Here is a 72,089-nt window from a genome sequence, read left to right on the forward strand (position 1 = left end):
TTGTTTTTCTTCTCCTCCTGAAAGCCCCCCAGTACTTAGCTGTATATTCTAGTTGCAGGTCCTTCTAGTTCTGCTATGCGGCATGCCACCTCAGCGTGGCCTAATGAGTGGTGCTAGGTCCGCATCCAGGATCCAAACTGGTGAAACCCTGGGCTGCTGAAGCAGAGCGTGAGAACTTAACCATTCGACCACGGGGCCAGGCCCTGGGTCAGTGAATTCTTAATCTGTAAAGGGTCCTGGATGCCATCAAAGCCAAGGCTTTTATCTGAGATAAGGGTACAGAAGCACAGAATGGACTGGCCTTATCATGGCGGGGCCTGCGTGGGAATCCTTTCCCACTCCCCTCCCAGCCCGGAGCTCCTTCCACCGCCCAATGAAGGGCCAGCCCTGAGTCCTTGTTTGGCATCAAATGAGCGAACTCTGAGTGCAGATTCAGCAAGTCCTTTGTGGCTTCAGCTGTCAACGACCTGGAGCCATGCGGAGAGGAGGAACAAGGATTCTACCACTCTCCACAGCAGCGCAGGTTTGTCTGGGTTTCATGTTAGCATTTATAGCGCACTTGGAATGTACTGAGGGTTTTTCTTACACATTTAATCCTCACAAAATCCTCTGAAAATGACCGCATTGTTACTTCCATTTTGCAGCTAGATGGGGGTGGACATTGGATTGTCACCCAGCTCTCCCGAGCTCCCGTGCCACTTACTTCATTCCCCTACATGCCTGCCACGTGGTGCTGTCCTTTATTAAAACACAGCTCTCCCCTTCCAGGTGGTCAAATCCCCATTTCTCGGTTAAACGGCCATCTAACTTGTCCTTTCTGTGCCTCGGCTGCTGGCTGTATTCCTTGGTCTAGGAGTTCAGGTCACCGAAATTGTGCAGGTGTTCGCTTGTCTGTTACGTGTCAAGGACCGAGCCACAGAGGGGATATGGGGGGATCCTTTCCTTCAAGAATTAATGATTCACATGGCAATTTGGGAAATTGCTTCCAGCCGACAGACAGGGACGCTTCCAGGGAGAAGCAGCGTGTGGATGGGTCCTTGATGGAGAGGCAGAATTTGGACAAGGGTGGAGGAGGGACCAAGAGGCAAGGCTGAGCATCCAGGGGGGAAGTGTGAGCGTTGTGCAGGGATGACGGTGGACACGCTGTGCTCCCGACCTGCCTGCTCCTTCATGCTGACTGATGGGGAGAACGACTGCGCCTGTCACTCTGTTATCAAATGCAAACTGCAAAAAGCGTGAGCAACATCAGAGCGCGGAGAGAGGTTCCTGGAATCACCAGACTATTTGGGGTCCTTTTGTCTCCTCCTACTTTTCCTCTGCCCATAGAACCCTCCTCACTGCTCGTCCGTTTCCATCTTAACAGGGCGCAGCGCTTCCGCCATGCCCAGGAGCTCTTCTCTCAAGCGCCTGCTTGGGATAAACGCCTCTCTTTTGCGCTTACCTCCAGCTGACGACTTCCTCTCTTCCTGATCAAAAACTTGTCAGTCAGATAGTTAGGGTGCAGTGGGGCCAAACAAGTCATACTGAGCAAAACTTTAAGTAGAGACAGAGTATACAAAGTAACTGGAGACACTGAGGTCTTCTGGCATACGTTATAATTTTGGCGTCTTACTGGTACTGGATCCCAAAATGGATTTAAAGGCAGCGGTAGTACAAAAGATCAGCTAGGGTGCATGAACCAGACCAAACGAAGCAAAATCCTGCCCGGCACTGGCGTCAGATGGAACTGAGTTCAAATTCTGGTTCTTTTGCTTATTAAAGAGGAGACTGTGAGGAACTTATTAATTTAGCTTAAGTTCCTACTTCACAGAATTCTTGGGTGCAAAGTGCCCAGCCCACAGCTCCATAAATAGATCTGTTCTCACGTCGACGGGCTGTGGTCTGTTTCTGCAGCATCATGACTTCTTATTTCTGAAGTCTTATTCCAGGCTGTGACCTAAACCAGCATCTGAACGGTGCTTGAAGTGCTGTGGGAACATTCAGAGACGGCTATGTCTGGTGCGCCGGCTGTTGGCCCCAGTGTGACAATGTTAAATATAACATCTGATAATTCTGAAGAGCGTGGTGAAGAGGCAGCGCCTGCCAGTATTGCACCCGCTGGTGCCTCAGCAGCCCACCATCCTGTCCTTGCAGTGGTGGCCAGCTGGCCCGTTGGCCTGAGCCTCCTAATGGTGAAGTGAGAGCGCTAGAGGGGGCCTCTGAGGGGCTGTCCAGCTCTGGAAGCAGGAGCACACTAGCAGGAGGGCAGAGGTCCAGACTGCTGTTGCCACTCCTTTCCATATTTCAGGCTCAAGTGCCATCATCTCATGAGTGCGTTGTTGGAGCAGGCGCTGGCTCCAGGTAGCTGTGTGGACCTGTGGTGAGGGTTAGACATATCGGGTTCAGAAGCTGCCCTGGGGCCTGGATGTGGGCGTAGGTGGCAGAGTGGGAAGCAGACCAGGTCCCCAGCCGCCCAGGCCTGCGCTTGTCTGGGGCACCGTGGCAGCTCCCACGTTGCAGGGGCTGTTTCTCAGGGCTTCTCCCTGCTGAGCTGACACAGCCAGCATCCACCACTCCCAGGCTGGATTTCTTGTTGCTGCCAGCCACTCTGCGCCGGGAGGGGTGCAGGTTAGGCTCGGGGGCACCCTACTTCCCTGGGAGACAGTTTTAAACAGGCTCAGCTGACTGGGGGGAGTCCCTACATGGTGTTCAGGGCTGAAATAAGTAAAATAATATCCACCACCAGCCCAGGAAAAACAGGCCAAATATACACTACAGAATCTCAAATGCTTTTTTCTGAAAATGATGTTCCTGTTGGTTGCCTTTCATGGAAACACCTACTCACCCTCGGGACCCATTGAGCACCCTCCATCATTCTCTTTCACAGACTCAGTTTACCAACACATCTTGCAAAGCCAATTTGTCCAGGGCCATGAGCTGCATGGTGGAGTTAACAAAATGAACCCCACACGCTCTCTTCAGGTCATGACCACTGGCCATGTCCTCATAGTCCTTGCACTACATTGTCACCTGACTTCAGCTGAGTAGACAAGTATATGTGAAAATGCTGACTACGGACAAGCCACTTAGTTAGCACTACTGGCTTTTGTCGCTGACTTCTTTTGTGTTCCTAAGACTTAGTTCTGCAGTGAGAGTCTGAGTTCCGAGAGGGCAGAAACTTCTCTCTGTATCCACATCCCACAATATCCAGACAACAGGGGTTTATTAAATATTTGTTATAGTGTTTAAAAAATAGTAACAGTAACAACCCAAATACTGGGCTGAAAAAACAGTAGCGACATATACGTGACGAGAAGTTTCACCCAAGGAAAATAAGCTTTATTTCTAGTGGAGAAAATGGCATAATAGCCACAGCTGCCGCTTCATGTGGCACACATTCCTTACCTTGGATGATCTCACCAGTCCTTCATGGTGGGTGTTATTAGCCCATTTTATTTATTTATTTATTTATTTTTTCAAGGAAGATTAGCCCTGAGCAAACATCTGCCAATCCTCCTCTTTTTGCTGAGGAAGACTGGCCCTGAGCTAACATCCGTGCCCATCTTCCTCTACTCTATATGTGGGATGCCTGCCACAGCATGGCGTGCCAAGTGGTGCCATGTCTGCACCCAGGATCGGACCGGCGAACCCTGGGCCGCAGAGAAGTGGAACTTGCGCACTTAACTGCTGCGCCACCGGGCCAGCTCCTATTGTCCCGTTTTGAAGATGAGAAACCCAAGTCCTGGTCAGAGTCACAAATGTAGTAACTTGTGCTGTGAATTATGGTGTGGGTCTTTTAGACTCCAAAGCTGTGATCTGTTTGTTAAGCCATACTGCTGAGTGTTTTCACCCATTGTGTTCAGCGCCCGGTGAGATTTAATGTAAGAGATCTGTGTGCAGATATTTCTGGTGCCTGCATTATGAGAGGACACAAACAAGCGCAGATAAATCAGAGAGACCTTATCGTCGTGGAGGGATGTGCACTCATATGATGAACAGGTCAAAGTGTGTGATAACCGCCAGATAAGAGGCCCAGAGGACGTGTGTGTTGTGCAGAATAGCTTTGTTGAGTATCTGTGTTTCTTTATAAAGCTGGCAGCACAGTTGGAAACTGGTGTCTGGGACATTTTCGAGAACTAGATTCTGCTTCCTCCTCTCTTGCTGGCAATTTTGACCTCATGGTCCTACAGTTAATTATCTATGAAATATGTGCAGTATACCTTGCCCAGCCCAACTCAGCCTGATTATTTCCCTTTTAGCTAATAGAATCCATTGTTTCTGAAAGAGCCCATCTATGCGGTTCATGCTTTGGGAGTGGAGAGGTGTTGGTTCTTTAGGTGTGGTCAGGCTGAGCTGAACTGCGGTGTTGAACGAAAAGAGAGCATTCCATTAGGTTCGTAGCTTTTCCTTACCTCTGACAGAAAGGGAGGAGAATATTAATGATGAGGGCACCCCCTTTTAGTAAATGAAATACCCCCCTCCAAGACCTCTATGCGTCCAAACCTTGGGAGTCGGAGGTCACCCACCTGCGCAGACTAATAAGATTCATTAACACCAGGAGACCAGAGAGGTTCGCAAAGGGACATTATTGTGGCTCTTCTCTCCTTCAACAAAGGAGCCTCCCTTGTCCCTTTGCCTTCCTTCTGTCTGTGTCTATCATTAAAACAGAAGTGGGGGCGGGGCTTGAGCGACGAAGCCTTCCACTAACTGCTTCCTGGAAACTCTTAAGAGTCTCAGCTGTTCTGTGGACAAAAACGAATGCCGTGCGTGGCGCGTAGCTGGATGGCTGTTCCTCACGACTGGGGGAGACTGCCGGTCCAGGTGGATTCAGAATCCTTCCGGATGCACGGAACTCTCAGGGGATGGTGGCTGCTGTTTTGGCATCCTGTCCCTCTTTAGGATGGAGACTTCATATGGGTCCTTGGAAATAGCGCATGTTCCCTCTCGCTGGCTGGAGGAGGTGGCTCTGAAATACAAGCTGTTAGGGATCTTTCTGAAAGATCTTGGGCCCTCCCCAGAAGACGCAGGTGATGACTGGGACAGCGTGCCCAGCAGGGTAGCAGGAGACTTCCGCACCTTTAATGTTTGACAAAAGGATGAAAACATTGAAAACAAGCAGAGCGCTTCTCCAGTAGCAGGGGGTTTTTGTCTGCTGTGAGGCTGGGATGACCTGCATCTACCTAGCAGTGACAGAGGGCATCTAGCCAAACCTGCCTATCCTGTCTTTGCGGGTCTGATGGAGTTTGCCCAGTTAACAGAGGCTGTTTCTTAGAGTACTATATGTGGGCTTCCCATGATTTAAAAAAATATCAAAGATTTTCACTTGGGGGATGGAGACGGCAAAGAGGAAATGGACGGATGATATTACTCAAACTTTTGTTTAAAATGCTTTCAGGGAGCTATTCGTCTTTTGGCTGCTGTTACTTTTTTCCTGTTTGTTTCTTTTTTGTAATAAAAGTGTTTTAAAAGTAATTATGCTCGTCGAAGAAAGTGTGGAAAGTTCTAGAAAGTATAAAGAATCCAAGAAAAAAGTAATCTGTGATGGTACCATCAAGTGGCAAGCATAATGAATATTTTGGTTCATTCATCTCTAGTCTTTTGAGGAGGGAGATTATATGGGGGGAGGTGGGAGTCATTTTTTACAAAACTTATATTATGGATTTAACTTGAATCCTCTCTTTTGAACTCAGTACTATGGAATAAGCCTTCTTTATGTTATTAAAGACTTTTTGCCACATATTTTTTTTTCTGGTTTAAAAATACTCCTTTCCCTACCACATGTTTTTTTGAGAGAGATTAAAAAACAAACCTACCTTGATGGGACCTTTAGTTTGAATATAAACAACCCAGTTGTTTCAAAGCGTTCTTCCCCCCAAGGAGAAACATTCCAATTGTTTCTGTTTATGAGATGCAAAATATTTCATCCCTTTATCACTTTTTTTGGGTGTGGGTTCAAGATTGTGAAACCACGTTGGTTGTTTGATTTGATGATCCTTGTGGGTGAAATTGTGTTGCCTAAATTCTTTTCAACAAATGCACTCTTTCCCAAATCTAATCTCTGTTTGGATTTCTCAATGAAATTCTCATCATCTTATTTATTATTCCTCATTGAACAGTGTTTTGTTTTTTAAAGTGATTTTCATGGAACGTCAATTCCCTTTATGTAAAAGTCTGAAACCTAGGTCAGCTCCATGCGCAGTCCCCAGTGGGAGAGTCCACCTGTTTCCCCACATCTCATGTGATGCTTGACAGTCTTTTTCCCTCTTCCCTCCCTTATACACTTTTGGCTGGAACAGAACGTTTCCAAGCAGGTGTGTCCTAACCCAGAAGCCTGGGTTTAAGGATGCTTTCGTAAAAACAAATGAGCAATGAGTATATTCAGTGCCATACAATTAGATCTCAAAATAGAGTCTCTAGATTTTTTAAAATAAAAGATATCATACTCAGTGGAAATGACATGATTCCAAAAACACCTACGGTATAACGTTTCTACATTAGTCAAAAAAAAAAAAAATAAAGATACAATTAAAGAAGTATTGGCAAAGAGAAATAGAAAGTGGTGCAATTTAGGCAGGAGCTAACTCACTTAGAAAAACATTGACCAGAGATAAAAACAGGGAAGTGACCAGAGAAGAATTTTTTCTTTAGAAACACCTGCATGATGAATGCCGAGGAATGGGAAAGAAAATGAAATAAGCCACAGAATTAATCAGCTTTTATCTTTATTGTAAAATGATTCCTGCATTGAAATAAAGTTTTAGCAATAGGAAGCTTCCAGTCGGTGTGACCACACGTCCTGTTTGCTCAGGGCAGTCTCTGTTCTTGCCTCAGATCCTTGCATAATTATTAATAAGATTGCCTTTTGTTCTCAAAACTGTAGCAGTTTGGACACTATTATATGGTCTCTTTATAATAGCAAAACTGAAATGTTTGTGATATGATAAACAATTAGTAAACACACTAGTTTCACACATGGATTTTGAAATGTGAGTTGGAAGTGACAACACAAAATTCAACACATTTACATCCACAGCTCAGATCTACAGTGACGTCGGAAAGTTGACTGAATGAGGATTTCAGGAGAACATGGAGTATAGAATGAGGTATGGAGGACTAAGCTTATTTTTATAATTATAATAATGATATTTTACATCCGTAGGGTAATTTACAGTTTCCAGAGACCTTCCATATCCCTGGACTCATGTGTCCTCCTGTGACTTTGAGTGGTCTGGAAGGAGGGGATAACAACAATGATGGAGGAGACGCCAACCCACCTCTGCTCTCGGGTTTTGGTGACCCCACGCTGGGAGTGGATGTCGTCCCTTACTGATACTGGAGGGAAGGGAATGAGAACAGCCTGGAGCACGTTCAAAGAAGGAGTAGGGCCTCAAAGGCAGGAATTTATTCGGAAAATCTTAGCGAGTGAAATCTGCATATCGATGCTGAGTTATGACCCATGGCAACTCCAGCTTTGGAAAAACAACTTAGGGATCTGCTTTTAGTGAAGATGAATAGTTTCCTGTGATTAATAGAAAAAAGATCAAGTGAGGAAAAGTAGCTCCTTATGAGAGCATTTTGAAGTGATGGGATTGATCATCATGAAAAAGGTGGCTCGTACCCAAACTCTTCAAATGTGTTACTGGAAAATTAAATTAATTCTGTAGAGTTTTGGTTTTTTTCTCCCTATTATCCACTATTAATATTAACAGGATAATATTATCCACTGTTAATATTATAATATTACCCCCTACTAATATTAATTAATAATTATTTAATTATTATATATTATAATAAATTTATATAAAATATAAAATAATAATATAATTATCATTAATAATTAATATAAATAGTGGATAATATTATCCAAAAACCCACTTTTTTCCCCGCTAGAGAAATAATTGAAAAGAAATGAATATTCAGGAGCAAGGGGCCTACCATTCAAATGTGTATATTTGGCATTTGGGGGGAGGCGAATTGCTTAAGCAGTTGCCTAAGTGACTGCGGGTGTCAGTTAATACTGGCTGATGAGGGTTTTACTCCCATTAGCAGAAAGATAGGTTCAGTTATTCAGTTTTAATCCATTTAGGAATGACTGTGGCAAGTGAGCCAGCCCTGTTTGCATGCATTCCAAGAAGAGAGCACGTCTCAGGCGATTGGCTCCTTCTCCCCAGGAGAAATCAGGACACACAGAAACTGTGACTTGCATGGTGACCCTGTTCCTCTTTCTGAGTCATCCAGGAAGTAAAGTGGGATATAAGGAAAAGTCTGACCTAGGCTTGATTTCCAATGTCACTTTACCAAGGCTGAGGTCTCAGGTCTGTTTCTTAAGCTGGGGAGGCATAGGAAGATTTACTGAGGAATTCGGATGAGTTACTGTATTGAAAGTACTTCAAGCTCTGCGTGGAGCCTGTTGCCTGCAATTGCTTCTGCTGAGGTCTATTGCCCTCGCTGGTATTTTGCTCTGATTGGGAAGCCTCCAGGCTCGTCTCCTTCCTGGGCGGGGGGCAAGGCTGCTGCAGAATTGAGAGAACTCTGAGGGACAGGCCCAGAGGGTACCACAGTCTCTCCACCAAACAGCTCAATGGTCTCTATGGTTTGATTCCTATTAATCCCTCTATACCAAAGTAGATTTTAGTCTAGTAGTGAGGTGGTCTTTTATTTAAACCTTTGGAAGAAAGTTAAATTAGATTGTTACTGCACAAAATTGGGGTTCTCTTGCCTGATGTACATAAAAAAAGCCAATTATTATGGCATCAGCTTTTGGGAAAAGAAATCAGCTTTATTTTGCGAGATCGATCTGCAAGGGGTCAGGGGCGTATGCTCTCAGATCTGTCTCCCCGATCCGGGGCTTGGGACACAATTTATGGGACGAAGGGCAGGGAGGTCTCAGGTGTGGAGATAGATGATTGGAGGTGAGGAGAGGTGAGGTAAGTGGTGATCTGGGCAAGTGTAGTCAAGCTTCATGTCTCTTCACAGGACGCATGTTCGCAAAATGGCGGCATTATCGTCATCTGAGGCTGGAGTTTTTAGCTCTTTGACATCAAAAAGGTCACTTCCCAAGCATTTGCACAGGCCCAGTTGATGGGGCGGTGGTCTCAGCTGGCCTGAACCAGACAGGGGGTCTCAGTTCCTCAAAACTCACTCTTAGTTACTCTGTTGATAAGATGGGGTCAGTTGAACTGGTCATGGAGGGCCTGAGGTTACAGAATGAGCTGTAATAAATGACATAATGCAGCTTAATTTTAAATTTCCTGTTACCACAAATAAATAGAACTGCTTTTCTTAAGACGTATACCCATTTTTTAAACTTTGATTAATTAAGTGATTGATAGACATGCTGCCTGTGCCTTTCGATGTGAACCCTTTACCGTGTTCCCAGATGGCTGCGAGCTTCCGGCTCCTCTAGGCAACTCCTTGACGGCAGGGATTTTACTAAAGATTTTGTGGGGAGACAGAAAATGGTTTTTGTTGCACACCAAATGGCGAAACCTTGAAAATCCTCCTGGAATCTTTCTAAGCCTTCTCCTGAGGCTCTTTCTAAACAGCATTTGTTCCCAAATCACTTTCTCCATGCCCTCTTCTGCCTTTCCCTCAGGCAGCCTCTGCATTTTCCTAACTCCCGCCTCTTCCTTCTAGATCTTTCCCTGGCTTCTATTCACTCTCCTATTTATGGAGTAATTAAGTCCTTTCTTTTCTTCTCCAGTTTATCTTCTCCCAGGCCTTGCCCTTTTCTCTCCCACCTCAGAAAACGCAGGACTTTCTTTAGGACCCACTGTCTTTAGACCCAAGTGGCAAAGACAAAGAATTTTTATTGACAAATAAATCACAAAGAATTTTTGAAAAATTCCTATGACAATAAAATGACTCAATGACATTTATTGGCCCTCAGGACTGATTAGCTAGTTGTACCAAATATCATAAAATGTAAAATTCTCTGGGACAAGAATACTTCCATGTGTGTTGCAATTTTAAAAAGATTTCATTTACAAAAACAGAATGGGGAAAGATTCAGAACTCTATTTACTTTCATGGCCTAGACATTTTTTTCCAGTTTCTTCTGTTGGTTTACAAAATGGAAACTTATATTTCTATCTGCTCTGAATTAACAATTGTCTATTAACTGATAGCTCCTGTCAAGAGAATTGGAGAAACAGGAGAGAAAAGGGGAGAGGAAGGGAGGGTTCAGGGTCCAACTGTGGGGTCTGGATGCCTCTTCAAACACTTATTGGCTTGTAACCTTCCATGAATTCCTTAATGTCTCTCCAACTTAGTTTCCTAAAATGAGAATAACAATACTACCAAATATATGGCTTCCATGGGAAAATAGATAATACGTACTTAGAATTGTGTCTGACACATTATAAATGCTCAATAAATGTCAGCCATCATTATTTTTGCAGAAGGGTACAACGTTATTGATATTTTCAAAAAGCAAACCCGATGACATGCTTCCTAAGGAAGGATTGTGGTGGCAAGTGCTAGGTAGGTCTGCGTTGTCTCCACGTTTCTTGAAGATGTTAGGATCAGAGCCAGGCATGGCCCCTGTGAACTGTTGCAGCATGGGTGTAAGCCATGTCTCAGGCCTGGGCAGGACCCTGCCCCACTGAGTTCCTCCCTGTTTCAGTCTGGCATGCCCTGTTCTGTCAAAGTTGCTCTGCAGTTGACGTCTCTGCTTGACCTGTTCAACAGAGATTCGAGCATCTGCCGTCCAACAGGCACTGCTTCGGTTTAGGAAACAGAGGTGACCCCAATGGACAGCATCTTGGCTCTTGTCACTTGCATTTCTGGCAGTAGCGGTGGGAAGACAGAAAATAAACAGATAAATATGCAGTCTGTAAGTCTTTGCACTTTTAAAAATTATACTATTTTCTATTAGCTTTTTAGTTTCAGATCATTATAGATTCACATGCAGTTGTAAGAAATAATACGGAAAGATCCCGTGTCCCCTTGACCCAATTTTCCTGATTGACAGCATTTTACAAAACTATAATACAATATTACAATCAGGACATTGACACTGACTCAGCAAAGATACAGAATGTCTCCATCTCCACAAGCGTCCCTTATACGGCCCGCTCGAGCCACACTTTTCTCCCACCCTCGCCCACTCCCTAATCTCTGCAAGCCACTACTTTGTTCTCCATTTCTCTAATTTTGTCATTTCAAGAACATCATGTAAATGGAATCATACAATATGTCACATTTGGGATTGGCTTTTTGCACTCAGCATGGTCCTTTGGAGATTCCTTCAGGTTGTGGCATGCATTCATAGTGCATTCCTTTCACTGCTGAGTAGTATTCCACGGTGCGGATGTGCCACACTATGTTTAAATGTTTACCTGTTGAAGGACATCTAGGCTACGTCCAGATTTTTACTGTTATGAATAAAGCTGCTAAGAGCATTGGTGTACATGTTTCGAATGAACATGAGTTTTTGTTTCTCTGGGGTAAATGTCCTGGAGTACAATGGCTGGGCGTATGGTAGTTTATTTTTTTAAGAAATATTTATTTTTTTAAGAAAGTGCCCAACTGTTTTCCAGAGGGGTTGTACCATTTGATGTTGCCATGAGCAACGTATGGTTGATTAAGCTTCTCCACATCCTTGCCAGCACTTGCTGTTGTCTCTATTTTTTTAAATCTTCTGTTGGATATGTGGTGATACTTCATTGTGGTTTTATTTTGTATTCCCCTAATGGATGATTGTGCTAAACATCTTTTCATGTGCTGTTTGCCATCTGTATATCCTCGCCAGTGAAATGTCAGTTCACGTCTTGTGTATATTTTGTAATTGGATTGTTTGTTTTCTACTGTTGAGTTGAGAGCTGTTTATGTACGCTAGAGATGAGTCCTTTGTTGGACATGTGGATTGCAAATGTTTTCTCTCAGTCTGTACCTTGTCTCTCTATCCTCTTAATAGAGGCTTTCACAGAGCAAAAGCTTTTAATTTTGATGAATCCATTTTATCAACTTTTCCTTTTATAGATTGTGCTTTTGATGTCAAGTCTAAGAAATCTTTACTCAGCCCAAGATCCCAAAGATTTTCTCTTGTCTTTTTTCTATAAATTTTCCAGTTTTACATTTAAGCCTGTGATCCATTTTGAGTTACTTATATACGTTACGAACTTCAGGTTGAAAAAAATCGTAGGAATGCATTGATTTTTGCATGTTTATCTTGTATCCTGTAGTCCTGATGAACTGTTATTAGTGCCAGGAGATTTTTGGAGATAACTTGGCTTTTTTTTTTTTTTTGCCCATGAATGTCCAGTTACTCTAGTACTGCTTGTCAAAAAGGCTACCTTTCCTACGTTGAATTGCTTTTGCATGTTTGTCAAAAATCAGTTGGGTACATTTGTGTGTGTCTATCTCTGGCTTCTCTGTTGTCTTCCATTGAGTTATATGTCTGTCACCAACCACTACCACACAGTATTGATTACTGTAGCTGTATAATGTCTTGAAATTGTGTAGACTGATTCCTCCCACTGTATATTTCTTTAACAAAATTGTTTCAGCTACCATGCTTCTTTTGCTTTTTCACATAAATTTTAGAATAATCTTATCTGTATCTGCAAAAAATCTTGCTGGGACTTTGCTAACCAATACATTAAACCTATATATCGATTTGGGGAGAATCGACATCTTTGCTGTGTTGTCTTCTAATCCACGAACATGATAAGTCTCTCCATTTATTTCTATCTTCTTTGATTTCTTTCATCGGTGTTTTTTAGTTTTTAGCCTGTAAGTCCTCTATATGTTTTGTTATATTTATACCTAAGTGGCTCTTATTTTTTGAGAAATTATAAATAATATTGTATTTTTAATTTCAGTGTCCACACGTTCATTGAGAGTATATAGAAATACAATTGATTTTTGAATATTTGCCTTGTGTCCTGTGATCTTGCTGAACTAACTAAGCACTGTTTTTATGGAGATTCCTTGGAATTTTTTTAAGTAGATAATCATATCTACTGCAAATAGAGATAGTTTAGTTTCTTCATCTCTGACATATATGCCTTTTATTTCTTTTTCTTGCCTCATTTAATTGGCTAGATCTCCTAGCACTATGCTGAATAAGAGTGGTGAGAGTGGACATCTTTGCCTTGTTCCCAATCTTAGGGGAAAAAAACATTCAATCTTTTATGATTAAGTATAATATAAATTCTAGGTTTTCTGTAGATGTCGTTTGTCAAGTTGAGAAATTTCCCTACTATTCCTACTTTTCTGAGAGATTTTTACTGTAAATGGGTGTTGAGTTTTGTCAAATGATTTTTCTACATTAAGTGATATGATCTTTGGATTTTTCTTCTTTAGATTGCGAACATGGCAGATTACATTGATTGATTTTCAAATGTTGAACTAGCCTTGCATACCTGGGTAAAAACCTTACTTGGTTATGGTAAATAATTCTCTTTATATATTGATGAATTCTATTTGCTAATATTTTGTTAAGGAGTTTTACATCTATATTGAGGAGGAACGTTGGTTAATAGTTCCTCTTTTTCTGCTGTCTTTGTCTGGTTTTGATATCAGGATAATGAGAATAGCTTCATAAAATGAATTGAGAAGTATTCCTTCCTCTTCTGTTTTCTGGAAGAGATTGTATAGAATTAGTGTTAGTTATTCTTTAAACATTTGGTAGAATTCTCTGGTGAAACTATCTGGGCTCAGAGATTTCTACTCTGATACTTTTAAAATCACACATTTAATTTCCCTAATAGTTATAGTGCTATTCAAATAATGTATTTGATATTGGGAGAATTGTAGTAGCTTGTTTTTTTTTGAGTAATTGGTCCATTTCATCTAAGTTGTTAAACCTGTGCGTGCTGAGTTGTTCATAGCATTCTTTTATTATGCTTTTGGTGTCTCCTGGGTCTGTAGTAATATTCTATGTTTCCTGCCTGAAGTTGGTCATTTGCGTCTTCTGACTTGCTGGAGGTTTGTCAATTTTATTGATCTTTTCAAAGAAACAATTTCTTCATTTCATTGATTTTCTCTATTTTCTGTATTTAATGTCATTGATTTCTGCTCTTTTCTTGAGTATTTCCTTCCATTTTCTTGTTTTGAGTTTATTTTTCTCCTCCCTTTCTAGGTTCTTGAGAGGAGAGCATAGATTATTGATTTGAGACTTTTCCTCTTTCATAATAAATTTCTCTTTCAACATTGCTTTGGTTATGTCCCAAAAATTTTGGTGGGCTACATTTTCATTTTTATTCAATTCAATTTCTTAAACTTTTTCTTGAGACTTCCTCTTTGACCCATGGGTTATTTAGAAGTCTGTTGTTTAGTTTCTAGGCGTTTAGATGTTTTTCTGTTATCTTTATGTTATTGATTTCTGTTTTGATTCCATTGTGGTCAGATAACCCGCTATGTATAATTTCAATACTTTTTGATTTGTTGAGGGCTGTTTTATGGTCCAGGATATGGTCTATGTTGATATTATCTTCTGAGAATTCTTGAAAAGTCTGTGTGTTCTGTTGTTTTTGCCAGACTGTTGCATAAATGCCTATTAGAGCCTTTTGTTTTAGTTCTTCTCTATCCTTGATGATTTTCTGTCTAGTTCTATCACTTGTCAAGGGTGGGGTGTTGAAATCTCCAGCTGTCATTGTGATTGTCTATTTATCCTTTCAATTCTATCAGTTCTTGCTTCACACATTCTACAGCTTGTTGTTTGATGCACACATTTATGATTTCTATGTCTTTTGGTGAATTCATCATTTTGTTATTACATAATGTCTTGGGTGGGAGGGTGGGAGTGCCTCATTATCACTCCTCTCGCGGCCTCCACAGCGGTGTGGGAGGTGGCTTTGTTACCACCGGGTGCCTCCCTCATAGGCCTCCTTTGATGCTGCCTCTCTTGGGAAGGGGAGGAATGCCTTATTAGGGCCACTTTGGAGAGAATTCCAGGCTCCCCGTGTGGTCTCCATTGACACTGTGGGGAGTCCCTACTCACCCTTCTCTGAGCCACCCCAGGATGTTTCATTACAGCCAGTCCAGGGTAGGAGTCTAGTTTCCTTCCTCTGCCTTTGTTGGCGGGGGTAGGGGGGGCACAGTTTTTCTGTTGTTTGTCTAGAATAGGGCAGGTATTGTGTAAGTGTTTTCTATTTTTCTAGGCTGCCCTTTTTCTGGTCCTTAGGCTAGAGAGAGCAGGCTTTTTGGGGAGGCTTTGTTGCCTGTGCTCTTTGCTATTCCTAGGTTGCTGGCTTCATCAGCTCCAAGTCTGGGATATAAGAGATAAAAAGGACTCCAGAGAGCTCATACCACATTGTTCCTTCGGTTGTGAGGTCCCCAGACTGCCTGTCATATTCTATCAACATTTTAGAGTTTTCTTTTCTGTCTTACATATAAATATTCAAGATATTTAGTTGTGCTTAGCAAGGAGAATAGGGAAAAATCCATCTACATCATCTTTGAGGAAGCCTAACGCAGTATGTCATTTATCAACTATGAAGAAAAAGGAAGCATGGTTGGGGGGTGATGATGTGGCAGTGAATGTTGTTGCTTTTATATAGGGAGATCAGAGAAGGACTTTTTGGTAATGGTTTGAGTTGACCTCTAAATAAATTTAAGAAAGGGTCATGTAGATATCTAAGGGAGGTGCATTCTAGGAAGACGGAATAGCACATGGAAAGGTGTTGGGATGAGATCTTACTTGGCATTCAAAGAGTTGCAATATAGGCTGGCTAAAAGGCAGGGCAAGGGCAGAGTGATGGGCACTGAGAACTGGGAGGTGGTATGTGGTTAGACCCTGTCAGACTTTATAGGCCATTTTAAAGATTTTAGCTTTCACTTGGAAGGAGATGGGAGCCAAAGAGCAACCATGAGCTGATTTAGGTTTCAACTTGATCACTCTGGGTGCTATGTAGAGAATAAATTGAGGGTGTGGGAGATGAGGCTAGGAGCAGGAAAACCAATTTAAAGCAATTGTATTAGCCTAGAGGAGAGTCCCAACTCCCAGACAGCCTAGAACTTTCATTTTTTTAAATTAATTTTAATTTTTTTTTTTTTGAGGAAGACTAGCCCCCAGCTAACGTCTGCCAATCCTCCTCTTTTTGCTGAGGAAGACTGGCCCTGAGCTAACATCTGTGCCTGTCTTCCTCTATTTTTTTATATGTGGGACGCCTACCACAGCATGGCTCGCCAAGTGGTGCCATGTCTGCACCCGGGATTCAAACCGGCGAACCCCGGGCCACCGAAGCAGAACATGCTCACTTAACCGCTGTGCCACCGGGCCGGGCCCTAGAACTTTCATTTTTGTATAGAGGATGATATGCATTAATGAAAAATTCTGGGTAATTTTGTCAGGATCGTTTTAAGTGGATTCCTTAAAATCTGGGTTGGCAAATTTAGAAAAAAATTCTCGAATTCAAAGGCTCTATGATAAATTTCTTCTGAGTAATTACACTGGTGCCTAGGCACTATTTGATCTATTTATGAGTGTCTGCATCTTACCGGCAAGTCTCTTTTCAGGGTCAGCACAGATACGGCACAATGACTTGTCTTCCAAAGTTTCTTCATTCTTCCTCTCTTTTTTGGAGCTGTTGCCTGAAATATTAAATAGCTGTATCTGCAATTGGGATGTGTTTGTTGTAACTTCCAATTACGTCATCTGCTGCCATTGGAAAAACATGGGTTATTACATCAGAATTGTTACTGACTTTTTGGGTTAAGGTACATTTATCAATTGGTCATGACAACCAAGATGCTCCCTGAACGGCAGGGTGGAGTTCTGGCACATTAGCCTGTCTGAGCATGATATTTACAATCTATTGTCTATTTTCTGGTGTGTTCAGAGAAAATTCTGTGATTTTTACAATAGGCATACTCAGGGTCAGCTGGAAGACACTGAAAGGCACTGTTGTAGGCCTCAGCTATGCACCCCTGGTTGCCTATATTTGGGCATATAGGTTGGTCATTGCTTTCAATTATTCCCCTGAGTAAATCACGGCTGTCAACCGTCTCTCACCAGGCTTAGTCAATTACCTTTGCTGATTCTCGGATGGGGAGCATCTTGGAAATGTAAGAGTAGCATTCAGTGGCGTCTGGGAAGATGACTTTGGTGTACCAGGGCCATCATGGGCTACATGAGGAGCAGCCGGGGAAGACCCTATCTGAGGGCCTGTTGACCTTGTCCAGACTCCCCACTCCCCATCATGAATAGCTCTCCTTGACTTCCCACTGGCTGAGTTCTAACTTTCTTTCCCCTGCTCCTGGTGCCAGCATCCCTGAGCCACTGGAGGCCACCAAGTACCAAGCCTGGTTTACACTTTCCCTCTTCTCAATATCTACCCCAGCCTGGAGGAAAATCAAAGGTGGAGTTTTATTGCACGGTATAAGATAAACCTGTTGTATACCTTTGTGAGCCAAATTTGAAATAGAGATTAAAAAGCATACTTCCGGGATAAAACCAGAATGGCAATTTGAAGGAAGGGCTCTGAAGCAGGACTTGCTTTTGAAGTAGTTTCTGCACATTCTCTTCCCCTGTAGTATGATGACAAAATTTACCCCCTGTGATTAGACGAGGAGTAAATGAGATGCAGCAAGGTTGATACTCAACGTGTGATGATGCATCACGGGGGCCACAACACCCGTCACGTTTTGTCGACGATGACAGTACTTCACAAATCTGGTTGAATGAACCTGGAATCCATCTGACTGATCTGGGGGCTTTCTCACAGGCGGTTTTCAGAACGTCCTTTGGCTTTTATGGTCATGCTATTTAAAAAAAAAAAAAACAAAACCAAAACTATAAACCTGTAATTGTTATCTTAAAACACTTTAAATAAAAGAGGCAAAAAGTTTATTTAATAACTGTGGCCTATCCGCTTGTGGGTCAGATTATTTTTCAAGCTATAAGTGATAGAATGTAGATAACATATATCTTTACAGAACACACTCTTAAGGTTAGAAAGGGCCTTGGTTTTTTCACTTAAGCCATCTCTCACTTGAGGTAGAAATGGATTCTATGGTATTTCAGGCACAGCTTGAATACACTATTCATTCATTCATTCAACAAGCATGTATTGTGTGTTTATTATAGATGAGGTGCTTTTCTAGGCATTGGGTAAAAAGGCCCTTAAGACATTTAAAATGGAGTGGAAGAGACATGTGAAGCTGTCAGAACCTGCATTAAGTGTTGTCATATCCAGTGTTTAGTGCGTGTTTATGGAGGACTGGCCTCTTAGCATTCCTGTCTCTCAGCTGAGGAAGGGTAAGACTACTGTTGCGGGGGGGGGGGAGGGGGGGTGGTCCAACCCAGGCAGTCTGAACCCAGAATCTGGGCTTCTAATGACTATACTCAGAAAGAGGCACCCAGTTGCTTGGGGGCTGGCGTGGTCCAGGCTTGCTTCCTATAAAGCAGACTCTAGAACCCGGGCGTGGGGAACTTACTCTTTCTAGAGAAAGGCCATTGGACATTTCCTGAATGTAATCCTGAAAAATAAAATACAAAACTAAACACTTCTAAATGTTATAAAAGGAGGGAGGAAGGGAGTGGGAGGGAGTAACCCAGGGAACAGTAGGCTGTGGGGAGATAAGAGAGCGGTCGGCGAGAGTGGTGAGTCCTTTTTTCACTTTCATGACTGTCGCATTGAGACATATGCTCCAGCACTTTTCCAGTCTTTCCATTTGCCGAGATCCACCCCCTCCACTCACCAGCCTCCACACAGGCCGTTCCCTCTGCCGGAGACACTCACCCCACTGGTGGGGGGCGGTGAGGAGCACTCACCCTCGGTGTTATTTCCTGGGGGAAGGGGTCCTGATCCCCTAGATTATTTTCATCCCTCCATTATACATTTTCCCATAACCCTGTCTAGTCTTTCTCACAATTGCAGTTGGGTAATTATTTGGGTAATTCTTTAAGTGCCTGTTAAATATCTGTCCCTTTGCCCTGATTCTAAGCTCTATGAGGAGAAGGATGGTCTCATTTTTATTCATCCTTATCCTGCTGGTACCTAGTATAGTGCCAAGGTCAAAATAAGTGCCTGTTAGGGGTTGCATTGTGTCCGTCTCCTCAAAAAGGATATGTCGGAGTCCTAACCCCCAGGACCATAGAATATGACCCTATTGAGAGATGAGGTCTTTACAGAAGGAATCATGTGAAGATGGAGTCATTAGGGTGGGCCTGATCCAATATGACTAGTGTCCTTGTAAAAAGGGGGGATTTGGACATAGTCATGCACACGGGAGAACACCGTGTGAAGATGAAGGAAGAGACCTACAAGCCAAGGAATGCCCATGACTGCCAGCAAACCACCAGAAGCTAGGAGACAGGTAGGCAGTAGATTCTCCCTCATGGACCTCAGCGGGTACCAAGCCTGCCAACACCTTGATCTCAGGGTTCCCGTCTCCAGAACCGTGGGACGGTACATTTCAGTTAAGTCACCCAGTTTGTGGTACTTTGTTAAGGTGGTGCTGGAGACTCATATGGTGCCTAATAAATACCCATTCACTACAAGAAAGAAACAGCAATATGCGGCAGCACACACTCATTTCCCATCCTTGGAATAGGGGCTTAGTCAATGTTTGTTGCTACTATGAAGTTTAACATGTGCCACTTTTTTTGTTTGTTTTTATTTTTGTTTGTTTTATTTCTCATTGTTAATTTCACAACTAGAAGAGTTTAGCTCTCTGTATAATTCTCAAAAAACCTCAAATGGTGTTTTAACCTCCCAAATGTTTTGATTATTCTTTCCCTCCTGGATCTTTGACCTGAGAGAAGGGAATTGGACAGAAGTGGCTGGTGTCACCTGAGACCATGTGTGACACCAGCTATAAGCGTAAAATCTCAAAAATCACATATCGTAGAACCAGCATTAAATTGTAGGGGAAATGTGAGTCATCCATGCATTTGTGATGATCTTGTTATGCACGGATTGGTACCTGGCAGGCTTCGTTTTCTCTAGGATTTCTGCCACCAACTGTCACTACATACTTTTCAATTTGCACAATCTCGTCACTGCCAAGAAAGAAATACCTCGGTGCGTCTTGTAATTACAGAGCTGCTCCTGTCGCCCCCTCCCCAGATCCCTGGAGGTTAAATTTGCACATCCTGACAAAGTAATTTCTTGATTTTGTTTTCTGTACAAATCATTGAAGGTTTCCTGAACAGCTTCGTTCAAACAGTGAGTCAGTGTCAGCCCCAAAAAGGACTTCCTCCTCTGACAGTTTAATTGTTCTCTTGGTTTCCAGGTTTTTCACCTTTTACGAAATATGATGCTTTCTCTACATCTTGTCTAAATATGGATTTGAAACACTGGACTGGTTTAAAAGCTGAAAAGCTAAAGTCTAATTGGAAGGCAAATGTGATTGTTGCAGATATATACAGAGCTTCTTGAAAGACAGCTCAGGACTTCAGACTAATGTCCCAGGAAGCATAAGGCACAGGCAAGGTGCAGATTCTCTGGAACAACACTCAGGGTGCCTGGGCACTCAGCAGCCACTCGATGGCGTTTTGCCGTTGGCCCATCGGCTAACAAGTGAGTACCTTGCCTGTACTGGGGACTGCCTTTCCACCCCATTAGCCTGCTTTATGGTTCATAATGAGCCCAGTGCCTGGAATCCACATAGCCACCGTGTTCAAGGTGAGACCTCCACCTGTTCTCTTCGTCCCGCCCGTCTGCCCTCCCCTAAGTTCTTGCTCTGCCACTTACATCTGTTCCGTGTCTTCTGACTCTTCACCTCTGCTTTTCTCTGACTCCTTCCCCTCTGACTGTAAACACGTTATATATATACCATCCTTAACCTAAAAGAAACAAAACGAAATCTGTCTTTGAACCAGCCTCCTGCTCAAGGTAGGACCCTCTCTCATTTTCTTTCTTGCAAAAACTTGGAGAATCTTTCTAAATTTACCACCTTCTCTCTTTCACCTTCCATTCACTTCAGCTCACGCGCTGCCTCTTCACGGCGCCTGCTCTTAAGGGAACCACTGGTTTCCTAAATCAGGAGACTTAGTCCTCATCTCACTTGACCTTGGAAGCATTAACAGCAGTGTCAGAGGAGCCATGTGCTGAGCTAAAACCAAGAGGTGCGAGAGATAGAGAAGGGGCAAAGAGTATCAGAGGTCAGTTGACGGTCTCTGCCCCACTAATATTACTCTTCTTGACCAGTCAACTTCTTTTGTTTCCCCTTTAATTTTCACCTTAATTGGTGGTTATCTTAGGATTTGTACTCACATCTTTCTCTTCTATTTTTCATTTTCTTCTTTCATCATATCTTCTCTACTTACTTTTATATTCTTTTAGGCAACATCATCATTTTCCCCAGCTTCAAGTACCGTCTCTCTGCCTGGACTTCCAAATCTTTACTTTCACCAAGGACCTGTTTGCTGAGCTCTAAACCTGTATTCCAAATGCTTGTTGGGCACGACCCCAGCGAAGTTTCATGGGTACTTCAAGTTAACGTGTCACAAAGGGAATTTGATAATATCTTCAGAATTGCTCCTCTCCCTGTGTTCTCTCTTTCAGCAAACCGCAGGACCACCTACTCCGTACTCTAAGCTAGAATCTTGGATATTTTCCTGGTCTTTCCTCTATTGCGTTTCTCACACTCAGTGTTATCAAATGCGGTGAATCCTTCCTTGTCTAGAACTCTCGAATTTATCGTCTCTTTTCCAGTTGCACTGCTGTAATTTGGGTTCTGTCCCTAGCATCTCTAAGGCTCGTTAACTAACATGTAGCCCAGCGCTTTTTTCCTCCAAGTGCAAATCGCCTGGAAATCTTGTTAAAGTGTGGATCCTGCGTTCAAAGGCCTGTCGGGGGGCTTGAGTCTCTGCGTGTCCGACAAGCTCGTAGGTGACGCGGCTGCTGCTGGGTCGTGGGCCAGAGCTCGAGCAGCAGTGCTCCGGACAAGTAATACCTGCTCTCAGTCCCTCTCCCTCTATCTTTTCACTCCCTCACCCTTCTCTTCCCTCCCTGACCTGCACCCTACATAGCACCTCCTTATGCTCACAAGTCATTCTCTACAATGATGACAACCTTCTAATTTCTTAAAGCAAAAATACGATAATTTCATTGTCTTGTTTAAAAAACTTGATGGGGATTTTGTTGCCTTTGGGACAAAGTCCAACCTGTTTGGTAGAATATGCAGGACAATTTTAATGATCTGTAACGCACGTGCCTCTTATCTCCCCTGCTTTCTTAATCCACAGAATATCTATGTACAATTATTTTATTATTATTTTTTTTGGTGAGGAAGATTGGCCCTGAGCTAACATCTGTTGCCAATCTTCCTCCGTTTTTTATGTGGAATGCCACCACAGCCTGGATTGATGAGCAGTGTGTAGGTCTGTGCCTGGGATCCAAACCTGTGAACCCCAGGCCTCTGAAGTGGAATGCACAAACCTAACCACTAAGCTATCGAATCAGCCCCCTTTATGCACATTTTTTTTATAGGGAAAGAGACTGAAGAATCTGTTGGATTCTCAAAGTTGTCTTTAACCTCAGAAAGGGGAATCACTGCTATCCTTTCCTGATGAGGAAATTTTATAGATGAAGAAACCATGGTCCACATAGATTAGACAGTTTCCCAGAGCTCATGAAACATGCATAGTTGCAGAGGCTGGACTAGACCTTGAATCCTTGGAGTTCTAGTCCGGTGCTGATTGCACTGAGCCATGAAAACCAACCTTCGTTAGTGGGTGAGGTCGGGGTCGAAGTGAGATTGCTGTGAGGAAGTGGGATGTCTTACAGCTGCAACAACCAAGCGACGTGCTTTAGCGCCTGGGTTACTCCCCTCCAGTGTTTGCACCCTGGAGGGGGCTTCACTGTACCTATGCGCTCGCGGTTTTCTAACCAGAAGAGAGAAGCTCTGAGGCTGCAGGAAGGGCAACTTGTACTGTGGCTGGAAGAGCTCACTAGGAATGTGCAGTGTCAAGATGGTGACGTATGAGCCACAGAAGAAGGAACTTGGCTGCTTAGCCTGGGGGGGGGGGGTGGGGGTGGGGGGCTTCTCCAAGGAGTTATGATGGCTGTTTTCCAATATCTGCCAAATTACAGTATCCAGTATATATTGATTGATTTTCCACAATGTGCATGTGGCTGTTTGTGTTTATTTGTATGATCTCCTAGAAGCCAGCAAGGTTGCTATGTGAGCGCTGGTTTAAGTTTTGGTTAGTGTATTGAAACATCACCTCTGAAGACCAACATTACTTCTTCTTTCAGCAGAAGACTTGAAAACCCACCAGCAGGGCAAAGGGAGAAATCTGTTGACTTTCAAAGCTGTAAACTTACTATCAGGCTTGTTCATCTTTAAACATACTGTTTTCACTCTCAGAGGACATTTTTTTCTAATGTCAAAATAAATAACATTTGACATTTTAAAATATAATTAGTAATGAGCATTCAGTAGAGGGGGGTAGGAGGAGCCACTGGGTATATGCGGAAGGAGAGGTTTCTGGTGTCCCCGTCTATCACGCTTTTGGAATGATGGCAAAAGGCAGTGACCACTACGTCTTTGGGTCTGTTTAATCTCCAGCTGTGAACATGTGATCAATCATCTTGTGGACAACAAAAGACTTTTTCTAGAACCAGCAATGATTTCCATGTGCTTGCAAAGGTTTATGCACGTGCTGGTCTGCCAGCGGGTCGGCCCCGATGATGCAGTCTCTGTGCTCGGTGACTTACAGGGAGCTCAGGAAGAAGCCTCAGGACTTACTACTTCCACTATCAACTTTGCAGTTAACTCGCTATCTTGAGCAGTCGTGTGCCAGTTTTCTTTCTAATAAAAATAAGGGAAATCAAGCTTGTAAGTTTGCAAAGCTCTTTGAAATTTAAAATTCAAATATTATCAACGTGCAAATGATTGTAAGTCTCTCTCAGTTGCTGCCTTCTATTTACAAACAGCTGAGCCTTTTCTTCCCACTTCTGGATGAGACAGAGAAAGGGCACCAGAACCAGCCTCAAAAGGTTTGAAGGAAACATGTTGTGGCTTGGAACGCAGAAAATCAGGAATGCTATCTTCAGAGAGAAAGAAAAGGCAGATTATATCTGCTACAGAGGTTTCAGGCTATTTGGCTAGAATCCCTCCATGTATAGGGACATATAAGGTGAATTTAACTCCGCAAATAAACACTTTTCAATTCAAATTGGATCCCAGAGCGCTATCTGAGGAAAAATCATTTTTCAGGATCTTCATTCTCTATAGTTTCTTGGAATTGAAATTGCTTAAAAGAATTTCATGTTTTATTTTAAACCATTTAAAAACATATCATGGCAGGAACATGAAATCTACCACTGGAATTCCCATTTCCACCATTTTCAAAATGGATAGGGCTGGTCGAGGGCTGGTGTGACGCTAGTGGGGGTTTTCTGGGTTGCTTTCCGTCGTGTGCTTGGTGAAAAAAGGCAGAGCATATGGAAGGCTGGTGATTCATCTCCGTGTAAGATGTCCTGGGGAGGGTTGGGATGCATTCGCTCTGCAGCATTTCCCCCTCTGTACAATGCTGAAGTTTTTGCCTTAATGAAACAAAAGAATTTGCTCTATTTCAGATTTTCAAATGGATGATCCCAGAAATTTTTTCCAAATCAAAGTTTCCTCCTTTTCTGTCTTTGTGTGACCCCATCTCCTTTTGCAGTTATTCACGAGGGTCCCACTCTACCCCGGCAGCTGGGGAGGAGTACGATAGCCTATGTGTTCAGTGGTGCTTTCAGGGCTCAGAGAGCACTGCCCCGTGAGTGTGTGGCAGTGTAGGTGTCCCCAGGTGGAAGGACATTATTAAATCAGGAAGAATATTTCAACAAATAGATGGCAGTGTATATCTTAGTGATGGTGGAAGGTAAATATTTAGGCAGTCCAAGCTGTTGTTTGCAAGAACTAATTTTGTTGGAGATCAGGGTCAAGTGTACGTACTAAGAGTCTTTGGTTTATTGGCATTATTCAAAAATTGGGCTTAATTTGTTCTTCCCTTGGAGGGCACATCTTTCGCGCTTGACTTCAAAGCATCAGTGACATGACTGGAAGAAGCTTGAGATGTGGCTACTTTTTGAAAAATATTAAAATGTGGAAAATCAGAAAGACCTTCTTTAAATAGTCTGCTATAATTAAACATTTATCTTACATCCATATAATGGAAAATGGTGAGCCATTGGAAACTATTTTGGATAGTTTGTTTAATTTTAAACTATTAGAATGTTTAATGTCAGTAAAAGGAGATTACGTTATACAATTAAATGAAAAAAATGAGTATACAAATAGTATGTATGCCATGGTCCCATTTCCTTAAATCTATCTACAACAATAGATGGGGCTATATGAAATTACCATTTCGTATGTCAAAATATTTTGATATCAGCAATTTTGGATAGTTCAAGGTACAAGAGAAAGCGTACACATCCACACACACCACATATACACACATACACACATGCCACACACACACACACACGAATGATAATTACCAAACTCTGGATGGGGATCACAGGCAATTTAAAAAATGTTTCTTTTTCTTATTGATGCTTTCTATAATGAACGTGCATTACTCTTTTAATAAGAGAGAGAGAAGCAGATGCAGAAACTTTCAGGGTGGAGACAGGTTGGCTTTGGAGCTTGTCTACGTTGTCAGTAGAAGACTGGAGGATTTTTGTCTCTGATTTTCAGAGCTCTTTAGAAATGACCAGATTTGGTGAAAGTAACTACCCTTCTCTTCTCTTCCCTTCCTGTCCCCAAGTAGATTCCCCCAACTAAACTGTGGGATCTCCTTTTGCATGCAAGGATCTGGCATTAAGCAGGAGCTCAGTAAATATTTGTGAAGGACTGAATGAGTGAATACTTGAAGGGGAGAGTGATTAAATTATTGTTGTATAATATATTCTGAAATTTTGCCTTTTTCCTCTCAATTACTAAATGACTTGATTTGTCCTAAGAATAGAATGGGGTTGAGTTATAAGTCCATATACTAAGAGGAAAATCCAGTCTGTTGAAAAAGGCAAAAATGAAAACATTGAATTGACTGCCGAATTTGTCTAGAAGAATCTTCACAATTCTCCTGGATAGGGTATAAAATATCTGGGTAAAAATCTCAGTTTATTTTGAATTTCTGGAAGATGTTAGAATTCCTGACCCCTTATTATACAGACATTTCTAAAGCAGCCTGACCTATAGGGACAAGTGCTCAGGCCTAGCTGGCCCTAGACTCTAGTTTTGGCTCCTCTGCAGGATGCATTTAACTCTGTCTGTGACCAGAAGCATCGTTTGTTCAGTCTTATCCCCCTCCAGGATTGCTATCTGTGTCCAGTTTTCATTTCAATGGCTATCCACTTCTACTTTGGGTTGAAAGGAGGGTAGGAAAAAAAGAGAGAAAGAGAGGAAAGATGGAAGGGAGGAAGTGAGGGAGGAAGGACTGAGGGAGAGAGGGAGGGGTAGGGGGAGGGAGAGATTTTTAGCCATGTGGGATCTTTCAGTACTCTTTTTAGCAAATGGTTATAAAAATGCTCCAAAGGGTAGATGCTGATCATTTACCAGCTGACACGATCAGGGGAGCATTATTTCCATCCTGTGATTACCTCTAAGTGACTCATGCCAGCCTAGATGGGTTCTAAGTCCCTGAGTAGCGCAGGTCCTGAAATTAACTCGAATAACCTAATTTCTACCTTCCCGTCGATCTCTTCTTACACACTGTGCAAAGGGCAAAACAGAAGTGAAACAAGAAAGATTAACAAGGTCTGTGCCAGCTGTTCGAGGAGAAGGCATTGTTTGTCTGCATTTAAGGAGAAAAGGACACTATTTGGCAGCGTGGGGTGCCTCGGCGTCGGCTGGAGCTAATGATCATCCTGAGAATTGAGCTGTAAGGCGAGTTGCCCATTGACCGGCCCTGACTGCTCTGGCTGACAGGTGCTAATGGGAGGGGGCAGGACACAGCTGCCTGAACAGGAATCCCATTATCCTTTGCTGGGTATTGATTCGCCCTGTGGGATGTTTCCTTTCTGGCTGTGTTAATTTTCAGAGTGCACGTTCGCCTCGTTCTCAGCACAGAGAGAGAGTCAGAGGTGCTTGGGGCTAATGTGATGGGCTCTGCCTTCCAGTCTGCAGAGGTTCTGTCTGTAGGGATGTAGGCTTTCTCTAATTATAGTGCCTGCTAGGGGACAAGGTCTGGAAGAATAGCTTTACCACTAATATAATTGCCCGAGGTGCATGGCAAATTAATCTAATGACATGAGGTGCATTTTGAAAGTGTTTTTTTTTCCCCCACTCATAAACAGTAGTTCAAATTTAAAACTCAATGTTTTTGCACAGAAAATCCAGGAAGAGATCCAACAGTTGGAGTCTCGGCCATCTACAGTCTTCTAAAAATTTTCAATCTCTTCTTTGTTTACAATTAGGCCTTCTAAAAAATCTTTAGAGATAATTTAGAGGTGACCTTTGCCTTTGGTCTTCCTCTGTGATTTGGTGGTTTGTATTGAAGGGCAATACGTGGGTGAATTGGTTTATTATAGTTAAAGTGATTGAATATAACATTTAGAGATATCTTATTAGGTAGGTAGGTCAAGGCAGATTGTCCATTGAAGAATTAGATACTACAGACTCAACTCTGGGTACCAATGAGGCATTTAAGTCATTTCATTTGACTCTTTTTAGCATCAGCCAGTCCACATCATTTACAGACTCTCTACGTGTTAAAGAAATTGTCCTTAGATTGAGCAGAAACCTGTATTTCTGTAAACTTTATGCAAGTGTATCTGTGCGTGTTGTGTATCGTGACAGGGTATTTCAGGTACATTTAAATGCTGGAACATTCAGTTTAGTTCACAAATTGCCCCAATTTCTTTCAGCTCCTATGTCTCTGTTAATGTCTGATGCAGAAACTGCAGGAGGCCTTAGTTCTGAAGGGACACTGGTCACATGCATAGCTTCTGTTCCTCAGCCTCCATCTGGCTGTTTCCCCGTGGGTATGTCGTGTTTCTGAACAGTGCAGGCTTCCGGCTTTTGGAATTCCTCTGCATTCAGCTCTCCTGGGAAAGGTGAGACTAAGCAAGGAGGGATCTGTGCTCAAAACGTTGACAGGAGGCTGTCTAGCACCACCCGCGGTGAGTTCTGTTCTTGAGAAACAGATTTCTGTGTCCACTTGCAGTGCTTCTGCCAGCGAGGAAAGTTCGTGTCAGAGGTTCAACTTAGCAAAAGGCAGACAAGCTAGGCATGAACGATTTGTCTGAGGAGGTCGGAAATGGCTCTCATAATGATCATATGATTTTTCCTCCACGGCAAGCTCGAGATGTTTTCTATTCACTATTTCTTGACTTTTCAGAAGAGCTCTGTGGTAATCTGGTTTCAGTGTTAGAGCCCGTTTGATCGATCGGGGACTGAGGAAGCGGAGCATGTCCATTCAAGGGCTGGAGTGGGACTTAGGCCTGCATTTGGTAAAAATATATAGAACTTGCTTGAGACAAGAGGCAGCAATCCTTTTTTTAATGCATTATATTTTGTGGTTATACAAATAATTATGTAGCTTTTGTAGGAAATTTAAAAATATAAAAAATGACAATCATCCATAATTCTGCTATTCAGAAATAATAACCGTCATTACTATTTTGATAATTTCTGTCCATTTCTAATTATATGATTTTTGTGTCCTTTTTTATCATTTGTTATTCTGCCCAAAACGTTCCCTCACAGCACTAAAAACTCTTTAAGGATGTAACTACCAATGACTGAGTCACACTCAGGGCAAGGAAGGACAGTCGGGGAGATGGGGCATCTCCACAAGCCTGGAGCACAGTGGACAGAGGGATGAGTTCCCCAGAGCAGGTAGAAAACGCTGGTGGACAAGATGGGGGTGACTTGGTGGCCTTTAGGAGATTTCTACTGCCCTGTTTGGCTCGAGGAAAAAGAGGGGAGGTAGAAGTGAAAGAGGGACATTATAGTGGTCGCATCTCTGAAAGAAGAGGGTGACTGATATAGAGGGTGGATGGGGAATACTGCCCTACGGATACCAGTCTTGGAGAGCTCAAGAGAATAAAGCTGAAATCACCTTACAGAAAACGTAGAACTGATGACGTCATACCTCTGGTGGAGGGTGTTGTTGAGAAAGCGCTCAGAAGTAATGGGCTCAGACCCAGACCTCCAGCCACTCAAGCTCAATCCTCCATCCCTCTCCACCACCACCCTGCAAATGGGTGACTCATTGAAAAATTGTCATCAAAATGCACGTGAGCTTTGTAGATTGATTCCAAACACAAGTGGAGAGTTAGAATATAAAAAGTGAAAGGCATGTAGAGAATACATACCAGAAAAAATGATGCCACAAAGGTAAAGAAATGTATAAACAAATAGTTCTCTATGGATGCAAAGATATTAACAAAAATGTGACCTTTCTGAGAGAAAAACTCAAAGGAGAAATGTAGGGCCTCAAAGTAGAGATCATAAAAGTAAGAAAACAATCAAAATCGTTATGGAAACAAGACTCTTATTACCAGAAGCCAAAAAATATATACGGCAAAAGACACATTCTGAGACATAAAAAGTAAGTTTCAGGGAATAAGCAAAATGAAATAGAAAAGAAATAAATTACAGATGGTTATAGAAGAAATCATTGGTAGTGAAGACAGATAAAGGATAGCTCATATAATCATAGTTGTGCCTGGAAAGGAGAAGAGAGAAAATGTAGGCAAAAATTTAAAATTATATTTTTAAATTTTGGGTTTTTGTTTTACAAACAGATTGGCATCCACAGATTGAAAGAGTACACCATGTCCCAGGAAAACAAGTTCAGAAGAAAACTACTCTCACGTGTTTTGCTGAAGTTAATAGGGAGGATTCCGTGGCACCTAGGGGAAAATCAAGTTCTCTCTAAGTCGACAAGGCAGGGTGGCCCCAGACGTTTTTACAGCATTCAAATGGGAAACGCAATGGACCAATGTTTACAAAGTTAGAGATGAAAATATGAGTCAAGATGTTTATATGCAACCTAGCTGCTATTCAAGTAGAAAGACAACAGGCAGGTCTTCTCAAGCATTCAAGAACTCAAGGTGTATAGTCCCCAGTAGTCCTCAAAAAGCCTGTGAGAGAATAAGCTGTAGGCAAGCAGGAGATCACTAGAGATTTTAGATGAAGACGGAGGAGCAGGAGGAAGGGAAGGAGAGAAAGGGGACGAGGCAGGAGGAAGAGAAGCGACGAGAGAGAGGGAGGAAATGAGAACGGAAGAAAGGAAAGGAGAAAACTGGTGACAGCATCGAATCCACTGAAATGAGACGCAAAGCTGAGTAACTGGAGAGTATGATTAGAAAACAGAATGTAAACATAAAATATGCTAATAATAAACTGCCAAAACATTGAGTTTGAGTGGGGAGAGAAGATGTGAGTATTTATGGAATATATCCAAACAAAGACATACAAAGGATAACTTTAATAGAAGAGGTGGTGATTTACCAGGAAATGCAAATAAAAATAAGGCAGAGTTGTAAAATTCATGTCTAGCAAGTTTTAACTAAAAGTAAAAACTATTAAAGATAAACACTGTGTACTGATAAAGATTACAACCTACAATGAAGGTCTATCCTGAATGTTAATGCACAAAATATGGAAAAACTCATTAAAACAGAAAATAAACAGATGAAAACACAAAAGAACAAGTAAACTTTAATTTACCTTTCTTAGCTTACAATATATCAAGTAAATAAAAACAAGTAAAAGTATAGAAAGTCAAATTATTCAAGACGTGAAATAGATATGTATTGATTGATCATATGTTAAGCCACAATGAAAACAAAGTTCTGAAAGTAGAAATGGTTCAGATATTATCTGATGGCAATGTTATAAAAACTAGAAATGGACAACTGTGATTGACGCTGCCGGTGACCTACTCAATATTCATTTTGTCTTCTGCTTTTTAGTTGAATCTCAGTTTTGCATGGGCTGCAATGTTCCCAGCTGAAAATACTCACCCAGACGCCATTTCTGCTAAGGCTGCCATGTGACACAATTGCAGTCAGTGAGACTTGGAAGCTGAGAGTTCTGGAAAAGCTTTTGCTTTCCTGATACAGTGCTCTTTCTTTTCCACTTTCGTTTTCTTCCTTCCTGCTTCTTGCTTGGAAAGCAAATGTGACACCTTGAGGGAAGATGAAAAACACAAGGAAAAAGATCTACATACTTACATACTGGTAAAATTAATTTGTATACTGGGATCCACAAAACGGAGGCTGCCCCAGGGGTCCAGCTGAGGCCACAAATCTAAACCTAAGTCAGACTGTACTTACAGGAAACACCTCATCGTCAAGGAAACCTAACATACACCTGTGGCTTAGCATCAAAAGAATGACAGGCATATTTACCAGGCAACTCTACATGCAAGAGCTGGGCAACTACCCTGAAATTCCCTGCCAGAGGCACATGTGTGAACAGCAGTTTATAATAAATGACAGAAAGTTGTAAATGTGACTAAGAAGAAGTGATCAATTCTAGGAAAACTTTAGAAAGTTGCATGGAAGGAGGGTCTTTGTTTATGTCTATGCTTATGAGGGCTACTACCAAAAAGTTGGTATTTTTTTGGGTAATGCCTTTGTCTGGTTTTAGGAATGCTGGCCTCATAAAATGAATTGGGATGTACTCTGTTCTTTTTTATGTTGTGTAAGAGTTTGTGTAGAATTGATATTATCTTTTCCTTATATGCTTTTTAGATTCACTAATGCCACCATCCAAGCCTGGGGTTTCATTTGTGGGAAAGTTTTTCAACTGTAAATCCAATTTAATCTACAATTTAAATATAGGGCTTCAAGTAGAGAGTTTTATAAATATATCAGTTTCAAATATTCTGTTTATTTTCATTTAAATATTGACAATTTGTATCATTCAAGAAATTTTTCCATTTCAACTAAGTTGTTGAATTTATTGTCATGAAGTGATTCACAATATTTCCTTATTATCTTTGCCTTATCTTAGAGGATCTGTAGTAATGTCTCCTTTTTCATTCCTGGTATTGATATTTCACATATTTTCTCTTTATTTTCTGATCAGTCTGGCTAGAGATTTATCAATTTTATTGATATTTTCATAAACCAGTTTTTAGTTTCACTGATTTTCTTTTTCGGTTCTCTGTTTTTAATTTTGTTGATTTCTGCTTAAAAAAATCCTTTCCTCTTATTATTTGAGTTAAATTTGTTCTTAGTTTTCTAGTTTCTTGAGGTATAAAGTGAGATCATTTTATTTAAGACCTTTCTTCCTTTCTAATACAAGCATTTAATGCTCTAAAGTTTTCTTTAAACATTGCTATAGCTGTAAACTGAAATCCAGAAAGTTTATTATGTTGATTTTTAATTTTCATTCTGTTGAAAATATTTTCTAATTTCTCTTTAATTTTTACTTTGACTCCTGGGTTGGTTATGATTTCCAAGTCTCTGAAGATCTTCCATGTGTCTTTCTGTTACTGATTTCATTGTCGTCAAAGAAGTTACTTTGCATGATTTCAATCCCCTTAAAATTTTTGAGGCTGACTTTATGGCTTATTGTATGATCTGTCGTTTGACTATTCCATGTGACCTCAGGAGTGTGTTGTTGAATGGAGCATTTTATGAAGATCAATTAGGTCAATTTGGTCTCAGGTTTTCCAAATGCTTAATTTTCTTTGAATTGCTCTAGCAATTCCTGAGAAGGAGTTGTTGAAATCTTCAACCATAATTAAGGATTTGTCTACTTCAACTTCTAGCTCTGTGTTTCTGCTTCATGCCCAGTGAAGCATTTTTATTACATGCCTACACATTTAGGATTTTTAAATTTTTATCTTTTGCTGGAGAAGATTGGCCCCCTGAGCTAAGATCTGTGCCAATCTTCCTCTATTTTGTATGTGGGTTGCTGCCACAGCATGGCCACCAACAAGTGGTATAGGTCCGTGCCTGGGAAGCAAACCTGGGCCACCATAGTGGAGCCTGCCAAACTTAACCACCAGACCACAGGGCCAGCCCCACATTTAGGATTTTTGTAGGCTGTTTATTATTATGGTATGTCCCTATCTATCTCTGGTAATAATCCTTGTTTTGAAGTACCACTTTGATATTAATATAACCACTCCATATTTCTTTTGATTAATGTTTGCATTTAGACTTTTTAAATCTTTTTACTTTTAATCTATCTTTGTTTTTATGTTTAACTTAGATTATTGATATACTATGTTTGCCTTGTTTTTTCTTTTAATCCAGTCTAACAGTATCTGTCCTTAATTGAGGAGTTTTGTTCATCTACTTTTACTGTACTAATGAATATGTTTGAGATTAAGTCTACTCTTGCTATTTATCTATTTTTCCATCTGTTCTTTATTACTTTTTTGCCTACTTGCTTCCTTTTGTGGATTCATTGAATTTTCTTATGACTACTCTTATTTTTTGAGGAAGATTATCCCCGAGCTAACATTCGCTGTCAATCCTCCCCTTTTTGCTGAGGAAGATTGGCCCTGAGCTGACATCTGTGCCCATCTTCCTCTATTTTATATGTGGGAAACCTGCCACAGCATGGCTTGATAAGTGGTACATAGGTCCTCACCTGGGATCCGAACCGGTGAACCCTGGGCCATGGAAGCAGAGCGTGCAAACTTAACCACTGCGCCACTGGGCTGGCTCCTTCTTATGACTACATTTTACCTGTACTGCTAGATTATTAGTTGTTCCTCTTTTATTTTTTGTTAGTTGCTCTAGAGTTAACATTATGAAATTTTAATTTATTTCAGTCCCTATTCAAATATTTTACCACTTCAGTTTTAGTATAATAATCTTATTACAGTGTACTTCCAATAACACCTTTTTTCTTGTGATATTATTGTCATACCTCTTAGTCCTACATATGCCATAAATCTCACAATACATCATTATCACAAGTATCATTATTATTGCTTTAAACAATTTTTTTATACATTAAAAAATAATTAAAATGTATTTTTATAACAGTCTACATGTTTACTATTCTCAGCACTCTTTATTCTGTCCTATATGTCTAAATTTTCATCTAATATTATTTTTTTTGAAGAAACACCTCTTAAAGTTCTTGTAGTGCAAGTCTGATGATAGTGAATTATATATTTTGTCTCAAAAAGATCTTTATTTTATCTTCGCTTTTGAAATGCTGGATAAATTCTAGACTAGCAGCTTTTCAATATTTTAAAATATGTCTCTCCATTGTCCTCTGGTTTGCATAGTCTCTGGTGAGATATCTGCTGTAATTCGTATCATTGCCCTTTTTAGTTTATTGTATCCTTTTTATCTTGTTTTTGAAAGATTTTCTCATCACTCATTTTCAGAAAATTTTAACTTCACGTATTATCCCTTGCATTTCTTTTGCCTGGGTTTGTTAAGCTTTTAGGATCTATAGATTTACAGTTTTCATCAAATTTGATATAAAAGTCTTTGTCTATATTTCTGCAAAAATTTTTCTCTCCATTTTCTTTCCAGTCCTTCTAGTGCTCCACTTACATGAATGCTGGAGAACTTGACATTGTCCCACAGTTTGCTGATAATTTGTTTAATTTTTCATTCTTTTTTCTCTGTCCTTCATTTGGGATAATTTCTACTGCTATTTCTTTAAATTCACTTGTCTTTTCTTATTCTATGTCTAATCTGCTCTTAATCCAGTGTTTTTATTTTTAATTTGAAATACTTTTTATTTATAAACGTTTCACTTAGTTTTTTTTTTTTTCTGTACATTAGATCATTTCCCTTTTCATCATGGTCATGCTTTCCTCTGCCTTCTCGGACGTTTGGAATAAAATTATGTTCTCTTTTTAACTTATTAGTCCACTAGTTTCCTCATGTCTGAGTGAGTTTCTATTTTTTATTTCTTCTGATTATGGAAAAATTTATGCTTTTTTACAAGCCTAGTAGCTTTTTAATAATGCCATGTATTGTAAATGTCATGTTGTTGTTTGCTGTGTTTTGGTTTTGTGTGTGTTTTTAATAATGATGAATTTTTGTTTTTGTATGTCATTAGATTAGTTGGTATCACTTGGCATTACTTTGAGGCTCGTTTCTTCTTTTGACTGGAACCATATGTTATGTTTTTAGTGACTTGCCATCATAAATGCAGGCGGATTTCTTTGTATACTTCAGGTATAATATGCAATAGAGTTTTACATAATGCAGATTAATTTTTGTATTTTATTTCTTTAATCTTTCATTAAAATTTATGCCAAAGGCTTCTTTAATTTTATTCACATTCTATTTCTTAATTAAACTTTTTATTTTGAAATAATTATAGCTTCATGTGCAAGAAGAAACAGTACAAAGGGATTCCATGTGTTCTATACCCAGTTTCTCCCAAAGGTAACATCTTGAAAAACCACAGCACAATATCACAAACATAATGTGGACATCAATACAGTAAGACTGCTCCCTCACCATCTGTTGTGTGGCTCTTGGTAGAATACCCATTTGCCTGCCAACCATGCCCCCTCCTTAACCCCAGGCAACCAATAATCTGCTTTACACTTCTATAATTTTGCAATTTTCAAATGTTATATAAATAGAATCATACAGCATATAATCTTTTGGAATTGGCTTTTTTCACCCAGCAGAATTTTCTGGAGATTCATCTCAGTTGTGATGTGTATCGATAGTTTGTTCCTTTTTATTGCTGAGTAGTATTTCATGATATGGATGTGCCACAGTTTATTTAACCTGTTGAAGAACATCTGAGTTGTTTCCAGATCTGGGCTATTGTGAGTAAAGCTGCTATGAATGTTTACGTACAGGTTTTGAGTGAACATAAGTTTTAATTTTATCTGGGATTAATCCCCAGGAATGCAATTGCTGGATGTATGGTATTTGCATGTTTAACTATTTAAAAAACTGCCAATCTTTTTCAGACTGGCTGTACCATTTTACTTTGCCACCAGCAACATATGAGTGATAACAGTTACTCCACATCCATGCCAGCATTGATGTTGTCACTTTTCTAAAGGTCCTAGCCATTCAGATGAGTAATTTTATTTTGCATTTCCCTAACAGATAATGATGTTGAATAGCTTTGCCTGTCTTTATTTGCCATCTGCATATCTTCTACAGTGAAATGTCTGTTCATGTCTTTTATACATCTTCTAATTAGCTTGTTTCTTTACTGTTGAGTTTTGAGAGTTGTTTCTATATTCTAAAGAGTAGCCCTTTGTTGAATATGTGATTTTCAAATATTTTGGCCTTCTCTGTAGCTTGCCTTTTCATTTTTTAATAGAGTCTTTTGCAGGGCAAACGTTTTAAATTATGATAAAGCTGAATTTATAAATTTCTTTTATGGATTGTGCTTTTGGAGTCAAGTCTTAGTGCTCTTTGCCTACCCTAAGATTCTGAAAGATTTTTCCCCTATTTTTTTCTAAAATTTTTATAGTTTTACATTTTACATTTAAGTCCATGCTACATTTTGAGTTATTTTTGTGTAAGACAAGGGGGTCTGTATTATGTTCCACACGTCTGTGGGTCTCTCTCTCTCTTTCTTCCCACTAACACCACACAGTCTTGATTACTGCAGCCATAATAAGTCTCGAAGCTGGTTAGACTGACACTTCCCACTTCATTCTTTTTTGTTTTTAAGGCTTTGTTTTTTTAGAGTGGTTTTAAGTTCACAAGAAAACTGAGAGGAAGGTGCAGAAATTTCCCATATACCCACTGTCCCCACGTGTGTATAATCTCTCCCGTTATCAACAACACTCACCAAACTGTTACATTTTTTACCAAGGACGAACCCACACTGATACATCACAAGCATCCAAAGTCCATAGTTTACCTTAGCGTTCATTCTTTCTGTCCTACACTCTATGGTTGGACAAATGTCTAATGACACCTACACATCATTTTAATACCATACAGAGTATTTTTCACTGCTCTAAAAATTCTCTCAGCTTTGCCTTTTCATTTTCCCCCATCTGCACAAACAACCACAAATCTTCTTGTTGTCACCATAATTTTGCCTTTTCCAGAATGTCATATAGTTGGAATCATACAGTATGTAGCTTTTTCAGATTGGCTTTTTTCACTTAGGAATATGCATTTAAGGTTCCTCCATATCTTTTCAAGCCTTGATAGCTCATTTCTTTTTAGTGCTGAATAATATTCCATTCTGGATATTCCGCAATTGTTTTACCCATTCGCCTACTGAAGGGCATCTTGGTTGCTTCCAAGTTTTGGCAATTATGAATATAGATGCTATGAACATCTATGCACAGGTTATTGTGTAGACATAGATTTTTTGCTCCTTTGGGTAAATACCAAGGAGTGCGATTGTTGGATTGTATGGTAAGAATACATTTAGTTCTGTAAGAAACCACCAAACTGTCTTCCAAATTAACGGTACTATTTTGCATTTCCATCAACAACGAATGAGAGTTCCTCTTGCTCCACATCCTCACCAGCATTTGGTGTCATCATTGTTCTGGATTTTGGCCATTGTAATAGATGTGTAGTGGTATCTCATTGTAGTATAATTTGCATTGCCTTGGTGACATATGATGTGGAGCATCTTTTCATATGCTTATGTGCCATTTTCTTTGGTTAAGTGTCTGTTAAGGTCTTCGGCCCATTTTTTAATGATGACATGAATGTTAAATATTATTTTATAGTCCCTTAGGTGACTGCAGCTCTGTTCTTTTTTAAACTTTTTTTCAGTATATCTTCTTTCTTGCTCAGATTGGGTAGCTTCTATCATTTTACCTCCAAGTTCACTGATTTCTTTTCCTCTTTCCCCTCTGTTCTATGAATGATGCCATCCATTGAATTCTTTATTTTGGTTATTCTTTTTTTAAGTTAACATATTCCCATTTGGTTCCTTTTTATATCTTCTATGTCTTTGCTGAGGCTTTCAACTTTTTAATTCATTTCAAGCCTGTTTGTGACTGCTTTTTGAAGCATTTCTCTGATGGTTGCTTTAAAATCTTTATCAGAATAATTCTAATTTCTGTGTCATCTTGGTGCTGGAGTCTGTTGACTTTTTTCCTCATTCAGTTATAGATCTTCCTGTTTTTTAGTTTGACAAATAATTTTTGATGGAAACTGGGGCATTTTGAATATTAAGCTTTGAGACCCTGTATCTTATTTCAACCTTCTCTTTTGTTTGGCTTCCTCTAGCACTATCCTCTAGGGGTAGGGGAGCAATGTCACCACATTACTCTCAGGTGGGTGTAGAAGTCCAGGATCCCCACTCAGCCTCTAAGACTTGTGAGGGGCGGGGTCTTCTCATTCTTCCTGAGGGTGGAATTTCCGGCTCTTTGCTGGGGCTCCACTGATAACATCCAGGATGAGAGGGTTAGAAATGCCTCATTACTGCTCCTCTTGTGGCCTCATCTGACACCTTGGGCAGGTGGCTTCTTTATCACTGAGCACTTGTAAAATCCCTGACTGTATTCAAGGCCTCCTTTGATGCCACCCCTGTAGTGAAGGGGAGAGGCACCTTACTACTGCTGGGTGGGGTGGAAGTCTAGGCTCCCCACGTGGTCTTCACTGACAGACACTGAGGGGCAGGGGCAGAGGGGGAAGGGCTCATTATACCTGGGGGGATGGGAGTCCTGGCTCCCTAGTCTCTCCTTCTCAATACTTCCCTAGGGAGGGTTTGTGGGGACCTGATTACAGCCTGGCAAGGATGGAGGTCTGGCTCCTCCACTTGGCCTTTGCTGGTGTGGGTGGGAGTGGGATCACAACATTTTTGGTGTGTTTGACTGCAGTAGAGCAGGTAGTATCTAAAAGTTTTCTGTCTTTCTATGCTGCCTCTTCCTTCTACCTCTGACTAGAAAGAACATACTGGGGGGACCTCTTTTTATCTGCACCTGGCGGCATTTCTGTGTTGCCCGCCCCTCTAGCTCTGAGTCTGGAACATAGGAGGCAATGTGAAAACCCAGGGAGCTTCCTGTGGTGTCAGTCTTTGGGTCCCAGTGTCCCTAGCTAATCTGTCTTAGCTCTACTTTTCAGAGTCTTCTTCTATTTGTCTTTCGTATGATGTTCAGGGTTTTAGTTGTTCTTAGTGGGAGGAATAGGGTAAAGTATGCCTACTCTGTCTTCCTGAAAGCAAAAGTCCCATGAGACTAGTTTTGAAGCCTTGTAAAGGTGATTCCTCAGACTTTAGTCTGGGGTTAGTTTAGTCCCACTTCTAATGTCTTATCCTCCTGACGTGTCTACTTAATGCCCCGTGTATGACAAGCTCCTTTCTCTTTGCCTGGTGGGAATATAAGCTATTCCCTAAACACACCTGGATTTTGACAATAATATTAGCTAAGAGTATCTTTCCTTTAATTTGAATTTTTTTTGATATTAGTGTGGTTGGATATTTTCTTTCATATGAAAACTAGGTACCTGCCCCTCAATGCCTGTAACTTTTCCAGTTTGCTAAGAGTCGTCTTGTCCTTTAAGGTTTCCATAAGCTTTGGCTTTTCCCTCCCTGTTACTGATCCCTTACAATATCTTTGGGAATCTTGAAGCTGGTGGCTGGGGAGGACACATGTCCCCTGGTCACTTAGTGCTCTGTGTTCCTGCTTCCTCTAGATTCTCACTGCCTATGTTCTGCTTCACCTCCTGTGTGCGCTGGGTTTTTCTGCGCTTCATGGAGCTGGAGAACACTCCACATCTGGGCTCTCAGAGCACCGCTGACTCCATGGTGGGCCGCAGCCTGCTCTACCCAAAGTTGGGAAGATGAGGTGGGGGTCATATTAGAGCAACAACGACTCACATGAGAGCTCAGCAAGCAATTTAAGATCACGCGTTAGATTTCCATCTTCTCAACAGTCTCTTGGCTGCTTCCAACGCTGGGGATGTTCCCTGAATGACTCTTCCCTTTGTGCTCAAGTATTCTGCCATGTTGCTCAGCCCTCTCTCCTCAACCTCTTCATCTCTCTTTCTTTCAACCTCTGCCCCGAAATCCCTCTCCATTTCTCGTGTACAGCTCGTTGACCCCATGGCCTCCCTGCAGCCCATCTGGGCCTTGCCCAGACAACAGCCTCATCTTTCTCACCAAATGTTTTCTGAAGACATTGTTTCCCGGAGAGAAATTTTTTTTCCATCTTCAAGCTTATACATTGCACCACTCCAGGGGGCATCTTTCACACTTTCACAGAAAGTAGACCATGAGCGGGTCCTGGGACTGTCGGATGGGGAAGCCTGGGGCTTTGTGTAGTGCAGACGTTAGCTCTTTGACTAGTAACATAAGCCTGGAAAACACTTTTTCTAGTTTGCCATTTGTCTTAAGATGTTTGTTGCTTTATTCTGCTGTATAAAAATATTTATATACATAAAACCTGCATTTGAAGTTGAATATGTAATTTTTCCTTTATTTGTATTTATTATTCAGGCTTATTTAGAAAATCTGTCTCTGCCTAAAGGTTATAAAATACCACATTTTCTTCTAGTGCAGTTCTTTTGTTGTCTTGTTTTAATTTTTTTTAAACCTGTAATCCTGTTGGAAACAGTTTGAAATAAGAAGCTAAAGACCCTGCTTTCTTCTCACTCTTGCCAAATAACTTGTTTGACATCGTTTACTGGTTAAAGAATTATTTTCTGTTGGTTTGAAATGACACTTTTCCACTATTTACACTTTAGCCTTTATCTGGGTTCAAGTTTAATGTTATATCAAACTTTAATCATGACTTCGTTTTATCTCTGTTCTTCTAAAGACATTATCTCGGGTTCAAGGTCCTAGACTGCCAGAACTCTATGGCATGTGAAAGTCATCTGGGTCCAGCCCCATCATGCCATGGAGGGAGAAACTGAGGGCATAAAATTCAAGCAACTTGGCTGTTGGCGCACAGGGAGCCGGCAGCAGGGCCAGAGTTTAAGCCAAGTTTGTGTGTCCTTAAAATGGGTTTTGCCTCTACCCTTCATCTTCATTTCTACCACATCACACATATCTGTCCTTGTAATTTCCCTTCACTGGTTGTGCTGGTCCCCTCTTCCCCACCCTAGTACATGGTATACAGACCTTCTAGAATAATCTTGGTAAAACAGAAACTGTGCAAGACAGAAGAGAGGATAGCATGTTGCCTGTGTGGAAAATTCTATTGTGGCACAGCCTCATGGACCTTCCTGAGCTATGTGGTGAGTAAGAAGACCCTGTAGTCAGGGCAACCTTGGGGCCCAGGACGCCTGGCACAGAGGCTCACTGATCAAGTGCTACTTGAGGTGGGGAGGAGCGTTCTCCTACTCCTGGTGCAGGACCCAGGCATGCTGGCTGGCTCAGAAGCTGTTGGCAGAGTCGATGGGGGCATCAGCAGGCCCAGCAAGCAGTGCCCCATCCAGAGGGTGGCGGGAATGGAGCATAGATAACAGGCGGACAGGGGCGGTTCCTAGAAGACAAGACACCCTGGCTGCTCTGTGAGTTGTGAGGCAAGTAGGACAAAGTATGAGGGCAGGGTGAGTAATGATGCATGTGTGTATTTGTAACGTGCTTCAGAGGTAAGAGCTGTGACCAGTATAGCAAGAAGGGGGTATCTGTGAATGCCAGAGGGTCTGCAAGAGAGGCACGTGGAATGGAAAATCCTGGCTGAGAAATGGGGATCTGCTCCTAGATGCAGATGGGATGGTGCCTGCCCTGTTCCAGAGGGAAATGCTGGGTCCTGACACTGTATGTGAGAGATTTCTGAAACCACGTCCTTCTTTGGATTTCCCGTGGTAGCTGCTGCCTTGGCTGGGACTCGGTGACCCCACACGTGATGTGTTGCTTCACACAGTTTTCCAGACAGGCCTCAGCAGGTTGTCATAAAGGCTGCTTGGTACCTGAGAGGAAGACAATGGTGACTAACACCTGTGGGCAACAGAACTTGTTTAAAAGCTAATATAGGACCCCGAGGTCTTCCAGAAATAACAGAGAGGATTTTTTCAGGGGGATAACTCCTGCTTTGTGGAGTAGGAGCAATGCAAATTTTACAGCCCAAGCAGTATAAGTTTTACTGATAACCTCACCCCATTTTTCTTCTTTTTGAGCCCATTTTTAATTCCAAGTTGAGATGGCATGAGGATACTTGGGTTACGTGTATTTTCCCATGCTGCCTCAGAGCCTTGGAAGCCAAGTGCATGTTACTCCAGCTGTGGCTGTATTGAGATTAACACTATTGAAAATATACTTCCTTTGACCCCAGGTATGTGCCTGCAGTTTTTCAAGCCTGGGGCCTGTCGGAAAAGGAAGTGGAAGAGGGTTGTGGGAAAGCTTGATAATAGCTGGGAAAGAAGAGAGCATCCCTCTAAACATGCACTTGATCAGACTCTCAAGGAAATCATGCTAGGTTTGTGATAAACACAAGGAGCAGGTATTTAGAATGCTCCTAGTTCTAAAAGGAATAATAAAAAACCCAAATCTCGGTAGTTCTAAGAGTATATCACTGTGTATATTAACAGATGAGAATATTGACTAAAAGTAGTTACTTCTCATAACAAGTGGCTCCCCTATAGAAACCTTAGAACTCTTCCCTTGGAATGGAGGAAGCAGAAATTCACCCCAACCTAGGTGCTTAGAGGGGCAAGATGCCCACTGCCTTTAACTAGTTGACCATTTTTGTGGACATCTACCATTTTGGTCATTAATCAATGATGTTGGCAGGAAATCACCCATTAGGATGGGTTCATGCAGGTCTTGAAAAATATTAACTGTTTTGTCTACATTGGGGTTGGAGAAATCCCACAGAGCAGGTTGTTACGGACTAAACTTTTGTATCTCCCCAAAAATCATATGTTGAAGCCCTAACCCCCCATGTTATGGTATTGGGAGGTAGGCCTTTGGGAAGTACTTAGGTTTAGATGAGGGTCTGATGGATTAGGGCCCTTATAAGAAGAGGTGGAGCCACCAGAGCTTCCTTTCTTCACCACGAGAGAACACAGCAAAAAGGCAACCATCTGCTTGCCAAGAAGGCCCTCACCAAGTATTGAATCTGCCAGCACCTTCATCCTGGCTTTCCCAGTCTCCAAAACTGTGAGAAGAATGTCTGTTATTTAAGCCACCCAGGCCATGGGATTTTGTCATGACAGCCCGAGTAGACTAAGACAGAACAGCCACTTCTAGTGTCAGAGAGAACTGGGCCCTGGGTCTGGCTTCCTCACCTAGCTAATGGGATGGCCCTGGACTTCTCTGAACTCCCATTTACTCATCTCTAAAGCAGAGGTAATAATACCTCCATTGTAGGACCATTGGTCCATTTAGGATACACACACCCAACCCTGCACTCCCGTTCCTCCTCCACACATGCACAGCATGCATCCGGCCCTGGATAACTGGGACATAGTTGAACCTCCATATATATTTCTTATTGTTTATTGGTTTATACAAATACAAGCTCTTTTGAGAGCTCTCATCTATGTGATGAATGTGATTTTTTAAAGGGGACATTTAGAAATTGGACTTCAATTTGGAGGTACAAGATTTTAGAGGCACTAAATTTGAAGGTACTTGAATTTGACTTATTTTTAAGATATTTGAAGATGGAAGCCAAAAAGATAACATCCATCTAGTCTAGAGGTAAGCACCCAATAATAAACTACTATGAATAGTAAAGAAAAATTGCTGCATACGGCTATTCCATTTTTTGGTTAATAGGATCTGATGTCACTGTAATGGTATTTAGTAAATTATAATGCTCCCATTAAATTATAATCCTGTAGCAAGTAGTTGTGAATTCAATTATGCTGCTTAGCTTCTAGCTATCCTGCATATTTCATCAAAAGCTGATGTGCCAATGATGGCAATGGCTCCACATTGCTATAAGGAAAAAGACATGGTAGGTAAAACTTGGGTTGAAAGTCAACCAGTTAATGAGAGGCTCATCAAAGTCCTACGCTAGCCCAGTCATTGAAATCATCTTCCACTGACGTGGGGTGCCCTGAGGTTTTCTGTCTCATGTTGTTCCATCTGTCCAGGCCCACTCTCCAGCTGTCCACAGAGAAGAGGAATGGGTGATTCCCTTCAACTTCTGTGTGAAATATGTGGCCAACGGTAGATCCCACCTGGGAAAGGGGAGGCTTCAGTCCCTGAGCTCAGGTGTGTATACCTGCTAGGAAACCTCAAGGGCAAATTAGCACCCAGAGAATATAGAATCTGGTTCGTAACAGGAAATCTGAGCGTCAGCTTTCAGCGACTCAAGTTTCTTTGGGGGAGAGTCTCTGAATTAAATAGCTTTTCTGAGGAGAGCTAAGAATCCAGGGTAGACAAGGAGGTCTTCAAAGCAAGGTCAGAGGCAGTAAGCAACATTCGCATGACCCAAGAAAGCCATTGTCCGGGATGCAAGCTCCTTGTAAGAGGCCTGGAGAGTGAAATGAAATGAAAAGAGAGGCCGTATGGGAAGAAATAAATTGTTCCTGTTGGCATAAATACAACTGGAAAAAACAACTTGGTCTGTAGGTCTTAGGACAGCAAAGCAATTGGCAGCTTGAAAAGTGGAAACACCCTTGGCTGTGCAGTTGTGTTCAATGCCAGGTTCAGATCTCGGCTTTGGTGGGTGACCTTGGGCAAGATCTGCCCTTGTAAACGGAAATAATGATCCTGTCTTGGGAGCTATTGATATCGGCGTAAAGCATCCTGACGCATTTCCAGTGTGCAGGCAAAGAGACTGGGGTCTCTGGAGCCAGATTGCCCTGGTCTGGATTTGGTGTCCACTACTTACTAGCAGCCTGATTTTGGACAAGTTCTTTTACTTTCCTGTGCCTCGGTTTGCTCACATGAAATAGAGCCAACAGTAGTACTTTCCTCAAAGTGTTGATGTGAAGAGTAAATGAGTAATGTATGTAATATAGTTAGAACAGTGTCTGGCATCTAATACTATTACTGTATAAGTATTTGTTGTTATTGTGATCAGGCATGGTATTATCACTTCTTGAGGAACTATATGGTCTTGAGAGAATATTGAGTAAAGAAATAGAAATGGGAGGATACTTGAGAGAGAATCAGTAGCTGTCCTCACTGTATATGCAGAATGACCTTGAGTCCATTTCTACCTGACAGAGGGGCACACTTTCCGACATCATTCATCCAATTGTGATGCAGAGCTGGGGTTCGAATTCTGTTATACTGCAGCACCTCCTCCTTAGACATCCAGTGCTGTGCAGCCAAGATAAAACCTACCTGATTAGTGGGCTCCCTGTCTCCAGGATTTGATTATTAATCGAGGTCAATGCAATATTGTAAAGCCTTGGCTTGGACCGCCACTGGGAGCAGCCGTGCAGCTGCGAGCGTGCGAGAGCAGAGGAGCTGACTTCCTCTTTATCGAGGGGGAGAAGGAAATCCCAGTATCTAAAGGCAGGGAGAGGCGATGTTGATTCCTGACTAGATTCTAGAAGATCTGTGTGCTAGGCATGAGAGGTTTTCACCAGTATCTGGTTCTCCCAAAAATTAGGCAAAGGATTGAGCTCTGCCTCCTGGGAGTTCATTGTGGGCTTGCAGAGCGAGGGATGTATGTCAGTTTTGGGTGGAAGCACTTGCTGGGGGACAGCTCTGAGCCCACTCCTCCCTGGTACCCATGGCAGAAGTACATCTTGACTTAAAAGGGCTGTGAGAGCAAAATATTCTGGAATTTTGAGCTAACGCAAGGAGGACTTTGTGGTGCTGGAGAGGAAATAAACTTGTGTTTGTTGGGCCACTGTTACTACCCAGCCCTCAGAGACTATTTGATTTCACTCATTCACACATTCATTCGTTCTTTAGTTTGTTCATTCAGCACATGATTATTGGGTATGTAGGGTGCTCAAGCCCTGGATGCCCTAAATCACTTGTTAGCTCTTGAAATACAGATCTTGCTCTCCACTATACTTGAGTGTTTGGAGGCACTGAATTACGCTGTTGAACTGTTTGTCACAATATTACTGCTGGTGTATTGTAAAAATTACAGTGTGTTCATTGTTCCCTCTCCCTGTACTCATTTCCTTCCTTCCAGCTGATGGTGAATTAAAACAGATGCAGAGAGAAGAGGGCAGAAACGCAACCTTAGGCATCACAGACAGGGACAAAGGGAGTGTTGGGTCACATTCTATTGGGACATATTTGGGATGCTTTCTGTCATGCATTTGCACCAAGTACACTTTCCCAAGAATGAAAAGCAAAATAAAACAACACACACAGGTCAAGGATTTGAGGTTTGTTTGATTTGGGTTGTTATTTGGGAACCAGAGAAAGCAAACCAGAGGAGTTTTGCTTGTTAAGTCAAGATGAGCATATTCTTGCAACTAAGTTAATTTGCTCAAATACTTAGGGAACAATATCTACCCTCTAAAGGAGATAATAAGGATTTTGTAAAAATCGTATGCAAAAATAGTGCTCTGCAGCCAGCTGGCCCTCAGACTGTCCAGTGGCTTCCTGCTCTCGCATCCGTGCACCTTCACTTTGCCTGGTGCTGGACCCCTCAGTGGCATCTGACAAGTGGCATTTGTGTGTTGAATTGACTGAGCCTCTCACTTTTCAAGCAACTGTGGTGGCAACAGAAAATGTAGCATCAACTCATTTACGGTGGCTGCTATAACACACTAAAATGCAGTAGAATGTGGAAAAGGGAAACTTTCACAGCAACGGAAGCTCCCGTTGTCCCCCAGCACTACAGGGCTCTGTAGCGTGATTTTAAAGGCTGTAAGTCACAGGGAAGAGAGGGTTTCCTGAGCCTCTGGGGAAACCTCTCTCTTTTCCGTTCCATGTGATTGTGAATGGAATAACTGAAAGGCTAAAATGGTCTCCAGATTAGAGAACCAGGCAATTTTGGTTTGTTTCTGTATTGCTAATGGGATTGTAGAAATAAATATATTTTATTTGAAATTTTTATTTGCTTAGAAAAATAAGATGTTCTCATAAAAACTCAGAAACTACAAGAATATATTTTTATACATATAAATTGACTTTTAAACATATTTAAAAGTGAAACTCGTTCTGCTCTTCCTACTAGACATAATTACTGTTTATATATGTAAATAGATATACACACATATCTAGTTGCATATAAAAGTCATATAATTATATATATAATGTAATCTCAGCTGTGTATATTTATAGAATATTTCACATTTTTCCTACTGTTATATATAAAATTTTTTCTTATTTTAAATATAAATTTACATACCTCTTTTTATAAACCTTATTTTATTGGCTGTATAATATTTCATTCCATATTCACAATGATGATTTTTTCATGTAAAAATTTCCTGTCAGTATAAAATCATAGGCTGTTACTCTTTCCACCTGCAGATGCATCATGCAACTATGAGAAGATGTTTGTTAAATCAATTGCTAAAAAAAAAAATGCACAGAATCTGGCTAGCAGTAAGTATCATGTTCACCCACTCTCGTCCAAAACTAGAAAGAGTTAACATATGTGCTGTCACCGCAAGCACGAGTGTGGGAAGGAAAGCATTTCTCCTCCTGAACCGTTTTTAAATCACACCCATAACGTGGCTGGAAGTGAGTGTCAGGCCAAGAGAGAAGCGTTCCTCTGTTCCAAAGAATACCGCAATAGGATCACAAACGAGGCAACTTGGAACCCAGCAAAGCGAAGGTACAGGAAGCGACTTGATTCAGTTACACCGTGTCTATCTGTGTAGACTGTTCAACAACAACAGTGTTGTCATTTGCTAATTATGCAAAGAAACTCTTTTCACTTTGTAAAATATATTTCATTCATATATATTAAATTAAACTAAAAGGAGAAACTTTTTGAATATTTCTGGTTTGGATTTTTAATTCTGATTTAAAGAATGACTCAGCCGTTTTGAATTCATAAATATATCTTACTTACTTAGTTGCGTCCACAATAGATGGGTCTACCATCATGTCATTTGTTGGCTCTGCTAATGGCCCACTCTTCCAGAATTAGAAGCCGCTGTCTAGACCTCCTGACGGGTTGCAGCCCAGGCTGTGATCTTCCTGGCCTGCAGGACCTCTCCTGCCAAGAAGCGCCATCCCCATGCAGGCTTGGGAGACACGTTTCATCTTGGTGTTGTTTGCAGACAGACTTTAAAAAGCTGTTCCGAGAATACATCTCTGCCAGTAGTTTAGTATGTCAAACCGAGGACAAGAAGTTTGCTCTATTCTTAAAATGCAACTATTTGTATATTGGGAATACTGGCCAATGAGAAGGAGAGCTGAAGGTCAGGAAAACAACTAGGCTGCTCATGTCAGAGCTGAGTCATGGCGCCCCGTGGGATTCTGAAAAGGCCTTAAGTGGTGTGGGAAGGACTGAAAGGGCGAGCACACCCCAGGGGTGGCTGTTTTGTGGCTTCTTGAGATATTAACTCCTCCATACTCAGGGGTACGGATGGGAAATGACCAAGCTAGAAGAATTCTCTGTTTATTTAAAAAAATTTATGGAAAAATAATAAAATCCTAAAGATAAGAGTGTGGGAGGCACTGTGGAGAGGAAGAGGCATGAAGAATGTACATAAATAGTTCTTCCCAGGGAAACCGGACCTGGGAAGATGAAAGACTTATGCAAAATTTGGTATCCTTGAAACTCTCAGTATGCTTTTATTAAAAAAAAAGAAAAGGCACTGACTATCCCTGTATTGTCCACTACCCAGGCAGAGATGAGGGCAAGCTGCATGTTGGGCACGTGACTGCCCAGCCACCTGCCTGTCATACCAACGTGGCCTCAAGGCCAAGCCAGAAGGACTCCTCCGTGCGAGTGAAGAAAACCGAGCAGAGGATAATTTATGGCATGTGCTTGGAGATTCCCTTAAATAGAAAAGACAGCCGCTCAACTTTTCCCAGCATGTGCACCATATTCAATGCGCCACACTGAATACACGGGAAACACAGACCTCCGCAAATGTCTGGAAGGGATCTGGGTGCAAGCACAACATCCCGATTGCCACGAGGCCCCGAATTACTGCCTAATGATGCCCACCACTCAGAAGGATTGCAAGGTCAAGTGAGGGAAGGCCGAAAGCACACCTCACCCAGCTTCTGCACCGAGCTGGCCCCCTGTACGTCAAGGCTCATTGCCTTCCCCAGAGTGTAAATTCGACCAAACAGGTAGCTTATTAGATAATAACCCCCAGGTCATAACTCACTTTAGAATACATTATAAATTATGATTTATACATACTCTTAATTGTAAACTGAACATTACATTAAATTTGAACTTTAAATAAAATTAAAATTAATTAAATTCCTCAGTCTACACTGAGTAGATAGTGAAAAGCCACAGAGTGAGAATCTGGAAATTAAAACATTTACAATGGATACGCTGCAACTAGATAATGCTGAAGTGGCTAGTATTAGGTGTGCTGACTAAATTCCCCACAGCAGTGCGTTGGTTTAAAAGTGACACTGGGAGGTCACTGTGCTGACGGTAGACTAACATTGAATTACTACACGTAGTTTTTGGAGGTAGCACATATGTAAATAATTTTTAAAACATCGAAGTCTAACTGGGTTTTGATAAAATCTGGTCTGATGGGTCAAAATTATTTGCTGAATTTATTTAAATCTTAATAGCTGCATGACTAATTTCCTTGGAATGATCACTCTCTTGAGGGCTGCTTGGGCAACCTGTTTTCAATCCCCAAAAGATGAACTTAAAAGAGCATTTGTTCTCAGATGGAGAGGATAGGAGTGTGTGTGCAGTAACTTGGTGTGGTGATATGTTGGAAGGAAGGGGAGATTTAGAACATAGCATCAGACTTTTCATGGAACGACTGCAAGAAGAGACCTCAGACCGGAAGTGGTTCCCAAGTCAGGAAAGGCGATCGAAGGTCTGTTGAATATTCTGACCACGGAAACGAAGGTAGCGTGCACAGCATATAGATTTGCTCCCCATCCGGGGACTCCTCCTGGAAGGTTGAGGGAGAGTTGGCTGAATCATTTACTGTCACCCACCACAGCCCCTGCTTCTACTGTGGAGAACGTCCACATGCGGTCTGATGTGGTACAGCCTGCCTTGATCGGCGACTGGACCTATGCTCCTCTAGGCAGTCACTCGGGGCTGCTGATTGGCCAGAGAGGAAGGAAGTCAAGAATGCACCTAGAGGCACGGCCTTAGCCTCCTTGAGGCGCTCAGCTGCCAGCTGAGTTGGAGTATACAAGGAAAAAACCCCAAGAGTTTTCACTGTGAACCCTTCCAGGCCTTTTCATTTCTTAACTCCTGTGAAAAGAAAATTGATCTCAGAATCTTACACATTTAAATATCTACTTGGACTGAAAATATTTTATTATTTAAAATGCCTGGGAAGTCATCGTGTTAGAGTTCGTATTTCCTACAATTAGAAGGAAGGAAAACAATTAGCATTTTGTAGCCACCTACTATGTTCTAGATCTTGGGCTCAGCAATTTTAAATATGTGATTTTTTTGTCAGAGGGATGGGTGGTGGAGTGGGGGGTGAATTTAGGGCCCCAACGTGCTCTCATACTGATTCCCAGATTCCTGCTGAAGACTCAGATTGGGTTTTTGAGAAACTCAGCAGCAAAAGGGTGAGCAGTTGTGGTGTAGGAGGCGTTCTTAGGGGGAAAGCAAAGTGGAGAATCTTAGCCCTGGTGGATGGGGGGCACCAGCAAAGAGCAACAGGTCCACAGGGTGGGAGGGGCACCAAGGAGGCGGTGATTAGCCAGCCTCCATTTGGCTGATGGGGTCTTGGGGAAGGCTTCTCACAAGAGGTTATAGTTGAGTAGGGCCTTGTAACAAGAATCAAGGGCATTCCAGCAAAGGGCACAGGACAGAGGGGCATAGAGGTCAGGCTGAAGGCAGGGTTAGGGCATGGGGTGTTGGGAGTAAGATGGAGCCCACTGGGGCTACCGCCAGGGCTGAGTCGAATGATAAGAGTCCTGTGTCCTCCAGGCACTCTGCCCTGACGTGGTGCAACAGATGCAGCTGGCTGGAAGGGCCTGGAGGATCAGTGACCCAGTTCCCCAACTTGCTCAGAAAGTGCCCCGGGGAAGACTGCACAAGCTTGCCTGGAGTTTGTAAGCGCATATGATGGAACTCCGAGTCCTAGAAGTTAGAGAGAGCAGCAATTTCATTTTATGTTGAGAGGAAATTCTTAGAGCAGACTATTTCGTATCTATTACCTTCATTACACACATGAATCATTTGAAGGTATTTCCTGAGGTCATACCCACTATGTGTTTAGAGCTGTATGTGTATAGCTGGAGAGCGGCTGCAGCCTGCCAGTGGGAAGCTTCCAGTTGGGTTGGATGACTCAGTCCATCCCAGGTAGTGGGGTGAGGGCTATATGGTGCTGACTTGGGGCAATCGGTATCGGCTACAGGGCAGAGAGAGCTTCATGAACTGAGACTGGAGTGTGATTACGTTCAGCTGGGTGAAGGGGAGGAGCAAAAGCCTCTCATGGGAGGGGAAGCTCTGGAAATGTGCTTTGGGGTATGAGGTTGTGAAATGGAAATCATAGCTTTGGAGATCAGCCTTACTGGAATGGAATAAATCAAATGTAACATGGCTGGAAGGAGGTGGAATGTGGGGAGGACATCAATGTTTAGATGATTGAAGAGCCAGACAGAGAAATTTAATTCTGCTGCATTAGGCAAGGGTAACAAGCACAAATGCGTCAATGTCTTCAGGGCGAGGCAGCTTTCATAGCTTGAGAAGCCATCAAGTGTGGGGCGATAGGGAGTGGTGAAGCCCGTGGTGAACCAGAGAGTGCAAGGCAGGCCTGGAGATACCAGACTCATTTTTTAGTATAGTGACAAAAACCCCAAAACTTTGCTGTAGTTGTGGTCATTGGTCTCTGAATTGGTTGACTCTATTTTTTTTTGTGGGGGGGGTGGGGGAGATAATGTTAATATTGTAAACTTTCTCAAGAAATGGAGTAAAAGTAGTTTTAGGACTTTGGCCTGATACTAAATCAAGAGGGGAACAGAGACAACTAGTCAGGGAGAAGGTGATTTCTAAATTCCAGGCATGAAGCCATAAGGCCTGGATGCTGTGGGGAGGAAAGATCCATGGGAAGGTGTTGAAAAGGGTGACTGGGACCAGAAAGCAGATGGAGTCCAGGAGGTCCACACTGAATTTCTGAAGTCCTACAATTTCCCATCTCCTGAGCCAGAAATTATAAAACCAGGATAGTTTTACAAATAAGTGCTGGAATAAAAAAAATCAAAACAAACCCAAAAAACCCACCTGTTCCTAGAGTCTTTGCATTTTCTTTGTTATTGTTAATAACGTTCCTGTTTGCACAGATACACAGTCTGATATTAGTTCAACTCCAGGAACCGTGGTGAGGTAAGTGAGGAAGAAAAGAGAGAAAGCAAAAGTGGGATTTTAATGAAGGAAAGTGAAGCATCTCCAACTTAAAAACAAGCAAAACATTGTCATGATTATTGAAAATAGAAACCTGAGATCAAAATCCAAAGATTTTACAAATCCATGCACTCTTTATTAACTCATCCAAGAAAAACTCCCACAAAAGATTTCTGAGATGCCGGGAGTGGGGGCAGGGTATAAATAGCTGTGCTGGAGACAGGAATTCAGACGGTTCTAAGCATGCTGACAGTATGGTAAACAAACGAGCAGTTGCCTTCCTGACACAAACATTGGGACTCGGCTAGTTTTGATTTCTAGCTCTGATTCTGTGTGACTGTGCCACCGAAATTAAGATTTCTCACTTTACATCTCACCATTCTTGATGGGGCCAGAGCTGGTGCAACATTACATTCCGTCTAGAACGATTTCACCCTCAAAGCAAAACTGCAACATCTCATATGGCAACAGAGCGTTGTATTCATGACTGCCTTTTCTTCCTTTCTTCCTTTCTTTTCTTTCTTTTCTTTCTTTCTTTTTTTTTTTTTGTAAGCAGAAAAATAATGTGGTTTGATGCAATGGCCCAACACAATAGGAGCTAATGAATAGAGCGTGTTGCTCTCGAGAGACTGCAGTTCAATTACTGGTGGTGCCAATCAAGGCAGAAATATTAACCATGGTAACCACAGATTTCCAGCTCTATAGATGCATCAGGGAGGCAGTTGCTCTTTGGGAATCATCGGGGTCCTGGGAGGGAGAAGGGCTTGGAGTGACAAAGCACCACTGAGCCGGTGAATGCCGCCTTCACAAAGATGGGCATTGATGGGCTACTGCTCCAAGAAGTCCTGCTGTGGAGGCCCAGAGCTTCATTCCAAGAGAACTTGCAGGGGTCCAGGAGGAAGGTACAATGGCAAAGAAATATGTATTTAGAGGGAGCTGAATAGGGCGAGAAGAAAGAAAGTGAAAGAAAGTTATGTGGTATGGATCATGCGTTACCACAATGATCTGGATTCATTAGGATTTGGGGGCAGTGAATTACATACAGGGTAAGGTATGTGTTACGGGTTGAATTGCGTCTCTCAAAAACTCATATGTTGGAGTCCTAAACTCCTGTACCTCAGCATGTGACTTTATTTGGACATAAGGTGATGGCAGATATAATTAGTTAAGATGAGGTCATACTGGAGTAGGTAGGATCCCTGATCCAATATGGCTGGTGTCCTTATAAAAACAGGAAATTTAGACAGACATGCACACAAGGGGAATGCCACGTGAACATGAAGACAGAGATTGGGGTGATGTATCTGCTAGCCAAGGGACGCCAGAGATTGCAGCTAGGAGAAAGTAATGGAACAGATTCTCCCCCACAGCCTCAGAAGTTACCAACCCTGCCAAAAGCTTGGTCTTGGGCTTCCGGCCTCTGGAACTGTGAGATGATAAATTTCTATTGGTTAAGCCATTCAGTTTGTGGTGCTTTGTTAAGGCAGCCCTAGCAAGCTGGTACAGCCCAGATCTATTGAATCAGGAACTTCATGGCTAGGGCCCAGTTACCTGTGTTGGAACAACCTACCAAGAGATTCTGATGCACACTGGAGTTTGAAAACTGCTGCTCTAAATCATTAGTTCCCATTAAAATAGTCTAGAGATGCTTTCTAAAAACCAGACTTTCCTAGCAGTTGTGATATTCTCCCTTCTCCCCCCCCCCCCACCCCCACCCCACAGATTGGTTGAATTAGAATCTCACGGATATTTCTTGCAACAAGTTAGGAAATCCAGGGCACAGGTTTTCTAATGGTGTGTCTGGTGCTTCTTCCACTTAGAAGGCAATTGCTCTTCCAATAAGGAATCTTCAGTTTTGCATCGTGTTTTCCAGTTTATGGGACACTTTAACATGAATTGTCTCATTTGCTTAGTTTTGGGTCCTGACCCACTAGTGGGGAAGAATAAAAAGGAGAAACTTTCATTGGTTCAGCGGTCCCTCGGTGAGCCAGGCATGGGATGCATGTCCATGCAAGGTTCTGTTCTCCCAGGTGAGTGCCCGAGGGCACCCTGGGCTCTGGAAGAATCACGTGAGTTGGGGTTGCAGATAGAGAACCTCGCAATACTTGCTCATTTAATGCTCGATCATGTTTTTGGTTGGCTTTATTTGGAAGTGAATCCTAAAATGCAGTCTTGACTGTGTCCCCACTTCCAACGCCCCAGGGCCTCCTCTGTCTCTCTTCCCTTCAGGACAGCACCTGATTTACTGGGTTGGGCCTTCAAAATTCACCCCAACTTGCTGCCCCAGGCTCATTTCCCTCCGTCCCTGTCCCCTCACCCCGCACTCATGCTCTGTTCCGTTAGTTAGAGAGATAATAAACACATGGGCTCACATTGACCTTACCATGTGTTACTCTCAGCTCTTTTCAAAGGTCAGTGTGCAAAGTTCCCTGGGGTCAGTGTCTGAAGTAGGCCCAAGACTCCGCATTTCTGATGAGCCCCCAGGTGCCGCTGACGATATGAGCATCACAACTTAAGGAACAGACCCTTAGCGCATATTAGCTTATTTAATCCTCACAACAACCCATGAGGTTGGTGCTCTTGTTGTTCCTTATTCAGATGGGGAAACTGAGGCACAGGATGGTGAAGTGTCTTTCCTAAAGTCACACAGCCAGTAAGTGACAGAGCTGGGATTTGACCCCAGGCAGTCTGGCTCTAAGTTCCGTTTTCTTGTCCATTTCCCCAAGTTGCTTTTCAACAGGAATTACAAACTATTTGTGGTTTCCCAATACCCCATCTTCTTTCTCTGCTCTGTGCCTCCAATGCAAGTTAATCAACCTCTCCTCCCCTCAATGTTCTCATCTGAGAAATGGGGCTATGGCAATACCTCGCTCACAGAGTTGTTATGGGGATTGAACAAGACAGTCTGCGAAGCTTGCTTTTGCTTCTCCTCCTCCTTATCATTACTATTATTATGTGGGTAAAAATGTGGACTTCAATTCCTCTGACTGTGTTGGAGCTGTCTCTGCAGGACGCCTTAGCTGTGTGACCTGGCATGTGACTTAACCTCTCTGTAAGTCAGTTTCTTCTTCTAAAAAGGCTATAACAATAATAATTCCTTCCTCACAGAGTTAATTTACGAAGCATTAATTAGAGAATACACGTAAAATCTCTTTGTGTAAGCCAGGCATGTAGAAAGGCGTTAAAAATTGTTAATTGTTATTATTTTCATTCAGTAAACACTTCTTTCAGCCATATCCACATGTTCTTATTCAAGTAATATTCTAAGCCCTTTCCCATGCATCGTCTTAGTTGAGCTTTACAAGAGTCTCATGAAACATTTATTCGTTTCCACTGTGCAGATGAGAGAACTGAATCACAGAACCAGAGTGACTTGCTTAATGCCATGCGGTTCATTATGGGTGGAATAGAGTTGAAAGGTCCAACCATGGCCATCGCTTCCTCTTCCTGTGATGGTCAGTGCGTGACCTTCACCAAGAGGGGTCCACCAAGTGCAGAACGAGAAGAGCACTCACGTGTGCTGCCCCTCGACTGCCTCTCCGCTCCCTGACCTCTGAGCTTGGTGGTGGTTTCCTTAAATCCCTTTCTTTCACTACGTCTTTACGTTACTGACTTTTTTTCATGCCCCTTTGTCCTCCTTGCTCTCCGACTGTGGCCCCTTTTGTGATAACTCTTGGTCACGGTGGCATGGGTAGAGTAGGCGTGGACAGTTCTGGTAACCAGTTTCTCCTTGGCTCTTTAGACTCGCCCCTTTAGCTGAGAGCCAAATGGGTCAGAGGGGGAAATGGTTTTAGCAGTCCTTGCTCCTGGTAGAACTAACTCCCCCCTTCAACTTCTATGAAACAAGAGCAAAAGTGGCTGACAAAATTTGAAAACTGAGTCCAGATTATTTCAGTGCAATGTACACCCATGTTCCATATGGTGTTCTGAGATGATATGAGCATCGTCTAGGGCAGAAGAAAATATTTTCCTTAAGTAAATCGGAAACTTTTTTGAGGTTGGTGGCTAGTTTACAGATATTCATTCTGGAGTTAGGATATTTGTCTTTCTCCTAAGTATTATGTGGCCTGTATAAGTGTTATTTGTGAAATGTAAGTGAATTCATATTAATTTTACTTTCACTTCAACAAGCATTTATCGCAGGCCTGTGATGCGCTTATCAGTAGGACAGACCTTTCCGGGCTCAAAGGGCCCGGAATGCACAGACACACACAGACACACACATACAAAATCTCTTACACTGAACTTGAGGAGATTTGCTTCTCTCTTGGAGAACTTAAAAAGGAAAGAATTGGGGAATATTTGTGATGTTTTCCCATTAAAAACCCACGGGAATGATGGTCAGATGCTGGACAATTAGTTGTCAGCCAAAAGCAGTGCTTTCTGTGAATAATTTGGATCACTGTGTCCCTCTGACTGAGGGGGGACAGAATTTTCATGCTATTGGGATGGGGATAGGGCAGAGACGTGGAGATCTGTTTTTCTAGGATGGAAGTGGTGATTTGGTAGAAAGAAAACTGAACATGCAGGCCAAAGACTTGCATTCCAATTTTTGGTCTGATATTTGTTCACAGTGGGATCTTACACAAGTTAATTAACCTCTCTGAACCCAATTTGCTCATCTGTAAGACAGAGTTAAAATATCGACTTTAAGGATTGCTGAATAGAAGAAATAGAATAATAGATGTGAGCATATTCCGTAAACACTGGAGCGCTGTACTCATTCAGAGGTTATTATTATAATAATGTTGACAACATGATTAACCTGACTGTCCAAATGGGGACGATATGGAGGAAATGAAAGCACAGATCCACCCTGGTGTCCCCATTGCTGTCCCCAACAAGCAGCCAGGCCTGAACTGAGGGGAGGGAGAGTCAGGGTATCTGAAGCATACAGGGTGCAGCCTGAGGGAGTGGTGGGACCAAAGCAGGAGAAGTGTAGCGTTTAGCGGCAGTAAGTACATTTACAGTGTTGTACGACCATCACCATTGTCTAGTTCCAGAATTTTTCATCACCCAAATGAAAAACTCATACCTGTTAAAGGAGTCATTCTCCATTCCTCCCTCTCCCCAGCCTGACACCTACAAATCTGCTTTCTGTCTCTATGGATTTGCCTAGTGGGGATATTTCATATAAGTGGAATCATAAAGTATGTGACTTTTTGTGTCTGGCTTCTTTCATTGAGCATAACGATTTCAAGGTTCCTCAGTGTTGTAGAGTGTCTGTGTGCTTCATTCCTTTCTATGTCAGAGTAATATTCCATTGCATGGGTATGTCACATTTTGTTTATCTATCCAATGGACAAAGGTAGAAGGTCCTTTCTCCCTCTGGGCTGTTATGAATAGTGTTTCTGTGAACACTGGCATGCACATTTGTGTTTGAATCTCATCAACTCTTCCCTCCCACTATTTCATTCTCCATGTGGCCAAAATAATCTTTTAGAAGATAAATCTGATCTTCTCACCCCCTGTCTTAAGCCTGCAAAGGCTTCCCAGGCCTTGTGGGATAAAATTGAAAGTCATTAGCGTGGTCTGCAAGGCCCTGTGTGTTCCTGCTTCTGCCCACCGCATCAGCCTGTGTTTCTCTCCTCCTTGCTTTGTGCACTTCAGCCACTTAGCACTTATTTTGGTTCCGGCAGTACAACATACTTCTACCACCCCTGGTCAGTGCCACAGCTTTTTCAGCTCAGCCTAGAAAGCTCTTCTGGATTCCTCTTTACCAACCTCACTCAATCACACTTGAGATTTCAACTAAAATCTCACTTTCTAGGGCAGGCTTTCATGCTGCCAAACTAAGTCCAGCCTCCATATTTTGTATTCTCTCACACCCTGCCCTTCTCCTTGGTAGCATGTATCACAATTGCCATTACAGTGATTAGTTGTCTATCCCTAAAGAAATGTAAGCTCCCTGAGGGATGGTACAGGATTGTCTGTAGGCAGCTGTAAATCCAGCACTTAGCGCCTTGTCCTGCAGACAGTAAGTGCTCAGCTTTCATTTGTCCAACATCGTGGGTGTCCAACCCCAGCAACACTGACGCATCTAATATTCCTGCCCTTCTTGCTGCCGCTGCACACTTCCGTGTTAGCACAGTGTGGGGCAGAGGCGAGGGGGCCCCTTTGTCCTGCAAAGAATTTGAGGAATATGCATCATTTCCTGTGAGGTCCATGGCGACATTCTCTGTGTTCTGCCATGGCCATGAGGTGAGAGGTGCCATCTTTCACTTAGAGGCTGGAAAACAAAATGAAGGTGCCATGTGGGAAAATGGCCTTCACTTGCTCTAGGACTGTTTTCTGTTAAGCAGAGGAACTGCAGCCAGAGCAAAAGTTGAGAATGTACAATGGCTGAAATACATTAAGCTTTGGGCCAATGTTCATACATTTGAAATGATGTCAGAGCCATGGAGACAAAGTCCTTTAATCTCCTATAGAAGACTGAGTAAAGTTAGTGCCCCGTGGAGGACCACTTATAATATTTTCCTCCTGGAACAAACTGTGGGCAAGTGGGGTACGGTTGTCTCTACCAGGACAACGGCAACGGTGACCACACTCTGTAGGGTCCCTGCGGTGCTATAAGTGGTGGCGCCAGCTGTGGCCACACTTTCATATTGCAAGAATGAACCATTGCAGGTGAATGACTGCTGCATTGATAGAGGATGCGAAGGACTTTATCCAGGCCGGTGGCCTGGGGTGAGGTCAGCTGTCGAAGCTGGCAGTGGGAAGAACAAAGGTGGCCCATATAGACAGATTCCCAGCCAGGGCGAACCATCAGATCATTCTGAGCCTTTTGCAGTGCACGAGGCATGCGGAAAGTCTTAATGAGGACAGTGCTTTGGTTAGGCAATTTTTTCTATTAAAAAGATTTTTCTTTTTAATAGAGGAAATATTGACGATCAAGCATTAATCATCTTTCAAGATCATGGCTAACACCCATTGAGCAGGCCCCCATGCCGGGCACTGGGCTGCACTGCTTACATGGGCCATTGCTTCCAAGTCCCCACGATGACCTCCCAGGTGGGCCTCCTGGTTAGCCCATTATGTAAATGGACCCGGAACTTGGAGAGATTAAATGACTTGTCCAAAGGTATTTAGCTAATAAGCGACAGACGTGGGATTCTAACCCAATTTTCTTTGAACCCAGAGCCAGTGCTTTTAATGGTGACAGTGAATTGACACTATTTTGGAGGTTTGGACAAGTGCAGGACCCTCTTAGGATTCGGTCCTATGCAGCAAGAAGTAGTTATAGACGATGAAATAGAGAAATCTGTCCTTGGTGTCCCCGTAGGAATCCATAGCAGATTTTCTGGAATCATGCACAGGCGAACACGTACACACACACACACACACACTCCAAAAAGACAAAAACAGGCGGATGAGCCAGGAGCCTCCGGGGGCAGAGTCTTCCTCTGAGCCCTGCAGGGCCCAGGGAATTGGTTCAGGTTGATGCTGAGGTTGGAATCCTGTGACCAAACCATGCAGTCACTCTCTTGAACTCTGTCTCTGGAACTGCCTTTCTGGATGCGGGCTACGTGTGACTTGTGGCATTACTTCTTTGACAATGTCAGAAAGTGGTGGTTCATCTTCATCTGTTCCCCTTGTACAGCCTCATGACAAAATATTGAACACCTGTAATTCACAGGAAGGTGGCATAGCTCAGGGCTTAAGAACACAAGCTCTTGGGACAAGTGTCCCTTCCAAATCCCAATTGTGCTGCATGCCTCCATGTGACTTGGGGATAGTTACTTCAATAATTTGTACCTTCCTTTCCTCTTCCATAAAATGTGGGTAATGAGGGTACCTTCCCATGATGGTTAATTTTATGTATTAACTTGGTTAGGCTATGGTATCCAGATGTTTGGTCAAACATCAGTCCGGATATTGCTGTGAAGGAATTTTCTAGATGAGATTAACATTTAAATCAGTAGACTTTTGAGTAGAGCTGATTACTCACCACAATGAGGGTGGGCCTCATCAAATTAGCTGAAGACCTTAATAGAAAAAAATTGATCTTCCCTGAGCGAGAAGGAATTCCACTAGCAGATGACCTTCAGACTCAACCTACAACATCAGCTCTTCCCTGGGTCTCCAGCCTGCCGACCTACCCTGCAGATTTTGGACTTGTTAGTCCTCACAATTGCTTGAGCCAATTCCTTAAAATACCTCTCTCTCTCAATGAGATTATATATCTATCTATTATATATATTTATATATAGATTCTTTTTCTCTGGGGAAGCCTGACTACTGCCCTTCCTCACTGGGTTATTTTGAAGACTAAATGAGTTATTACGTGTGAAACTCATAGAGCCGTACGTGGCACAAAGTATGAGGTCACCATGTTAGCAATTATGTTAAATCTAGCATGAACTAGTGTGATCTGTATGCACTCTCTGCAGGGTGTCGGCGTGGATGGGACATGAGGTTGAGGAAGGCACGGGCCTTGCCTCAGAAGGAGGACAGTCCAGCGGAAGGGACAGGCATGCACTCTGGCAATTGGAATGCACTGAGGAGAAAGAGAGAGAAAAGGAGGAGTCGTAATAGTGGGCTGACTGTGCGCATATTGCTCTCAGACACCTTGACCTGCTGCTCAAGGTTAGTGCCTTTCTCTAGGTCCTTCTAGTGTCATAGAAGGCATGAGTTTAAGGTTATGTCAGCCTCCCAAATGTGAGACTGGCTTTTACACAGGAAGTTGATTCTTATTCAATGATGGGGTTACGGAAGGCAAAGCTACAAGTGAATGTGTCATGCTCGGCCATGGGACAGGTGAACAGCAGATGTTTCATAGCAGGTGTCAAGGCCTATCTACAGTAAGGTTGGCGCCGGTACAGGGTCATTGGAAAGGCAGCTCCTGTCCCTGGGAAACCTGGAACCTAGGGAGGGACACTCCCACCTGGTCAACAATTCCAAGGCTTTGGCCTTGCTGGAGTGGAGGTCAGTGCCAGGGCAGTGGGAGTACAGAGGAGGGAATGACAGGAGCCAACGGGAGCCAAGGAAGGAGCTGGAGATTCAGTGGATAAATAGTAGTCGGGGGAGAGCAGAGGAAGAGACCCTCACAGAGGGAGGCAGAGCCTGGCTGGGCCTTGCCTGGCACGGAGGAAGCACTGGGCAGTTGGGTGTCCTGCAGAAGGTCTCTGTGTCCTGGGAGTGGGGAGGAGGAGCAGCATTAGATGAGAGAAGTCCAACCTCAGCGAAGCTCCTCCATAATAAACCCATTCACCATGGCGCGTGATTCACGGTGGTTACAAGAAAGTCGGGGCACAGTTGCTGAAGAACCACTTCCCCTCGAGCCCACATCTTCTACTGAATTTTGAGATAATTGTATGACACCACCCAGAGAAGGAACCCCAGCTCCTTGGAGACAAAAGCATTGCCATTCTCTCTCTTAGGGCTCCTCCAGCTCCCAGCGTGGTGCCCGGCACAAAATACATTTTCAATACATTTTTATAGAAATGAATTCAATTTTAAGCCTTTACTTTTCAGCTCATTCTATCCAGTCAATCAGTATTTAGTGATTGTTGACAGAAATATAATCAAAGAATTTCAGATCTATAAGGACCTTGGATACTGGCTATGCACATATCTCGTAGAGATGAAGATACTGAGGCCTTGAGATGTCAAGTAATTGGCCCTAAATTACCAGGTAGCATGGCTTGTCGGGTAGAGGCCATCCAACTCTTTCTAGTCTGAGAAACAGAGCGATGATGCAGATCCTCTGGAACTGCGTATGTCTTCAGATGTGGTCTATTCATTGGTTTGTGGCTGGTCTTCTGTGTTATTTAGAGAGTGGTGCTGGTAAGATTAAGATTGTTGGTCCAGTTGCATTATGGGCGAGTTGGCTTCCATTTCTCCCTGGGAGATTGAGTGCATGGCTCACCAGCTCATAACCCAAAAGATCAATGCTGGATCAGTGCAAAATCACCTCTCAAGTATTCAGCGGGCATTTTCCAGAACAGCGTTAGTTGCTGGGGTTTAATGGATATTAGAAGATGAGTCAGACATGGTTCTTGCCCTCATGAAACTCAAAGTCAGCTGGAAAAAGAGCATAACCACAGGAAACAGGACAAGGAAAAGAAAGTGAAATGACCATAGGAGGCAGTTGGCAGAATGGCCTGGTTTCAGGCTCTTGCCCTTACGATGGTAGGACAGTGTCTCCGAAAGCTCAGCCAGGGTCAGTTTTGCTTGTTCTTCACTGAGATCAGAGCCATTTGGTACCCTTGCAGTAATTTACTGTTAAAAAGGCAATCGGTTGAGTTTTCCGTTCTGAAAATCAGTGATGAGGAAACAGCCAGAGAGAGCCCGGAAACACTATTTACAAGCCAATGAAGTTGGAATTGAACAAGAGAATGTCGTTCGAGTGTGCTCCAGAATTCCTTAGGGGGGACTGCATTTTCTGTAGAGAGAAAAGGAAAGCAAGAAAACACTAGTTTGTAATACTATTTCACCAGTTGTGGGTTATGCGTGATGAAATAAGAGGCCAAATTAATTTTGGATGGGGAGTTGACAGGTGAATGTAGTGGCACCTTTCACTGAATCTCTTAGAAGCAGCAAACAGGGCTGGCCCTGTGGCCGAGTGGTTGTTAACAGAGGGTTAAGTTAATGCGCTCTGCTTCAGTGGCCCAGGGTTTCACCGGTTCAGATCATGGGCATGGACCTAGCACCACTTGTCAGGCTACACTGAGGCAGCATCCCACATAGCACAACCAGAAGGGCTCACAACTAAAATATGCAACTAAGTACTGGAGGGCTTTGGGGACAAGAAGAAGAAGAAAAGATTGGCAATAGATGTTGGCTCAGGTGCCAATCGTTAAAAAACAAACAAACCCCCAAAGCAGCAAACATTTGTTGTTAGTGCCATCAAGTGGATTCTGACTCTGTGACCCTGTGTACAGCAGAGAAGGACCCTGCCTGGTCTTTTTGTACCATCGTCTCACCTTCTGGCACTCTATCAGACAATGCTCCGCTGCTGTTCATAGAGTTTTTATGGCCAATTCTTCTTAAGTGGGTGGCCAGGTCCTTCTTCGTAGACTTTCTTAGTCTGGAAGATCTGCTGAAACCTGTCCACCAGGGGGGACCTGCTGTTATTGGAAACAGCAACAGTAGAGCTTTCAGCATCGCAACAACCTGCACCCGCCATTGGATCACAAGCGACCGGTGGGTGATATGTTTCCCTGGCCGGGAGATGAACCCAGACTGCGGTGGTGAGGGAGCTGCATCTTAACCACTAGACCTCCAGCGCTGACTGCAGCAAACATAGCTCCTTGGGAATCTGGATTTGGTGTCTATTACCAAGGACACCCAAAAAGAGCCAGCTCACTCAGAGCAGGACTTATGGCAGTTTCTGCACAGGTGAGAACAGACATTCGTACTCATGCTTAACGAAAGTGATCCTCGTAAGACCACATGATTTATTATGACTCATTTCCCATGAGAAACTTAGCAGAATTAACCACAGAACCCATCCAAATCATCGAAAAGCTAATCATAAGGACCTCCTCTAAAATCAAGCCCCCTTAAGACAGTACCCACTCAAAGGAATCTTTGTATCACCTGCAGTACTCTGCCTAGGCTCTAGCCCATAGTAAGTACATCCTAAATGTCTGAGGAGTGAATGAAAAGAAGGCATGACCATGATAAAAAGGAAACAGAGAAACACATCAAGTTACTGTCTTTAGCTATGTATGAACATGCATAAATAATTATGAAACTGATTAAATTTACACATTTAGGAAATAACCACTCAGGATAATATTTCTCCACGAGTGTATCATCAGATATGTCATCCAATTTGGCCCTCACACCAGAGTAGACACTTCTGTTTCCAGTTTATAGAAACTAGTGCTTAGATGCATTAAGCAACTGCCCTGGATGATGGCTATAAAAATATGGGTTCATCAATTGTCACAAATGTCCCACTCTGGGGGGGAGGCTGTGCATGTGCAGGGGCAGGGGTATATGTGAAATCTCTGTGCTTCCCTCTCAATTTTACTGTGGATCTAAAACTGATCTAAAAAATAAGTCTTTATTAAAAAACATATGGAGCAAATGAATGAGTGACCTGCACATGGTGACTCAGCCAGCACGTGATAGAACAGACAAAATTCGGATCTCCTGATTCGTATTTAGTGTTCTGATTTAAGGTAACTCCTGAGTTAAGACCAAACAGGCATGTGCTTCTGCTCTATAACCTGCTTCTCTGGGTTTTGGTTCAGAATCACTAGTTGAAGGATACCACGAAATTTACACATACTTATTTATCTTCTTTCTGCAGGTCATTTCTGCACAAGTGCACATTGCTGTCACCCATGCTAGTGTGAGTTTCTGGAAGGTGAGGCTAAGTCAGCCCCTCCCTCCTCTGTCCTTCCTTCATGCTGTGTACCCGCCTCTCCTGTCACACCGGATCGTGAGCAGGCATTTGTCTCTGTCTCTCTCAAAGACTGAGGGCCATGTCAGACTCGACTTTCTATGCCCTCTCCCAGCTCAGTGCTTTGTGTGTAACAGGTTCTCAAAAGTTGCTAACTGCAGAATAACTATGACCATTTAACTGCCTTTATCTGTCACATATAAAATAGATTCCAATTAAATACCTTTCGACGATGCTAATAACAACAAATAAGAATATCAACATTTCTTGCGTTAATGTGATGTTCAAACAAAAGATTACATAATTGGATGAAAGGAGCTTCTCCCTTGGAAACTGCAAAGAAGTGCTTCATTTGTGCCAGGGAGGACTTCAGACCCTGGTGCGACTCAGTCACTCAGCGTAGCACGATGATGGCGTGTGGACGGAACACATGGGTTCATAGTTTGCATCCCGGTTGGCTGGTGTTCCTAACTTGATTCAGAGAACATTCCTTTTTGCTCACCATTTTGGACCACATGCCTCCAAAAGGCTAATTCCCACTTTTTGAGTTGGTGTTTATTGAGTTCCATCTGGTGAGCAGAATACCATGAACATGTCTGAAATGGGTTACGTTAGTGACTGCTCAACGTAGGAGAAAGGGGACAATGATAGCAAAAATAAGGTCTGTTCCTGTTGATTAGAAAACACAGTTGTAGTCTAAGCATCGGAGATTTTCTCAAGGTTAAGATTCCACCCAAGAAAAGAGCATGAATCAGAATTAGAAATCAAGTCACACAAAGACAGACGTGTTTCCTAGTGGTGTTGATAAACCGGGACAAATGAGGGGGGAAGATCAGGCAAATATTTGCAAGTAAAGTTTCAGAGAGCAAACGCAGATTAGACACATCAGAGAGAAAATTTGCTTCAAAAATAGAAATTAATTTATTTAGTAAGTCAAAGATAAGCTGGGTTGTCATTACATGAGAAAATGGAATGATGTTCCCTAAAATAAAAAAATGTGTTTAATCCCAGGGAGTTCAACTTTTGGAAATAATTCTAGAACTGGATTAAAAAATAACTTCGATAACTGCCTTGCCAGCCCTTTATTCCTCCTTTTTTGAAAAAAAGTCCAAGTTTCCTCTGAATCGAGTTTGAACACTCCTAGTGGAATTTGTCCGAGGCTCCGTAAATTGCTAACATTCCATCTTGCCATGTCTTATAAACATATAGACGGCAGTTGTTGCACAGAGTTAGGTTTTTAATAATTTTTCAACTCCTTTCCCTCTGGAGTCCAATTAAAGCCATCCTCTGCTGGGAATCCATTCGTGAATTTCGGAGCTTTATTATGAGAACAAAGAGGTAAGTCTTTCTGTAGAGAATAATCCTACACTGGCGGAGAGCTGTACTCGATGACCTAATGGGTCCTTTCTATCTCTAATTTCTATGATTCTATGAAAATCATCACTCACTATAAGAAACAGATGTTGGCTGGGAGACAATGCTGGTGAGGACCATGTTTCTCCATCGGCCCCTTTCAGAGGCGTGCTGCCACCTCTTTTTCCCCCCACTTCTCTCCTCTGTGGCAGCTGATGGGATATTTATAGCCTCTTCCTCAGCCTGCCAATTATAATTATCAATATCTCCACTGATAAAAAAAGAGGCATCATCAGAGTTGTGCACAGTATGTGATAAGCCAAGTTTGAGTTGAAAACGAGAATAGTTTCTTCCCATTATGGACAAAAGAGAGGTGCATTTGGTGGCGGGGCTGCCATCTAGGCTGTGTTACTGTGGCCACAAGAGAGATTTTGGCCTCCCTTAAAGCACCTCTGTGGACAAATAGCGAGGTGGAGATGCTCTTATGAGCAGCTATCGCTTGAAAAGACAATGCAGTCTGTACAGTACGGAGTTAGAGAGTTGCTCTAAATATAATAAATAAACGTGAACTCTTACACCAGGCAGCACAGCTTAGTAATTGCTGTTCTGGAGCTCACGTCTCTGCAGCTATTTAGCTCAGCATTTCATCTCCAGCTGCAGCACAATTTTTGCCAAATATAGATAAGTGAAGTTAAAGTTATTGGCAACCACTAGTTCTGTGTCCCTGTTTTGAGTTTATAGATTTCATAGGAATGGCATTACTTTATTTCTGCAGCAGACAATTGTTCTTCTGCAGCAAGAACTTTTTCCATGGTACAGTCTGCATGGCATTTCGACTGAGGCTGGAAATTGTATCAGAGAGATGTATGGGCAGCCGGAGGGAGATTTCTGTTTGGGCTACAGAGCAGTTGAAATTTGGTGGTGGAGGCAAGACAGACTCTCAACTCAACCAACATATTTTAAGGGTTTCCAAACCTTAGCGGAATTTTAACAAAGTATCTGCAGACGCCCCCTTTCATCAAGGACCGCCTGACGGTAGTGATGACTCCATCCACATCTGCAGCTTTTCTGAGACTCACCTTTGGGAATACGTGGCCCCCAGCACCTGAAAGCAGTGTGTGGTTCTAGCCTTTTATTTCTGGTGAAATCTGAGGCTATAAAATTTCCTTTTAGATGACTAAGAATTATAGCGTTAAGAATTTAAAGTGATCTTTGTGTAGGAGTTCAACTGTCCAGGGCGTACAATTCCCTTCTGAGGTGGATGACCCCTGACCTCTTGATCACTTTTCTTTGAACATAAAGCTTAGTCTTCCAAGAGGCATCTGCTCCCATTATCTGTTCTCATTGCTGGAGTTCAATATTTACTTGGCGCTTTTTTGGTAGAGGTTAGTGGCCAGGCATCATGCCTCCCCTGGGTAGTCTCGTCTCCATCTTAAACACACCCCTTCTCTCAATTATCTTGTGGCTTCGTTTAGACTCCTTATCACTCTAGTGGCTTTGCTGTTTCGGAAAAAAGACTTTCTATCACCTTATGTAGCTACACAATAGAATGAGAAAACACATTTCGGAAGGAGATCGTCATGTGAGTCAGTCAGTACCACTTACACACACACACAATCTCAACGTCTTGGTTATTAACTGACCTGAAACTACTTGGTTAGATTCTTGAAGTTAACTATTCTCTCCTTGTTTATGTCACTTATACATAAACACGGTCATTCCCACATTTCTTTGCTTGCTGACCCCTCTGTATGTGATGCTAGAATAGAGTCGTAAATTAGTCTCCTGTTCTTCCTCTCTTCCTCCCTCCTGCTCTCTTTCACTCTCTCCTTATTTTCTTTTTTCCATGAGTGACTTAAGCCCATTTAAAAGATGAATAAAATTCAGCAATCAGAAAATAATTTAAATATTCTAAAATGCACCCTTTTCAATTCATATAATATTGGTGATCACTTCTATTGGAAATCACTTTAGGAAATACCTTTCCTGTTTATTGTCTTTCTACCAAATCTCAAGGCAGTGCAACCACCTTTCCTGAGCCACTTGCCCACCAGGAGGCGGGGTACCCTCCTCTATAGCTTGTGGCAGCTCTAGTATCACTGTTGTCACATTGTATTATAAATATATATTTCTACTTAGCTCCTTCCCTCCAAATGGGTTAATGACCACTTTTAATTTATTTTCACATTCTGAGTCTTAGTGTGCTGATGACTGATGCATAGGTGGTCCTCAGCAGATATTGATTGAATGAAGGAATGTATTCACAGTGAAAATGATTTTGGGAAATAGCAGCAAAGTAAAGGGAGAGCCTCTGAACACAGTTTACAAAAGACCCAAGGAAGCTTTAGTGACTGTCTCCCGGATCTGGAGACTTCTGCTTGCTCGCTCCATACTCCGCTCCTCCTCCATCCTCCGCCCAGCTAGCAGGAGAAGCCTTGCCCCAGCCCAGGGATGCTGTGGGGACTGGGGCTGAGCAGGCTCTGCGCCTGGAGGGTGTGATTCCGGGAAGTCAGCTTGGGAAGCTGTGATTCCCGGAAGGCACACGCTGTTTGAGAGTGCTGCTGAGGGCTCAGCTGTCGGCTGGAAGCTGTAAAGTGCATTTGCAAGCTTTCGCTGGCTGCCTGTTGGATCTGTTCCTCATTCCCCAGACCTGGGAGCTCCCCTGTCGCCTCCAGATGTGCCAGGATCTGCTGCTGTCCCCTTCTCCTTTTGAGGAACAGTGTCTGGTCGCCTCAGGGGGCGGGGGCCTCCACAGCTTCTCTGAGCCGGAACTGGTGACAGCTACTCTTGTCTTCTCCTAACAGCACAAGGAGTTCTAAATTACTTAATTTGAATATGAAAATGTTCCCTAGCATAAAGACCCTGTAGGAATTCTCTTCTTGCACCTCTGAAGGAGGCACTGAGATAACGGTTTGTCCTGGGTCCTTAGTCTTGCCCTAAGGCAGAGAATAGATCTGTGAACATCTTTTCTCTAGATTCCATATTTTATGATTCTGAGGGGACGCAAATGAGTTGCAACAAAGAAGTGCTGAATGGGCCTGGCCAGACACCTGCCAGCCGTAGCCTGGCAAAGGGCCGAGGAGCCTCCAGGAGCAGCCATGCTGCTGGCTTTGACCCGCCAGCCCGTTTAGGGTCATCCTTGAGTGTCAGGGTTTCTCTCATATGCCCTTCTTTTCTTGGTCCATTTAGGCCCGTAGCTACCATTAGCTTTTTTCTAAAATTGAAGTAAAAGTCACATAACATAGAGTTGGCCATTAAGCATTTTAAAGTGTACAATTCAGTGCCATTCGGTACCTTCATGGTGTTGCGGGACCATCACCTCTATCTAGTTCCGAGACATTCTCATTGCCCCGAAAAGGAAACCCCACACCCACTAAGCTGTCACTCCCCAGCCGCCTTCCGCAGCCCCTGGCAGCCACTATTGTGCTGTTAGCTTTTGCATCTTAACATAGTGAATGTTGGAAACAATTCCTTTCAGTCCTTATTATATTTGCAAAAATGCATTAAGTACATTTTATTCCAGGCACCGTGTTAAACATTAGTTTACATGCACTCATTTAATCCTCACCGTAACAGGTGTTATAAAACAGTCGCTATTTTTATTCCTATTTTACAGGTGAAGAGACTGAGGCTGAGAGTAGTCAAGTAATTTTCTCAGTGTCACACAGCTAAGAAATGGCAGAGTTGGGACTCCAGCCCGACTAGAACTTTACACACTTAGCTAGTATCTTCCAGTATGTTCTGTTCAGACACTTCATCCTCAGCCCTGCTCATTGCTGCCCTCCTGTTCCTGCTGTCGTGGCTTCAAGACACTACCCCAGAATGGCCTTTTCCCAGGGACCACGCAAGCCTTTTCATCCTTCGCTTTCTTCCGGTTTTGTTCTGTAGCTTCCTGGGCACTGGGCGGCAGAAGAAGGATCCAGTATTAACATCTGTGCTGTAATTTTCCATGACTATCTCAGAACGACTGAGGACATGACTACTATTTTCTGGATCAAAAAGTCTTTTAGGCTCTGTCCTGACCTCTTTGGACAAACATGGTTTAGGTACGAGTCCAAATGCTTCACAACATTCTTTTGGAAATTGAGCAAAGCTGGAAATTTTGTCAGAGAGAAACAACCAAAGTTCATGGCCAAAGAGTAATGTGTTTGCTTAACCTTGGGGAAAAAGATTTTTTTTTTAAGTTATAAAGTTTAATGTAATTATAACCCTCCCCTCAACTAAAACGGCAACAGAAAACACAATGGGACCCAGGTTTCCAAGTGTGAAAATGTTCCGTGTGTGGATCCATATAAATATCTTAAATACATTTAACTTTGTTGTAAATACGTGTACGTGCTTCTTGTAAATATACAGACCCAGTTCTGTCCAGATTTCAGAGTCATAGGAGTTATGGTTTTTATCTATTTCTCCAACGTTAACAGTTTTCGTTCTTATAAAACAAAGGTAGCTTTTTCAACTAGGTACAGAGTCATTGACCATCCCCACAGTCGTGGATGGCTTTGGATTCTGGCCCATGTCTGCTTACGAGGCAGAGTCTCATCCTCTGGGCAAGTTGGCCCTCAGCTCTCAGTGAGCTCGCAGGTCCACAGTCCTACGCGTAGGCCCTGGGATGAAGAGGTGATTGTCATAACGGGAGTTCACACGGAGGCCCTAAGCGGCAAGCACTGTGCTTTGTGCCTAGTGTGTTTTGTCTCCTCTAATCCTCACAACAAATCCACGAAGTCAGTGCCATTATCACCCCTGGCTTACAGAGGAGGAAACTGAGACACCGTGTGCAGAGTCAGGAGGTTTTAGCGTGGAGTCTGGTTTCATTGCTGGTCCTAGGAATGTAGATGTCTCTCTCCTTTTTTTCCATTCAGCTTCCTTCTATTTATGTAAATGAAACTCAAGGAAATGAACAGGGAATCTCTTGCTGGATTCTCTGTTTAGTCTCCTTGGACAGGACGGAGAGGGGTCCTGTGGCCGTTCCTCTGCCAGGTGTCTCCCCAGCCTTGCTGGCCTCTGTGCCTGTGGAGGACGCTGCACGGGTTTGGGCCTCTGAGAGACGCAGGGCTGTCGATGGCCCTGTAAAACCCTAGACTTCTTCACGCGGTTGGTTTTCACCTTACAGAGAAAAGGAAATGTTAAGTCCTATTTTATGACTTTGGGTTTTTCTTTTCTCTTTGTAATGAGAAGAGTGGAGGTAGGATTCCACACTATCTCAAAGAAACGTAGCCATATATTTTAGTTAGAGCACACATTATCTTGGTAGAATATTATATGTGGCCCAACAATGACAGTTCCTCAATTTAAATACTTTGTGCCAATGCATGGCTTGTTGTCCTCCATGGTGAGGGCTGGTGCTGACCACGCAAATTCTTGTCATCACTTCTGTCTGTCATCTTCAGTCCTGTGGAGCAGGTTCTGTGCCCAGGTCAGGGCTCTCACATGATGAAAGAAACTCAAAGAAAGGCAGATGAGGAAGGGACAGTCAGAGAAAGAGCCCAGTCGCCCCTCACATTTGAGCAAGAGGAGAAACGGAGCCCAGACAAATGTACAACACTTGTCCTAGCACGAGGTACCCAGTAGGCATTCAACAGATATTGCTAACTCCGTTCTCCCAGCTAACGTGAAGGTCTGACCCAGGTCAGACCAAGATAACACATAGATTTAGCTTGATGTGACAAGTCTCACCACAGGCTAGTAGGTGTGTGGAGAGCTTTGATGAAAAGGACTGTAAGGCTGAGGCTTCAGTGGGAAAGCTGGTGGGGATGGCTTAGGATGCCTGCCATGGGTAAGCAGGGGCTGATGCCAGCATGCATGAGCATCTGCGACCCAGTGATGTGGGACAGTACAAATGTATATCATTTATTAAGTCCTACTAAGAGTGCACACTAGACATTTTACAAATGTTAACTCATTAATTATTCTAGCCACCCTATGAGATACTTGTTATTAAGTTCATTTTCCAGATGAGGTAATTGAAAATTAAAAAGCTTAAGTAACTTGTCCAAGGTTACGTGGCAGTTCAGTGGCAGAGCCCGGGTTTGACCTCACGTCTGTCTCGTTTCAAAGTCTTGCTCTCTCCACCACTTTCTCCTGGCTGCAGTCAGAGCCAGCTGTCATTTCTGCTGAGCGTTCCAGCACGCGTTACTGATGGCCTTTGGTCCAGGGTGCTGATCTGGGGCATGGTGTTTCCTGATCGGCAGACGCTTGTCTTCGTTTGGACGTAGAGAAGATTCCTGGGAGAAATGTGGATTGGGGAGCAACCCATAGAAGAACTGGACATCCTGCCTTTCCTCTGACAATATGTGGCGTGGTCTGTCCTCTTCAAAGTGACAAACT

At 42.6% G+C, this 72,089-nt stretch overlaps 1 long non-coding RNA gene across 1 annotated transcript; it reads right to left on the reverse strand.

The window, feature by feature from the left end:
- Positions 1–26,990: 26,990 nt before the first annotated feature.
- On the reverse strand, positions 26,991–47,831 carry LOC124240413 (uncharacterized). The gene is made up of 3 exons (XR_006888861.1): positions 47,603–47,831; positions 30,846–31,009; positions 26,991–28,313 (listed from the first exon to the last, which is right to left on the reverse strand). It is a non-coding gene; the product is annotated as an uncharacterized LOC124240413 (long non-coding RNA).
- Between the last annotated feature and the right edge of the window lie 24,258 nt (positions 47,832–72,089).

The sequence above is a fragment of the Equus quagga genome, chromosome 5, assembly GCF_021613505.1.
Source record: "Equus quagga isolate Etosha38 chromosome 5, UCLA_HA_Equagga_1.0, whole genome shotgun sequence".
NCBI lineage: Eukaryota > Metazoa > Chordata > Mammalia > Perissodactyla > Equidae > Equus > Equus quagga.